The sequence below is a fragment of the Dreissena polymorpha genome, chromosome 7, assembly GCF_020536995.1.
Source record: "Dreissena polymorpha isolate Duluth1 chromosome 7, UMN_Dpol_1.0, whole genome shotgun sequence".
In the NCBI taxonomy this organism is placed as follows: Eukaryota; Metazoa; Mollusca; class Bivalvia; order Myida; family Dreissenidae; genus Dreissena; species Dreissena polymorpha.
In genome coordinates this window covers 64,390,501-64,462,589 of record NC_068361.1, presented here as the reverse complement: position 1 = coordinate 64,462,589, position 72,089 = coordinate 64,390,501, and the positions used below count along the sequence as shown (strand labels likewise).

The window sequence follows — 72,089 nt, the reverse complement described above, 5'->3', positions numbered from 1 at the left end:
AGGTTGTTTCGTGATTATTTAGAAACGACTACATAATTCTTTTGGTTCAGCCAGTGCAACTTAACAAAAATAAGTATAAAAAGTTTCTACACCTGACAACAATGTGCCAACTTAATACAAGGTAAGTTGTTTACATTATTTAAAATATTGCAAGCTTACAGTATACAACAATAAACAGCTGGTACAATGTAATGTCATCGTTTTAATTTTAATAAGCCCATGGTTAATAACCCTTTTTAATCTTATGGATCAATGCATCTCTAACACCTTCAATTGACTTGTTCATGAAAAATATACACCCTCAGTGCATGCTATCCCATACACCATCGCTCACTTACTAAGGCTCGATTGGTCATTCTCGGCTCGGGTACTACTTACCGGTACATGTACCCCGGGTTCTCTTAACTTTACTTACATGTACCCCTGGTACGTAAATAAACTTAAACATACCCGCAAATATTAGATTGTATCCGAGTTGTATATCCGCCCAAAATCCGATGTCATTAAACATGCTAACGATTAACGTAAAAAAATATTGTTAACCTTAAACAAACTTCTTTTTAAAAAAATGTGCATCAACATGCTTTTTAGTATGAGTGTTGAGAGGACGCCGTAGGAATAAGCAAGTAATCAAGAATACGTCTCTGTTTCTGCTTTGATTTCCTTCATGTATAATGACGATAAGGATTGACGACTAACATTGACGACAATGATCACAAGCATTTACGACTAACACTGACAACAAGCATTGGCGACTAGATGTAACATTGACAATTCTCTACAATAAATGAAATTAACAATAAAAAATGAATAATAAGATTATAGTACAACAGATATGCTTTTCAAAGTATAATATAATAGCATACACTCATTAGAATAAGAGGTTTCATAAATAACAATTTGAAACATTTTCAATAAATATCGAAATATCTTGTACAATATTTATTACACAGCATTAATTAATTGTTTAAACATAATATAAATACCGAATATGGTGTTCCCCATTGAACCGCCTCGCAAACCAAATAATGTTTCTTTAAAAAGATCTATGGCGGTAAAAAGTGAACATGCGACATCGTGGAAAATATTATACTTGACGACGTCATACAATGACGCGACTTTAAACAATTTAAGATTTAAAATTTAATCACATTAATGATTTTAACAATGAGTTTTGATAATATAAATTCCATTTAACAGAAAATTGACATAAATGTGAACATAATTAATTTTTACAAAATAGCCGACAACAACCGATTTAGTGTTAAAATTCCCGGGTATGTTTTAGTATATTTATCGTACCCAGGGTTTGGGCCTTACTAACTGTATTATTATTATATCTCACCGACTACCTTTACCTTGTTGTGTTTATCAACCTGAAATTTATGTAAATCCGACTTTCTTTACTTTTATTTTTCATTCATTTGATTACGCAATTGTTGACGTATCTCGTGGAAAATTATTTGAATCTTTGGATTTTAATGACGACAAGCTGGAAGTGTAAATTTATTTTAAAAACGAATCTAAGATGTATTTACATGTAAGTATTGTGTGTTTTCCAGAAAAATTTGAGTAGCCAGTTATATGGCCGGCAACTATGCAGTTAAACGAAAGCATTTGTGACATTTACTTGATATATTTGGGAAAAGTAGCCGGCATCAAGTGTTAATGAAACCGGCAAAATCGCTGGCTGCCGGTATTTAAGAGAACACTGATAATAGTAAAGTAAATCTCTACGACAGGATTACAGCTTTGTAAAATTGTTTTTTGGGTGATAATGGTTAGCAATTCATACAAATGTTATTGAAAAATATTGTGCTTTAAAATTAATTTTGAGAATGGGATGGAAAAACAGAAAATGAAGAGCATACAGGGATGGAAATAAGTGGTTTCCCGTGAGCCCGGGGCAAGTAGATTTTGGCCTGGGCAACTCATTTTCAAAAGTTGGTAAACTTCTTTTTTTTAAAGTTTAAATCAATTCAGTGCAATAAAAATTGAAAAACAATTGGGATCAATACTAGTTAAATAACATTCATCATTTAGGAATAGGAGATGATTCAATTCAGGCTCATAATAATACATCATGCATTGAACATGTGTGTTGTCAGTAAATGTATATAATTATCTATTATTTTATTAAAAAAATGTATAATAATATTCACATGTTCATATTTCTGGGCTCGTTATTCTTTATCTGGGCAACCAAAATACTAAAGATGGTTGTCCACAATAGTAAAAAGTTAGTTTCAATCCCTGGCATATCATTGTAACTTTATTGTTTAACTGCATTGCATTAAAATTGTGATTGAGGTAAGCTTGTTGTTTATAGTATATTTACTTTTTAGCTCGACTATTATATATGAAATATATATAGTGGAGCTATCCTACTCACCCCGGCGTAGGTGCGCCCATTGGAATGTTTGCGTACCACCTCAAATATATTTCCTATGTCCATTGACATATTGCTATTATATTTTGCATACATCTTTACCAACATAACCCCAATCTATAAACAAGAGCAGACAACTTTATCAAGCATTTTAACAGAATTAGGCCCTTTTTCACTTAGAATATGCATATTATAGATAAATCTATGTTAAAGTTTGCATACCACCTTAAATATTTTCTATGTCCCTTGACATATTGCTTTTATACATGTATTTTGCTTCTTAACCAACATGACCCCAATGTATAAACAAAAGCAGATAACTGTATCAAGCATTTTGTAACAATTATGGCCTTTTTTTTCACTAAGAATAAGCATATAATTGATAAATCTATTTAAAAGTTTGCGTACCACCTTTAAATTGCCACAACTTCTTTATTATGCTCCCCCCAAATTTTTTAAGGGGGGAGCATATAGTCGCCGCTTCGTCTGTCCGTTCGTGCACAATTTTTGTCCGGGCTATTTCTCAGCAACTAATGACTGGAATTCAATTAAACTTAATGGGAAGCTTCACTACCAAGAGGAGACATGCATATTATCAGCCGGTTCTGGTCGGATGATTTTTCACAGAGTTACAATGTATGGCTCTTTAAAACTTTCCATTAACTGTACATATAACGCGATCTACCTGTTGGCGTATTCGTTATAACTGGGAAAAATCTAGTTTTTGATTAAATCACGAAAAAGTGGTGTTTTTTATTGTGCAATCGCTATAAACACGTGGGTTGGCCGTAAGTACATGAAGCTTTAATAGCAACCCCAAGACAATTCACCCCCAGGAGACAATTCACGGGCTAGACAATTCAAATTAGATTTTTCATACCCCAATTTTTCAATTTTCGTAATCATTTTTTTTGTACCCAAATGTTTTTCGTACCCAAATTTGTTCGTACCTAAAAAAAATTCGAACCCATTATTTTCGTACCCAAATGTTTTTCGTACCCAAATTTTTCGTACCCATTTTTTTTTGTACCCAATTTTTTTCGTACCCCTTTTTTTTCGTACCCAATTTTTTTCGTACCCAATTTTTTTCGTACCAAATTTTTTTCGTACCCATTTTTTTCGTACCTAAATTTGTGTTCGTACCAAATTTTTTTCGTACCAAATTTTTTTTTTGGTACCCATTTTTTTCGTACCCAAATGTTTTTTAATCCCAATTGTTTTCGTACCAAATATTTTTTTTTCGTACCCATTTTTTTCGTACCCAAATGTTTTTGGTACCCAAATTTGTTCGAACCCATTTTGTTTTCGTACCAATCTTTTTCGTACCCAAATTTGTTCGTACCCAATTTTTTTTTCATACCCATTTTTTTCGTACCCCAAAAAAAAATTCGTACCCATTTTTTTAGTACCCAAATTTGTTTCGTACCCAGATTTTTTCGTACCCAAATTTTTATTTGTACCCATTTTTTTTGTACCCAAATAGTTTTTCGGACCCTAATTTTTTTAGTTTCCTTCATTTTTTCGTACTCTAATTTGTTTTCGTAACCAAATTAGTTTTTTTTCCTGCGAATATTATGTTCGTACCCATTATTTCTTTGTACACAAATTTGTTCGTACCCAAATTTTTTTCGTACCCATTTGTTCGTACTCAAATTTTTTTCGTACACAAATTTGTTCGTACCTAATTTTTTATTCGTACCCATTTTTTTCGTACCCAAATAGTTTTTCATACCTTTATTTTGTTCGTACCCTTTTTTTTCGTACTCCAATTTGTTTTCGTACCCAAATTTTATTTTTTTTTAGTACCCACTGCCCACATATTTTTTCGTACCAATTTTTTTTTTAGAAATAATCGATTTTCGATTTGATTTGAACTCTCCACTCATTCCATCCCGCGAAACCCTTAAGGTGTCGCAACTCTAGTATTTACCTAGTATAAATATGTTTGTAACTTAAATTATAATACATAGTATATGAACTAGATAGTATTGACTCGGTTAATTCATTTTTCCAATTTGTAAAATTCCATCTCTGATTCTTTCTTTATGGAATGAGTGATGTATTGGACGTCATCATTGATGACGTTCATTCGAACGAATGATAAAGGGGGCTAAGTTTCGTTAAGCTGAGGAGAATCACTGCGATTTGTGGCGCTTGAAAACTGATCGGTAACTTTTGCTGAAATTTGACATGTATATGGAAAAGAATGCGATCTACCTGTTGGCGTAGGCTTTATACCCGGGAAAAATAAAGTTTTCGAGTATTTTGCGTTTAAATATTTTTATGGGAAAGAGCACGCGCGCATGACGTCATGAAAAGCGCTTAGGCTAGCTTCCATCTTGCTACGAAACAAAGAAACTGACGTTACGCGTTATTAATTTAATATAAAGTTAGGCGTTTAATCGATAAACAAAGACGTAATAATTGTGTTTGAATATCAATCGGAAGTACACATGCATGTCTTTTGTGCACAGTGTGGTTTTTTAATAAACATGACATAAATCTATGTGTTATTCGACGTATTGTGAATTTGTGTGCAACGAGTTGAAGAAAGGTTTACACGGCTAGGCTTTCCGACATAAATGTAAGTACACACTGGTATTAGAATGGTATTCTATTTATCCGATAATATCTATTACATTATTAGGGTTTAATAATTTATTATTAAATCAATAAATAAACGTGAGCAGCAAATCAATTAATTTCGTTTGTAAGTGGAAACCGAAAGTAAACAAACCAACTGTCAAAATGGCTGACAAAGGAATGAACGCTCAATAAGTATTTACAAAAAAAACATCATCACAAAAGATGTAAAGTGAACGCTACTTATCTGTTTTGTAGATAAGTATACGATCCATTGGAAAACACTAACATTTGACATAAAAAACGCCAGTGGATATGGAAATCTTCAGCATTCGAAATAGCAGACGGCGTCGACCAATGGCTGTCAATACAGGTTCGAAACGAACGCGAGAAAGTATTAACAAAATAACATAGATGTTGTAAAGTGAACGCTAATTCGCTGTTTTGTAGATAAGTATACGATCTATTGAAAAACCATAACATTTGACACAAAAACACCCGTGGATATGGAAATCTTCAGCGTAACGAAATAGCAGACATCACACGGTGTCTCATCTGGGTCTACGCTGTTTGCCAAGGCCGATAATATAATGAATGGAAATGCACAAACTCAGTAACTGGCAAGCATATATGCATTAGTAGGTTGTTTCGTGATTATTCAGAAACGACTACATAATTCTTTTGGTTCAGCCAGTGCAACTTAACAGAAATAAGTATAAAAAGTTTCTACACCTGACAACAATGTGCCAACTTAATACAAGGTAAGTTGTTTACATTATTTAAAATATTGCAAGCTTACAGTACTCAAAAATAAACAGCTGGTACAATGTAATATCATCGTTTTAATTTTAATAAGCCCTTGGTTAATTACCCTTTTTAATGTTATGGATCAATGCATCTCTAACACCTTCAATTGACTTGTTCATGAAAAATATACACCCTCAGTGCATGTTATCCCATACACCATCAATCACTTACTAAGGCTCGATTGGTCATTCTCGGCTCGGGTACTACTTACCGGTACATGTACCCCGGGTACTCTTAACTTTACTTACATGTTCCCAGGGTACGGTAAATAAACTTAAACATACCCGCAAATATTAGATTATATCCGAGTTGTATATCCGCCCAAAATCCGATGTCGTTAAACATGCTACAGATAACGTAAAACAATATTGTTTACCTTAAACAACCTTCTCTTTTAAAAAATCTACATCAACATGCTTTTTAGTTTGAGTGTTGAGAGGACGCCGTAGGAATAAGCAAGTAATCAAGAATACGTCTCTGTTTCTGCTTTTATTTCCTTCATGTATAACGACAATAAGGATTGACGACTAACATTGACGACAATCATCACAAGCATTTACGACTAACATTGACGACAAGCATTGGCGACTAGATGTAACATTGACGATTCTCTACAATAAATGAAATTAACAATAAAAAATGAATAATAAGATTATAGTACAACAGATATGCTTTTCAAAGTATAATATAATGGCATACACTAATTAGAATAAGAGGTTTCATAAATAACAATTTGAAACATTTTCAATCAATATCGAAATATCTTAAACAATATTTATTACACAGCATGAATTAATTGTTAAAACATAATATAAATTCCAAATATGGTGTTCCCCATTTAACGGACCTTGCAAACCAAATAATGTTTCTTTTAAATAATCTATGACGGTAAAAAGTGAACGTGCGATGTCACGGAAAATATTATACTTAACGACGTCATACAATGACGCGACTTTAAACAATTTAAGATTTAAAATTAAATCACATTATTGATTTTAACAATGCGTTTTGATAATATAAATGCCATTGAACAGAAAATTGACATAAATGTAAACATAATTAATTTTTACAAAATACCCGACAACAACCGATTTAGTGTTAAAATTCCCGGGTACGTTTTAGTATATTTACCGTACCCAGGGTACGAGCCTTACTTACTGTATTATTATTATATCTCACCGACTACAAGGTACCTTTACCTTGTTGTGTTTATCAACCTGGAATTTATGTAAAATCCGGCTTTCTTTACTTTTATTTTTCATTCATTTGATTACGCAATTGTTGACGTACCTCGTGGGAAATTATTTGAATCTTTGGATTTTAATGTTGACAAGCTGGAAGTGTCAATTTATTTTAAAAACGAATCTAAGATTTTAAGTATTGTGTGTTTGTCATGCATAATTCAGTGTTTTCCAAAAAAAAAATGGAGTAGCCAGTTATATGGCCGGCAACTATGCAGTAAAACAAAAGTATTTATGACATTTACTTGATATATATTGGGAAAAGTAGCCGTCATGTAAATGTAAGAGTAAATGTAACCGGCAGAATCGCTGGCTGCCGGTATTTAAAGAGAACACTGATAATAGTAAACTAAATCTCTACGACACGATTACAGCGTTGTAAAATTGTGTTTTGGGTGATAATGGTTAGTAATTCATACAAATGTTATTAAAAAATATTGTGCTTTAAAATTAATTTTGAGAATGGGATGGAAGAACAGAAAATGAAGAGCATACAGGGATGGAAATAAGTGGTTTCCCATGAGCCCGGGGCAAGTAGATTTTGGCCTGGGCAACTCGATTTCAAAAGTTGGTAAACTTGTTTTTTTTAAATCTTAAAACAATTCAGTGCAATAAAAATTGAAAAACAATTGATCACCATGGATCAATACTAGTTAAATAACATTCATTATTTAGGAATAGGACATGATTCAATTCAGGCTCATAATAATACATCATGCATTGAACATGTGTATTGTCAGCAAATGTATATAATTATTTATTATTTTATTAAAAAATGTATAATAATATTCACATGTTCATATTTCTGGGCTCGTTATTTTTTATCTGGGCAACCAAAATACTAAAGATGGTTGCCCACAATAGTAAAAAGTTAGTTTCAATCCCTGGCATATCATTGTAACTTTATTGTTTAACTGCATTGCATTAAAATTGTGATTGAGGTAAGCTTGTTGTTTATAGTATATTTACTTTTTAGCTCGACTATTATATATGAAATATATATAGTGGACCTATCCTACTCACCCGGCGTAGGTGCGCGCATTGGAATGTTTGCGTACCACCTCGAATATATTTCCTATGTCCATTGACATATTGCTTTCATACATGTATTTTGCTTCTTAACCAACATGACCCCAATGTATAAACAAAAGCAGAAAACTGTATCAAGCATTTTGTAACAATTATGGCCTTTTTTTCACTAAGAATAAGCATATAATTGATAAATCTATTTTAAAGTTTGCGTACCACCTTTAAATTCATTTTTTATTGCCACAACTTCTTTATTATGTTCTCCCCAAATTTTTTAAGGGGGGAGCATATAGTCGCCGCTTCGTCTGTCCGTCCGTGCACAATTTTTGTCCGGGCTATTTCTCAGCAACTAATAACTGGAATTCAATTAAACTTAATGGGAAGCTTCACTACCAAGAGGAGACATGCATATTATCAGCCGGTTCTGGTCAAATGATTTTTCACAGAGTTACAATGTATGGCCCTATGAAATTTTCCATTAACAGTACATATAACGCGATCTACCTGTTGGCTGTTCGTTATAACTGGGAAAAATCTAGTTTTTGATTAAATCACAAAAAAGTGGTGTTTTTTATTGCGCAATCGCTATAAACACGTGGCTTGGCCGAAAGTACATGTAGCTTTAATAGCAACGCCAAGACAATTCACCCCCAGGAGACAATTCACGGGCTAGACTATTCAAATTAGATTTTTCATACCCCAATTTTTCGATTTTCGTAATCATTTTTGTCGTACCCAAATGTTTTTCATACCCAAATTTGTTCGTACCTAAAAAAAAATTCGTACCCATTATTTTCGTACCCAAATGTTTTTCGTACCCAAATTTTTCGTACCCAATTTTTTTGGTACCCTTTTTTTTTCGTACCCATTTTTTTCGTACCTAAATTTTTTTCGTACCAAATTTTTTTCGTAACAATTTTTTTTTTCGTACCCATTTTTTCCGTACCCAAATGTTTTTTGTTCCCAATTGTTTTCGTACCCAATTTTTTTTTCGTACCCATTTTTTTCGTACCCAAATGTTTTTCATACCCAAATTTGTTCGTACCCAATTTTTTTTTCGTACCAATCTTTTTTGTACCCAAATTTGTTCGTACCCAATTTTTTTTTCATACCCATTTTTTTCGTACCCAAATAAAAAAATTCGTACCCATTTTTTTAGTACCCATATTTATTTCGTACCCAGATTTTTTTGTACCCAAATTTTTATTTGTACCCATTTTTTTCGTACCCAAATAGTTTTCGTATCCTAATTTTTTTCGTTTCCTTTATTTTTTCGTACTCTAATTTGTTTTCGTAACCAAATTAGTTTTTTTTCCTGCCCATATTATGTTCGTACCCATTATTTCTTCGTACACAAATTTGTTCGTACCCAAATTTTTTCGTACCCATTTGTTCGTACTAAATTTTTTTTCGTACACAAATTTGTTCGTACCTAATTTTTATTCATACCCATTTTTTTCGTACCCAAATAGTTTTTCGTACCTTTATTTTGTTCGTACCCTTTTTTTTTTCGTACTCAAATTTGTTTTCGTACCCAAATTTTTTATTTTTTTAGTACCCACTGCCCACATATTTTTTCGTACCAATTTTTTATTTTGAAATAATCGATTTTCAATTTGATATGAACTCTCCACTCATTCCATCCCGCGAAACCCTTAAGGTGTCGCAACTCTAGTAAACGTGAAAAGAAACATATCTATGTCCCCAACACCTTTATATGGAATGAGTGATGTATTGGACGTCATCATTGATGACGTTCATTCGAACGAATGATAAAGGGGGCTAAGTTTCGTTAAGTTGAGGCATATAGCCGCGATTTGAGCGCCTTGAAAACTGGCCGAACACGTTTGCTGAAATTTGACATGTATATGGACAAGAATGCGATCTACCTGTTGGCATAGGCGTTATACCTGGCAAAAATCAAGTTTTCGAGTATTTTGTGTTTAAATACTTTTATGGGAAAGGGCACGCGCACAGATAAACATTGTGACGTCACTTCACAAACAGCGTTAGACATCCGCCATCTTGTAACGCGACAAAGAAACTCAGTGTTATTAATTCAATAAACACAGAAAATATGATTGTGTTTAATTATCATTAATACAAATGTCTATATTTTGTGCAGCGGATGTTTATTCAGACGGATACGACAGAATTACGTAAGTATCATTGTGTACTTTACAGTAGATTTTACTACGGAAGAAATTTATTATATCTTACTCAGTCACTGACAAAATGAGCTTGACACATAAACAACAACCGGATCGGATTTACATCCACATAATATTGTGCGAATCCGATGCAATTCAAATTACTAATGTTTGATAACGTTTGATGAATTCGTTATATCAATATGCATTAACTTTCAAGGGGAATAATTATAATTGAAATGTGCGATTCAATGACAGTGTTATATTGGGATAATTAGTCGTTTAGCCGTAACAGATAAGTATTTAGTTTGTTGTGTTTCATTTTCAACATAGTTTTACCGTTTTTTCCTAAAAGTAAAACAGTTCAGTCGTCATTATATCTTGAATTTTAAATATTGAAATACATGTCGGATATTTCATATTTTCGGACGTTGCTACGTAAGCTAGTTGTCAACATAATTATTAAGATACATATTTACCTTTTACCATACAGTTGTGCAGCTGTTGTCTACTTAATGACGCGCTGTTTAATGTCTATAATGTTGTTCTGCCCGTGATGATAATAAGTCTTTAAATCAACAAACCCCAGCAATGTCAATGGTCTGTCAACATTAGAAAAATATTAGCTAAAGAAACTTAAGCGTACAATTTATATGGTATTGACATACCTGTACTCTGAAGCCAACTCTGTATCGAAAGTCAACCAGAGTCGTAACATATTTATGTCACGCTATAAATCAAAGAATACTCATTTTCTTGGATACATTTCTACATATATTGGTGAATGAATATAAATTACTGCATCGAGGAATATTTTAAGGTTTAAATGTTTCAAATGCATTTAACAATAGATGAAAATAACTCTCATCAGTCTGAAATTCACAATTTTGAAGCCATTGTCGCTTTGTCCAAGACTAGTTTTCATTTGGATACTGTTGGATCATCCTTGACATCTTTTGCTGATATTGTAAACATTACCTTTGTTTTCTGAAATCTATTATTTGTGATTAACAACATACGTCTGGTGGATTATAAAACTGATTTCAGTGTGAATCAGGTAGTTTTAAATATTTACTTTGAGTTTGTATTTACACTACAATTTGTTAACAACACAAGCCAGAATATTCTAAAATACCGGGAAATGTCATTCTGAATTTGAAAACACTTGAGCACATGGTATACAAATATACAAATACAAATTTTATTTTAAGTCAGTTTGTACATAACAAGTATAACATTAACATCTACATTTTCACAACAATAACACGTATCAGGGCTTTTCATCCTTATATAACAGAGGCCGATATTCGGCTCCTTCCCAATTCTAAAAAGCCTTATTTTTTCCCAACTCTGGCTGAAAGACTTCCCAAAAAAAACGATTGAAATTCCCCTGAAAATCAAAAAAATAAACACAGCGGATAGTGTTTTGTAGCCAAGTTACTATTCGGTATAGTTTTACTGGTCTTGTAGATGATTGTAATTTCATTGAAAGCTTCCACGAGCGATAAACAAAGATGAAGGTTTATTTTGCGTAATTGTTGTCTGGTATCGAATTTTTCGCTACCAGTTCAGTTCAGGTATTTCCCCACTACCTCTAAGCCGAATTTAAATTCTCTTTGTGTACCAGTCTAGAACAGAATATTGCGTAGTACGGGTTTTATTGTCGGTTTTTGCACGAGGGCCGCAAGGGAGGTCACCAGTGTCATCGCTGAATTTTCAGTTTGAAAATGTCACATAATGGTAAATATTACGAAAAAAGAGATAACTTTTAGTTTACTGTTCAAAAACTGCTGTTACCTGTTGAAAAGTTTATCTGTTTGAAAATATAGCTGGCCAATCTTTGAAAAGAACATTTCCAGGTCATTAATTCATAACAAAAATAAAGTTCAAACCATTATTGTGACTGTTTAAAATTGATTAAATGATTTACCTGTGATGAAATGCTTTAAAAGTTTTTTTCCCAAAATGGCCATTTATCGCGCTTAAATTTCCCAATTTGCAAGGCTAGGGCTTCTTCCCAATTTCCAGATGAAAAGCCCTGCGTATACTGAAAGCGCTTGGACAAAGCGGAAAGAATCCGGGTATTTCGGACGAGGGTATTTCCGGGACAGATTTACTCAATATGCAAAGGAAAAATATGATATGCCTAATCGACAATTTCAATTGGGTTTCGGAACGCATGGTTTTATTTTTCTATGCGTAATCGGCAATTTTACATTGGGTATTTACACAAATGCGCACCTAATCTGTAGCTCTGTTACAGTAATCTGTGAAACAACGTCATTAATAAAACAAAAAATATGTTTGACCACAACGGTGGCTAATAATGTTTAGGAAAAATTACAAACAATATAGATTTATCTATAACATAACATGTTAGAATTTTATCATGCATTTATAATCACTCATAATGAGATTTCAATATACAGTTACATGCATAGACAGTTTTTTTAAGCCAGTGCCTTTTGAATTCAGAAAATAAGCAAGATAAACCATAAAATTGGGAAAAATAGATAGTAAACCATAAAATGGAGAAAAATGAGGCATTATTAATATGATTATAAATAACAGAATCACAATAATATTGTTTTTAAGTGCATGATTTAGTGCATTTTTAAATTTATATTATAAAATGCTGCTTGAATTTCTTTTTACCTTTCATATGTAAAAAAAGAAATATCATCTGCTAGTGCAAAATATGACTGGTCATTTCGTAGCAAAAGAGAAGAAAATAAGTGCATTAAATAAATGAATTAATATTTTTGTATCTGGAATAGTTGTATTTTAAATTGATCCTCCACCCTATTATGGCCGAATAAGGGCTAAATTGCTTTCCAACTTGAAATGAAAAGGCATATTGGTTGATCGTGTAGCGTTTATGTGCAAAATTTGGGGGCCAATTGATAAAGCTTGTTGATGCCAAAACAGGTAATAATAATAATTTATTATCAGGTACATGTACACAAGCAAATAAGTATATTTAACCCTTTCAGTGCGGGAACCGAATTTTAAAGGCCTTTGAAAACAGTTTGGATCCAGATGAGACGCCACACAACGTGGCGTCTCATCAGGATCCAAACTGTTTGCTATTCTGATAGTATTCTTTGATAAAAAATCGAAGAAAATGCTAATTTTAGAAATTCAGCAGACGACATTTTAGCAGACGACAAATTTCCCAGCATGCAAAGGGTTAAGATGCTTAAGGTGTGGAAGACTCATAATCAGGTTTGGTGTCCCTCAAACCCTAAGCGTCTTGTTATTTCTTATGCAGTTTGTATAGATAGTGCCACATCCTGACACGTAAAGCTTGTGCTTTGTTGGCAGCGTTAGTTGGCTGTTAACAGGTTCATTGTGGTTATCTCCACCATCAGTCTGTCCGTCTGTCCTAGCCACTATCTCTTACACCATAAGCACTAGAACCATGAAACTTAAACACAAGGTAGCTATGAGCATTATGTGCGACCCTGCACTATTTGGAATTTTGATCTGACCCCTGACCTCGCAAACCAAATAATGTTTCTTTAAAAAAATCTATGGCGGTAAAAAGTTAATGTGCAACGTCGCGGAAAATATTATACTTGACGACGTCATACAATGATGCGACTTTTAACAATTTAAGATTTAAAATTAAATCACATTAATGATTTAACAATGAGTTTTGATAATATAAATGCCATTGAACAGAAAATTGACATAAATGTGACCATATATTAATATTTGTACAAAATAGCCGACAACAACCGATTAAGTGTTAAAATTCCCGGGTACATTTAGTATATTTACCGTACCCAGGGTACGAGCCTTACTAACTGTATTATTATTATATCTCACCGACTACAAGGTACCTTTACCTTGTTGTGTTTATCAACCTGGAATTTATGTAAAATCCGGCTTTCTTTACTTTTATTTTTCATTCATTTGATTAAGCAATTGTTGACGTATCTCGTGGAACATTATTTGAATCTTGGGATTTTAATGGCGACAAGCTGTAAGTGTCAATTTATTTTAAAAACAAATCTAAGATTTAAAGTTTTGTGTGTTTGTCATGCATAATTCAGTGTTTTCCAAAAAAAATTGAGTAGCCAGTTATATGGCCAGCAACAATGCAGTAAAACTAAAGCATTTGTGACATTTTACTTGATATACTTGGGGAAAGTAGTTGGCGTCTAGAGTAAATGTAACCGGCGAAATGGCCCGCTGCCGGTCTTACAGAGAACACTGATAATGGTAAACTAAATAAAAAAAACTCGCGACTGGATTACGGGTTTGTAAAATTGTTTTTTGGGTCATAATATGGTTAGCATTCAATACAAATGTTATTATAAAGTATTGTGGTTTAAAATTCATTTTGAGAATAGGATGGAAGAACAGAAAATGAAAGGGTATACAGGGATGAAAATTAGTGGTTTCCCGTGAGCCCAGGACAAGTAGTTTTGGCCTGGGCAACTCAATTTCCAAAGTTGATAGTCCGGCCGGGCAACTTGTTTTTTTTTTAAAGCTTAAAACAATTCAGTGCAATAAAAATTGAATAACAATTGACCACCATGGATCAATACTAGTTAAATAACATTTATATTTAGGAATAGGAAATAATTAAATTCAGGCTCATAATAAAACATCAAACATTGAGTAGTGCAATGTCAGCAAATTTATTTAATAATCTATTATTTTATTAAAAGAAAGTATAATATACACATGTACATATTTCTGGGCTCGTTATTCTTTATCTGGGCAACCAAAATACTAAAGATGGTTGCCAGTGCAGGCAACCAATAGTAATAAGTTAGTTTTAATCAATGAAATATCATTGTAACTTTATTGTTATAAGCATTGCATTAAAGTTGTGATTGAGGTAAGCTTGTTGTTAATAATATAGTATATTTACTTTTTAGCTCGACTATTATATATGAAATATATAAAGTGGAGCTATCCTACTCACCCCGGCATTGGCGTTAGCGTGCAAATGTTATAGTTTGCGTACCACCCCAAATATTTCCTATGTCCCTTGACATATTGCTTCAATATTTTGCATATTTCTTAACCAACATGACCCCAACCTAAATACAAGAGCAGACAACTGTATCACTTGCATTTTATAAGAATTATGACACTTTTTCCATGTAGAATATGCATATTATTGATAACTCTACAATGTTCGAAATTCGCACTAGCCCGGAGCTAGTTGATCTTGTTTCGGGCTACTGAATTTCAATGGGTACTAGCCCGATTGGGCTATTGATTTTTCGAACTTTTGAAATTAAAAATGCTCAAAAATATTATTTTCATCCATCGTTTGAACCATACCTTAGAGGGTTTATTTAGCTTCGTATCGCGTTTCCTCACCCTTCCGATTATGTTGACATGACGAGAGTTTGAATGACATTTTTTTTTTGATACCGTGCAAATAAAATGCGGATCTACCCAGGTTGTTCAATTTGCTGTACTTTTAGAAAACCATACAAGTCTACAAATGTTTTAAATGTCCGCCATCTTGGATTTGTAATGATCTATTGACGAATTAACGCATTGCAATATCATATTTTAATAGAATATGTCAACCAAATTATATATTGATAGCGTAGTTGCTTGGTTACTTTTTACTGGTTTTCAGTTTTGGCAGTCAAACGTTATGCATATTTTATTTCACGTGCAAGGACTTACATTGATTGTTTTTGGACAGTTGTTTCCGGATACGGTATTATCTGTCGATTTTAATTTATTTTCGACATTCTTGATAAAAAAATATCTAGAATGATGAATACACATGCGATGTTACGGATGGTCTGGTTGATAATTTTTCACATTGTACTCACCAGAATTGGACCTAGAAAGACTATAAAAAAAAACAGTAAGCTAGGGGGAGGAGACACTGCCCTCTATTCGCTTTATCATACGGCCTAAGACTTTCGGCTAAATGTTTCGGATTTCAAATTTGGGACAATTGACATCTAAAATTATTTACAGACTGGATATAAACCTTTGCATCTTGACTGCATGTAAGGTATTGATTGACGAATATCGTCATACATAAATATTATAATCGTATTGTGTCATTGAAAATGAAATATTATAATAACATTTCCAGTTAATTGGGATCAACTGTTAGTTGCAATCCTCATCAATTACACCCTACCTGCAATAAAATCTACCCAGAACCGCAAAAATATAAACTTATTTTAAAAACTTGTGATAAACAGTTCGGGCTAGTAAACTTTGGTTCGGGCTAGTGAAAAATTCCATCTGGTAGCCCGAACGGGCTAGTGGTTTCAAAAGTGAAATTCGCACACTGACTCTTTGTTAAAGTGTGCGTACCACCCCAAATATTTCCTATATCCCTTGATATATTGCTTTCATATCTTGAATAATGTTAACGTGCATATTTTGTATTAACGTCTTGTTATTGTAGTGTACTTATTTTTCGGATTTCGGACAGCCCATTCATTGAGTATTATTGTTGTGGTTTTGTGAGTACTCTTCATGTAAAATACTGCTGTTTAGATGTTCATTTTTAGTCGTATATATATCAGGATTCAATACCTATACCTTAGTGAAAATGGCATCGGAAGAACATTTGTTCATTGTACTAGATAAAAGTAAACATTATATCTATCCATCTTATTGTTTATTGCAGTTTCAGTAATATTCTGTCTAAAAATGATTTCAACATGATATAATTATAAATCATGGCTAGGAAATGTGTATATATGAAGCAAAAATTAAAAATAGATGGTTCATTTTTTCCCATTTACATGTATGTATATTTATCTATGTATACATCTTTTGTTGTAAACAGTTATGCGACATGTCGGGAAACGCCCAGGACAAATATATCGACGTAATGATTTTTTCACTTATGTGGGTGTATGTTGGCTCCACTTCACACGATACAGTCATTGTAGTTTAATTAAAAAATGCATCTTACAATGTGAGATGAGTTCTGGGTTCAAGCCCCAGCAGTGGCCTATCAAGTGTGAAATACGGAGCCATTATGATTAAATATACACAGTTATCTTTTTAAACAATACAATTAAATATAAGGAATAATGTTAAAGGGGAATTGCTGCTTAGCTATTTTTGACATTGAATAACAGGGTTTATATACACCCCAAGGATAAATGCTTCTAAATTTGTAAAAAAAACAAAAAACAAGTCGAAGTGTGCAGAATATTAAACATTTGCAACTTTCTGATGTCTAAAAGTCATCAAATGCCACTTGAAGTTTACTTTTTTTTTGTACAAAATAACCCATTTTGTGCTGTCCATTATCGGTTAATGTTTTACGCTGTCAGGTCCAGAAGCGCTCATTCTGTAGCATGTTTGGACCATAATGTATAATGCGACCAAGTTTCAGCAGATTCAGCCCAGTGGTTCTGATTTTATACGCTGTGCCTAGCTTTTATTGAGTATAAGTACTATTACTCACTGATTTATGCATATGAGCTTGGCTGTTTTCGAACAAAACCTGAGGTTTTGTCATAGCAAGCTCATTGTGTCATGAAGTGTCTTTTCGCCATCCGGCGTCCGCCATGCTAAAACCTTAACATGAACCCATTGTACCCACATATTTTTTCGTACCCATTTTTTTCGTACCCAAATATTTTTCGTAATCAAATGTTTTTCGTACCCAAATTTTTTTTGTACCCATTTTTTTCCTACCAAATTTTTTTTTCGTACCCATTTTTTTCGTACCCAAATTTTTTCGTACCCAATTTTTTTTTTCGTACCCATTTATTTCGTACCCAAATTTTTTTCGTACCCAATTTTTTTTCGTACCCACATGTTTTCGTACCCAAATTTTTTTTCATACCCTTTTTTTTGTACCCAAACTTTTTCGTACCCACTCTTTTTCGTACCCACTTTTTTTTTTTAACCCAAAATTTTCCGTACCCAATTTTTTTCGTACCCAAATTTTTTTCGTTCCCATTTTTTTACTACCCAAATTTTTCGTACCCAAATTTTTTCATACCCAATTATTTTTTGGTTCCCATTTTTTTCGTACCCAATTTTTTTTCGTATCCAAACGTTTTCGTACCCACATTTGTATATTCTTACCCATTTATTTTTTTCGTACCCAAATGTTTTTCGTACTCAATTTTTTGGTCGAAATAATCGGTTTTCAATTTGATTTGATCTCCCCACTCATTCCATCCCGCGAAACCCTTAAGGTGTCGCAACTCTGGTATATCCAAACATTATAGATTGTATGGAATGAGTGATGTATTGGACGTCATCATTGATGACGTTCAATCGAACGAATGATAAAGGGGGCTAAGTTTCGTTAAGCTGGCGCATATAGCCGCGATTTGAGTCAATTGAAAACTGGCCCAACACGTTTGCTGAAATTTGACATGTATATGAACCAGAATGCGATCTACCTGTTGGCGTTGTCGTCATATCTGGGAAAAAACAACTTTTCGAGTATTTTGCGTTTAAATATTTTTATGGGAAAGAGCACGCGCGCATGACGTCATGAAAAGCGCTTAGGCTAGCTTCCATCTTGCTACGAAACAAAGAAACTGACGTTACGCGTTATTAATTTAATATAAAGTTAGGCGTTTAATCGATAAACAAAGACGTAATAATTGTGTTTGAATATCAATCGGAAGTACACATGCATGTCTTTTGTGCACAGTGTGGTTTTTTAATAAACATGACATAAATCTATGTGTTATTCAACGTATTGAGTGCGACGAGTTGAAGAGAGGTTTACACGGCTAGGCTTTCCGAGATAAATGTAAGTACACACTGGTATTAGAATGGTATTCTATTTATCCGATAATATCTTGAATATAAATGATATTGAGACAATTATATTATTAGGGTTTAATAATTTATTATTTAATCAATAAATAAACGCGAGCAGCAAATCAATTAATTTCGTTTATAGTGGAAACCGAAAGTAAACAAAGCAACCGTCAAAATGGCTGACGACATAGCAACGTAGGAATTAACACTCAGAAAATATTTACAAAATAAGATCATCAGAAATGATATAAAGTGAACGCTAATTCGCTGTTTTGACGATAAGTATACGATCTATTGAAAAACCATAACATTTGACATAAAAACACCCGCGGATAATCCGATATGGAAATCTTCAGCGTAACGAAATAGCAGACACCACACAGCGTCTCATCTGATTCTACGCTGTTTGCCAAGGCCGATACTATAATGAATGGAAATGCACAAACTCAGTAACTGGCAAGCATATATGCATTAGTAGGTTGTTTCGTGATTATTTAGAAACGACTACATAATTCTTTTGGTTCAGCCAGTGCAACTTAAGAGAAATAAGTATAAAAAGTTTCTACACCTGACAACAATGTGCCAACTTAATACAAGGTAAGTTGTTTACATTATTTAAAATATTGCAACAATAAACAGCTGGTACAATGTAATGTCATCATTTTAATTTTAATAAGCCCGTGGTTAATTACCCTTTTTAATCTTATGGATCAATGCATCTCTAACACCTTCAATTGACTTGTTCATGAAAAATATACACCCTCAGTGCATGTTATCCCATACACCATCACTCACTTACTAAGGCTCGATTGGTCATTCTCGGCTCGGGTACTACTTACCAGTACATGTACCCCGGGTACTCTTAACTTTACTTACATGTACCCCGGGTACGGTAAATAAACTTAAACATACCCGCAAATATTAGATTGTATCCGAGTTGTATATCCGCCCAAAACCTGATATTGTTAAACATGCTACCGATTAACGTAAAACAATATTGTTTACCTTAAAGAAACTTCTCTTTTAAAAAATCTGCATCAACATGCTTTTTAGTATGAGTGTTGAGAGGACGCCGTAGGAATAATCAAGTAATCAAGAATACGTCTCTGTTTCTGCTTTTATTTCCTTCATGTATAATGACGATAAGGATTGACGACTAAAATTGACAACAATGATAACAAGCATTGAAAACTAACACTAACGACAAGCATTGGCAACTAGATGTAACATTGACGATTCTCTACAATAAATGAAATTAACAATAAAGAATGAATAATAAGATTATAGTACAACAGATATGCTTTTCAAAGTATAATATAATAGCATACACTCATTAGAATAAGAGGTTTCATAAATAACAATTTGAAACATGTTCAATCAATATCGAAATATCTTATTCAATATTTATTACACAGCATGAATTAATTGTTAAAACATAATATAAATACCATTTAACCATTCCCCATTTAACGGACCTTGCAAACCAAATAATGTTTCTTTAAAAAAATCTATGACGGTAAAAAGTGAGCGTGCGATGTCGCGGAAAATATTATACTTGACGACGTCATACAATGACGCGACTTTAAACAATTTAAGATTTAAAATTAAATCACATCATTGATTTTAACAATGAGTTTTGATAATATAAATGCCATTGAACAGAAAATTGACATAAATGTAAACATAATTAATTTTTACAAAATACCCGACAACAACAGATTTAGTGTTAAAATTCCCGGGTACGTTTTAGTATATTTACCGTACCCAGGGTACGAGCCTTACTAACTGTATTATTATTATATCTCACCGACTACAAGGTACCTTTACCTTGTTGTGTTTATCAAACTGGAATTTATGTAAAATCCGGCTTTGTTTACTTTTATTTTTCATTCATTTGATTACGCAATTGTTGACGTACCTCGTGGAAAATTATTTGAATCTTTGGATTTTAATGGCGACAAGCTATAAGTGTCAATTTATTTTAAAAACGAATCTAAGATTTTAAGTATTGTGTGTTTTTCATGCATAATTCAGTGTTTTCCAGAAAATTGAGTACCAGTTATATGGCCGGCAACTATGCAGTAAAACAAAAGCATTTATGACATTTACTTGATATATTTGGGAAAAAAAGCCGTCATGTAAATGTAAGAGTAAATGTAACGGGCAGAATCGCTGGCTGCCGGTATTTAAAGAGAACACTGATAATAGTAAACTAAATCTCTACGACACGATTACAGCGTTGTAAAATTGTGTTTTGGGTGATAATGGTTAGTAATTCATACAAATGTTATTAAAAAATATTGTGCTTTAAAATTAATTTTGAGAATGGGATGGAAGAACAGAAAATGAAGAGCATACAGGGATGGAAATAAGTGGTTTCCCATGAGCCTGGGGCAAGTAGATTTTGGCCTGGGCAACTCAATTTCAAAAGTTGGTAAACTTGTTTTTTTTTAAATCTTAAAACAATTCAGTGCAATAAAAATTGAAAAACAATTGATCACCATGGATCAATACTAGTTAAATAACATTCATTTTATAGGAATAGGACATGATTCAATTTAGGCTCATAATAATACATCATGCATTGAACATGTGTATTGTCAGCAAATGTATATAATTATCTATTATTTTATTTAAAAAATGTATAATAATATTCACATGTTCATATTTCTGGGCTCGTTATTCTTTATCTGGGCAACCAAAATACTAAAGATGGTTGCCCACAATAGTAAAAAGTTAGTTTTAATCCCTGGCATATCATTGTAACTTTATTGTTTAACTGCATTGCATTAAAATTGTGATTGAGGTAAGCTTGTTGTTTATAGTATATTTACTTTTTAGCTCGACTATTATATATGAAATATATATAGTGTAGCTATCCTACTCACCCCGGCGTAGGTGCGCGCATTGGAATGTTTGCGTACCACCTCGAATATATTTCCTATGTCCATTGACATATTGCTTTCATACATGTATTTTGCTTCTTAACCAACATGACCCCAATGTATAAACAAAAGCAGATAACTGTATCAAGCATTTTGTAACAATTATGGCCTTTTTTTCACTAAGAATAAGCATATAATTGATAAATCTATTTTAAAGTTTGCGTACCACCTTTAAATTGCCACAACTTTTTTATTATGCTCTCCCCAAATTTTTTAAGGGGGTAGCATATAGTCGCCACTTCGTCTGTCCGTCCGTGCATAATTTTTGTCGGGCTATTTCTCAGCAACTAATGACTGGAATTCAATTTAACTTAATGGGAAGCTTCACTACCAAGAGGAGACATGCATATTATCAGCCGGTTCTGGTCAGATGATTTTTCACAGAGTTACAATGTATGGCCCTATGAAATTTTCCATTAACTGTACATATAACGCGATCTACCTGTTGGCGTATTCGTTATTACTGGGAAAAATCTAATTTTTGATTAAAATCACGAAAAAGTGGTGTTTTTTAGTGCGCAATCGCTATAAACACGTGGCTTGGCCGGAAGTACATGTAGCCTTAATAGCAACCCCAAGACAATTCACCCCCAGGAGACAATTCACGGGCTAGACAATTCAAATTAGATTTTTCATACCCCAATTTTTCGATTTTCGTAATCATTTTTGTCGTACCCAAATGTTTTTCGTACCCAAATTTGTTCGTACCTAAAAAAAAATTCGTACCCATTAGTTTCGTACCCAAATGTTTTTCGTATCCAAATTTTTCGTACCCAATTTTTTTCGTACCCCTTTTTTTTCGTGCCCAATTTTTTTCGTACCCATTTTTTTCGTACCTAAATTTTTGTTCGTACCAATTTTTTTTCGTAACAATTTTTTTTTTCCTACCCATTATTTCGTACCCAAATGTTTTTTGTTCCCAATTGTTTTCGTACCCAATTTTTTTTTCGTACCCATTTTTTTCGTACCCGTATGTTTTTCGTACCAAAATTTGTTAGTACCCATTTTTTTTTCCGTACCAATCTTTTTCGTACCCAAATTTGTTCGTACCCAATTTTTTTTTCATACCCATTTTTTTCGTACCCAAATAAAAAAAATCGTACCCATTTTTTTAGTACCCAAATTTGTTTCGTACCAAAATTTTTATTTGTACAAATTTTTTTCGTACCCAAATAATTTTCGTACCCTAATTTTTTTGTTTCCTTTATTTTTTCGTACTCTAATTTGTTTTCGTAACCAAATTAGTTTTTTTTTCCTGCCCATATTATGTTCGTACCCATTATTTCTTCGTACACAAATTTGTTCATACCCAAATTTTTTCGTACCCATATGTCGTACTCAAATTTTTTTCGGTCACAAATTTGTTCGTACCTAATTTTTTATTCGTACCCATTTTTTTCGTACCCAAATAGTTTTTCGTACCTTTATTTTGTTCGTACCCTTTTTTTTTTCGTACTCAAATTTGTTTTCGTACCCAAATTATTTTTTTTTTCGTACCCACTGCCCACATATTTTTTCGTACCAATTTTTTATTTTGAAATAATCGATTTTCAATTTGATTTGAACTCTCCACTCATTCCATCCCGCGAAACCCTTAAGGTGTCGCAACTCTATAATAAAATCTTAACATTATATGCCCATGACATTGTATCATTATTGTTTCCTACATTTTCTAACATGGTATTATATACTATTTGTGCATATTTAATAAGTTCCATTTGTAATATTTTACAGCAGTATTTAATAGAATTTATACAAAAAATTATTTTTCATGGGTATTCTGCCCAGTTCCCCGTATACGAAATTATTTGTGTTTAAGACCTAACAAGGAGTTGTTCTTTGCAAAATTTTAAATGTTTTCTTTCGATTTCTATGATATATTTGTTTAACCCCCAGACCTCTGATCCGTAACTTAAGACTGTTGCAATTAATTTGTCGAACAAATCTAACTTGTGACTTATTGACATTGTGGAAAATCTTGCAAAATAACTTGCAATAAACGTACCATTAAAAGAGCTCCCCGTTGTAAAGAAAATCCCACGATAAGTAAAATGTTTAACAATTTCTATTTGTTCTCCATATATGTAAAAATAACATTTTTTTCTCAGAGTACCTTTCCGAACAATCATAATCTTAGTCTCATCAGTATTTACGCACAACTTCCATTTTTCACAAAAAGCTTCTTTCAAGTGTAATCCGTTTTGAAGTCCAGTTTCAGTCTCTTATAGGAGAATCTTATAGATCTAGCCCTCGGAAGTCACGTGATATAAAATATTCTTCAATGTCGTTAAGGTACATTGAAAATAAAAATGGTGAGAACGATTCACCTTGACTTACACCAAGAAAGCATTCAAAATCTTCACTAAGCTGATTATTATTTTTTACTTTCGGTCTGACGATAATATACATCGCTTTAATTATATCTAGCATTTTCCATCTAACCCCAAATTTTATCAATTTAAACCAAATAACATCACTAACCAAATAATCAAATGCCTTTGTAAAATCTACAAAAGCTGCATATAATTTCTTACCATTGTTTATAAGATGCATAATAGCACTATGTAGCACACAAATGTTGTCTACTGTTTCCCTCTAAAACCTGCCTGTGCTTCGATTTATACATGATATTTCTCTGCATTATGATTAAGGAGTTTTGTAAACAGTTTTCCGAATGTGCTCAATAACGTAATGCCACTATGATTTTCTGGTAAAGATGCGTCCCCCTTTTTATGAATCGGCACTATATCATATGCCCCTCCGCCCATTTATCTGGAAAATGACTAGCGTTAAACAATTTATTAAACAACTTGTGCAGAACATTAATAAATGATACATTTTGCACTCCGCATTTGATGAATTATTTTAGAAGTTTTTTGGTCCAGCGGACTTGCCTTTGTTTCAAGTTACACATGCCCTTTTAATTTCCTCTACACTTATGGGACTATTAAGTTCATCGAGCATCGCCTGTAGTTCTCCGTTTAAATATCTCTCAAAGTATAAAATGTCTTCGTCTGGTTGAAAAAACACAGATTGGGGATCATTAACAGATTTAAAATATTTAAAACAAATGCTGAGTACTTATGAGACACTTATCATGCACAACAGTTCCTATCAATAGTTTCCAGTACTTTTTAGCATTTTCAAATTTTGACTTTTCTAATTTTTGAGTTTTATTCATCAAAGGCATTTTTTCTTTCTACCTGTGTTCTTACAGGTATTTATTGCCTGTATCATTTCATTGTTTCTATATTCGGGTGATTCATATTAAGACATTTATAATATTTTGTTTAGGCATCGGAACAAGCCTTATCCAATATAAAGAAGTGAAACTCCAGCTGCTGGAGCAGTATTGAATTTTCATTAAAAACAATTAGTTGGTCCTTTATTTAAGGCAAGTGACCGATTGCCCAAACAGTACAAAACAGCACAATACAGCACAATACAAACCAACATAAACACAAAATATGAATAAAGCTGGGGTCACCGCCTTGGAACGGTCAATGCAAAGCATTGGGTAGTAAAATTTGTTTTCGGTATTTTTATATTGTTAAGTTTTATTTATGTTTATTGTTTTCTAAAAAGAAAACTACAAACACTTTCTACAATATTTAAAAATGATTGGAGATTTACTTTCAGATAATTAAATAGTTTATGTAAGTTCATCAAATTTCCTATAAATATTTTCATCCATAAAGCATAAAAATATGCCTCTTCCTTATTGGAATCCCATTTATATTTGTAAGGTACACATTTTTCATTATTATCAACACAATAACATTTTCATCATCAACAACAGCATATATGCTAAAAGTTATTACACAGTGATCAGAAATAATGTTAGGGCCTAGTTCGTCAAAAGTATTAATCAACAACACTACATCCTTGATTGAAGTTGAGTACGTATAAATGTGAATTGTTCAATAGTGCTATCAACACCACATCTCCATTTTAATATTCTCAATCCAGTTAATTTACAAAAATGATTAAATCTAATAAATTCTTGCCATGCTCATTAACACATTTATCCTGGCTTATTCTTGGTAATTTGATATCAAAAGCATATCCATCAGGTTAGATATTTGATACAAAAGAATTTTCAACATAATCGGCTTTCCCCCTACTCTAGCATTTAGATCTCCCGTAACAATAAAATGTAAGTCATTTCCCTACATTGATTCAAATTTAATCATATCATCAGTAATTGTTTCTTAGATTTTATTTTCGCTAGTAAAAATCTGCTACTCCCCTAAGGGACATTTTATGTTCGACAAAGTAAAATATCTCTTTCTAGATTGAGCCATTTCCCTTTTATTCTAATCCATATAATACAATCATCAGAATTTTCTACAAAGTCAACATACCTTGTTAAAGAATCATGTATGTAAACAATAACACCACCGCTGCTCCGTTTTGATCCTACTCGCGTGTCTCTATTTTATATAAATACGTGAAAATTTGGAACATTGTAGTTTTTAAAATCATTAGCCATCTTTCCGTAAATAGCAAATTGTGTCAGACAGAAACAGTCACTGCATTTCTTCGTCGTCTAATTTGTTAAATGTTTTACCCACAAGTCCTTGAACGTAATCACTGAACACATCCTGACTTCGTTTAACGCCTCACCGCATTCCTAAGTACGTTTGTGATTGGCCGATATTTCTGCACTCCGTGTTTCCTTGGTGTCGACTTGCTGGGATCCCAGCGAGTAGTCACGTTTTACCTCATCTGACTTTCACCTGTCTACCTGCAGTTGTTGCTATTTATAGTAACACATACATACTTAAAATGGCTCTTTACGCTTTTGTCGTTTGCGTTCTTAATAAACACAGACTTAAATAAAATAGAAATCTACTGCCATTGTTTGGATGCAATTTTATTAAAAGGACCTAACACTACAAATACCAATGCTCTAACAATACTTAAATGCAAGACTGATTTGTTAAGTGAGGACAGATACGGGCGTCTCAGGTATGGTTGGAGATACACGCCACATTACCATCAGTGTAGCAGACAATATAAATTTCTACTCGCCCTGTTACTAAGTGGTGATATTGCTCTTAACCCTGGTCCCGGTAACTTCAAATGTGCAATTTGTCCTCGTACAGTAAATTCATGGAGCTCCGATGCATTGAATTTAACCTTTGAGTTCACAAGAAATGTTCATCTTTAGCAGCTACATCTTTAAAACCAGAGAATCTTGTAAATATTTTGTTTACGTGCAATATGTGCTTAATGCAACAACGCTCCTCTCAACAACCGAAATGTAACGCCAATCATTGCGGCGTCTGTTTGAACACCGTTAACGTAAATCAAAGGGAGCTGAAATGCTCTCTGTGCAACCTATGGATACATAAAAGGCGTTTAATTTTTTCCGTGAAAACATTGAAAATATTCTTATCTGCAATGCCTGCTTATCTCCTGACCAATATAATAATCAACAGGAACCAGATATACAAAATAATTCTATCCCTAATAACTGTGACAATTATTATAATATAAATGACCGTTTCCAACTTCAACCAGACCCCGTGGAAGACTGGCTGGAGGCTGATCAACATCGTTATGATAACAGTACTCCAACAAATTGTGATAACAGTGTTTTACTTAATAATACAACATACAACATCATCAACTGACACATCAAATAGTGATTCATTTGCCAAACTTAGAAACTTGAGAAAAGGAAAGAAAAAAACCTATTATAAGTAATATAAACATAAACAACTTACGTTATACATTTTCTGAATTGAAACATGTGCTTGACGACAATTTAATCGATTTTCTATCAGTAGCAGAAACAAAACTTGATGCAAGCTTCAATAGTAAACTTTTTCAAGCACAAGGTTATAAAACGGAAAGGCGGGATCGACATTCGAAAGGAGATGGTTTGATGACCTTCGTTAGAGCTGATATGCCTTTCAAAAGATGACCCGATATTGAATCGAAGGATTTAGAATGTATGTGTTTCGATCTCACACTTAAAAAGAGAAATTGGACTATTTTATATGTTTATAAACAGCCATGTTTTTCTGACCAGTATTTGAAACATATTTTACAAATTGTCTAGACAAAATGTATACACACTTTGATAATGACTAATTCCTCGGATCTTTAAATTCTGATATGTAACGGCGAGACAAATGTGTTTCACTCCTGAGTGTCTGTGATACCTTTAGCCTCAATAACCTAGTTAAAGACCCAACTTGCTTCATGACCAATTGCATCCCTTCCCTTATTGATGTAATTTTCAATTGCGGATTGAGTGATTGTCATAATTTCATTGCCAATTCCCTTAGAGAACAGTGCGACCCAATTCCTAATGCCAAGTTCAAAGTCCAAAGTTACAAGAATTTTAATGAAAAAGATTTAAACAATGATTTATCCAAAACTCCCTTTCATATTGCCAACATTTTGATGACATTGACGACATTTATTGGGCGCACGAAACCCTTCTGAAGCAAGTGATTTATGAGCATTCCCCTATTAAAGAAAAAATCCCAAGAAATCTCCCACCACCCTATATGAATTCTACATATCGAAAAAATTTCTTAAAAACCCGACTGGCCTTAAATAGATATAATAAAAACCCAACCAAGGATAATTGGAAACAGTACACTACACTCCGATATACCAAAACCAAAGTATAACGGGATAGTATCAGGGTTTACTATTAAGAACGGTGCGACGGGGGCCCGAAGTCGAAATACTTCTGGCCGACAATCAAACCGTTCCTATCACAAAAGTCCGTACCTAAATCCAACAGTTAGATCATCCTAAAGGAGTCAGAGTCTGAAAAGCTTATCTCTGACCAGTCCGTTGTTGTTGACAAAATGAATACTTTTTATGTCAACATAGCCAAAAATATTGGAATAAATACTGCAACCCAGGTAAGCCAAGATCATCCAAGTGTTAAAGCAATACATGAGAATACACCTAAACTCCAATGTGATTTTATCCCTGTAACGTCTGAGAACATTACTAACAGTAATAAAAAATTGGATAGTAAGATGTTTACAGGAGTGGACAATATACCGCCAAAGATCATTAAAGCTGGGTTTCCTAATCTTGCCCCTCCCATAGCTGCTCTAGCTAGCACTATCATAAAGAAAGGTCAGTCCACAAGCTTACTTAAACAAGCACAGGCTACTCCGATTTTTAAAAAAAAGATGACACCAGGCAGTGTCCGAAAAAAGTCTTATTTTTCAGGAAGCCCACTGGGCTACCAGTACAAATATTTGGTACCCATACAATTTACCTACAAAACGATAAGAGGCAAGTTTTCATCTTTATTGTATTTATTTATTTATATACACATAATACAACTAGTAGTCTGATGTGACATGCAGTAGACATAACAAATCACTTATCAACAGTATCATACAGTGACACAATGATTTCATTCTGTCCAATATCAAATAGTCTTAATATACTGCACTCAGTACACAGTTATAGTTATAATACACAGTCAATATTATTTCTAGTCAGTAGCTGACGATATCTGGTGGCCTGCGAGGTGGCGTGTCCCAGGTCCATCCACTGGTGGATAGCCCCTTCCGCCTTGTAATCATGAAGTGGTGGTCCATCTGCATGCACCCTTAAGAGTGCTTCCAGCATGTCCTGGTTCATGTGTGAACGCCTGGAGCTCTTGGTGAGTTTCAGTGATGAAATATAGATTATATAATTAAGAGTTTATGAACTTTATTAACATGTTTTTAAAGCTTGTTATATTGTTGTTTATTGCTTATTTTTCCCAAAGGCGAAGCATTATACATGTATTTTGTGAATCTTATGTATGCACATATGTACTAGCAAATCATTATGTTTTTAACCATTTTAAAAGACTTAAAGTGACAATTCACACACTATTCTTAGGTTGATCTATTTAATATAATTTATATACACATTGATCTTTCCAGAGAATTGGCTCTGCTGTGGAAGGTGATATTGAAACCATGATGTTCACGAGGGTCAGAATATCAGCAGGCTGGGTCTGGGGCAACTCACATTAGAGGTCATGGCAGTTTATTCCATTTGTTTTCTTCCTTTTTATGATGGTCCATTCTCGGAGCATTGAAGAGTGCTCAGTGTCAGACAGGATGTCGATATAGTGCTCAGTCAACTCTTTAATGTCATCACGTCCATGCCTCACAAGTTCCGTGTCATTGGTTGGCCATTTGTTTAGATTGAAGACATCAAAACACTTCAGGGGTTTCTCATTAAAGTCCATAAATCTCACTTCAAGATATGTAACAGTTTGCTTGAGAAGAGTGGATTTGTCGTTGTCTTCTTTATAAGTGGTGAGACGTTGTACAGACAGTTTCATTACATGGTCTCCATGTGTGAGGTCCCCAGTCTCTTGATCATAGTGGTCATAGAAGGTAAATGTTTGACGTCCCGGTTCTTCCATAATCAGCGTCAGTTCAACTGTTGTGGATTTGATGATATCTGGTACCTCCATGATCAGTAGTTTGTTCAGTTGGAATTGCTTTGACAATAGGGCTTTTTGTTGCCAACTCACTCCTTTCCTTCATGGACATTGTGTCCTTTGTTTTATTGTGGGTGGCGTTTATGTGCGCCGCTGAGAAATCATGCTTGTTCAATGGATCCACCCCCCATGTTGCTGCATCCAACAAAAAGAGATGAGCTCTTGTCTGCCAATTCAGGATAGGCCCTGCATGTAGCACAGAACATGAGTCCTGGCTTTTGTTCATCGCCATTAGCTTCATGTGTCACCCCAGGGTATGTCACTTTCCAAGATTCCTGGATATTTCCACAATCTTTTAGGGGCCTTTTATTGAGACAACTTACAGGCCAGTTTATCGAAAAGCTAAAAGGTCTCTCAGAAAATGCCTGCAAGCTAGTCCAAAGTTACTTATCCAATAGATCCCAAATGGTCAAAATACTAGTTAATAATTTTCACAGAAGCTTGCTAGAAATAACTAAGGGTGTGCCCCAAGGGTCAATCCTATGTAAGCTGATATTCAACATCTTCATGAATGTCAAAAAGCATCTAGGCAATTAAACGTCCTACAAAGGTTAAGTAAACTCCTAAACTTCAACACAAAAATGATTATATTCAAGTTTTTCATCCGGTCCAACTTCAACTAATGTCCAATCGTGTGGCACTTTTATAGCAAGGCGAATACTGAAAAACTTGAACAGCTTTAGTATAGAGCCTTGCGAATAGTCTAGAATGACTATGACTCTCCATATTCAGTCCTGCTAGATAAGGCAAAGTTGTCCACCCTTCATCTCAGCAGATTACGGACTACTGCAACAGAGACATACAAAATGATCAATTGTATCTCGCCTGAATATGTCAGAGATCTTGTCAAAACCAAGTCATCCTCAAATTATCTTAGGAATGAAAACACACTTGTAGTACCATCAGTGAGACAGTTGCACATGATAAGAACTCGTTTAGGTTTGAGGCTGTCCGTGTGTGGAATAGTCTGCCAAATCATATAAGGACCGCCGATGAATATAAAGAATTTACAAGGCTGATCCGCACCTGGATGTGGATGTGCCATGTGTGACTGACCTCAATAGTGAATAAATACAGTAAGCAGTACATATATGCATGTGCTAGCCTCCATTCATGCGCTTTTATATGCTTTTAAACATGTATTTATGTGCTATTCTTGTTTTAATATCTTATATCTGATTTCCGGTTAATGGTGGACGGAAAAAAAAATTGGTCGAGCGGTGTTTATATTTAAAATAATAAGTGTTAAAAGTATAAGTAGTGGAATTTGTGGTTCACGAGACAGTTAGAATGGCTAGTTTATCGGTTGATGAGGTTATAAGCTCTATGGATGAATCAGACTCAATATCTATGACGGAATACTCAATACCCGTGCAAAACAGGTTCAAACAAAGACAAAATGGCGGCATCGGATCGTCTGACGGCTTTCAAACAGTGCAACGAAAACCGAAAAGGAAAAAAGTGAGTAGCAGTAACACAGAACAGTTCGTAAATATGAATATAGATGATAAACTGTTGTGCATTTTCGAAAAAATTAACAGCGTTGAAGATAAAATATCACAGTGTAGAAGTGACATAGTGAGAGCAAACACGAATTTCGTATTGACGACAGAGTGTGTGCACTAGAACAGATATGCGAATGGCAATCAGAAATGACCAGGTCAATGTGTTACCATTCCATTGATAGGGATGCAAGAGACATGAGAAATAACATAATAATATATGGCCCTTGAGAACGAGTTAGAAATCGAAACAGAAGGCATGATGATAGACCGAGCACACAGGCTGGGGAGAATTAATAGTAATCTAAATGATCAAAAACGCCCAATGATAGTCCGCTTTCGCGATTACGTTGACACAGAAACAATTCTTGCTAGGGCCTACAAGCTAAAGAGAAGCCCGTTTGGAATAGAAAGGCAATATCCAAAGGAAATAGCGAGAGCGCGAAAGGAATTGTATCAATCACAAGAAGCTGTACAAGGGAGACAGTTACATCAGAAAGTCCAAATAAAATATCCAGCTAGATTGTACATCAACGGACGGGTGGTACGCGATATGTTTCCAGAATGGTACAGCATGCTCGCTACAGATAGACTAAAACAGTGTCCGACCAGTCATACACATGATAAGAGTAGAGTGTACTCTAACGAAACCGTGGTAGAACGGCGCGAAAATGATGAGGACAGTGATGAAGATGGAACGGACGAGGTGTTTACATTTACCCAGAGCAAAAGTCAACAAAATCCTTCCATCGTAAACGCCCATCTCGATGTAAACAATCAAGACTGCATTGAACACACACAAAGCGAAAGTAGGCCAAATTACGCGGACCGTAGTGAAAGCACGAGTAAAGAAAATGGCTACTTACCGAAAGGCGGTGATAAATCCAACAGGGGAAAATCAATCACGAGCGAAATTGACACAGACTGTTCGCAATCAAACGCAAAAAGCGAATTATTCCGATGCAGTAAAACGAATTAAAAGTGGTAAATCCTCACAAGCGCAATCGACCAGAAACACACAGAGTGTTGGAAAAACCCCAAATAGCGGTACTATTAATAAAACACGGACACAGAACGCAGCCAAGCGCGGTGAATTGGACCAGAAATAGGACAGCTGTGGAGAGAACACGGGGATTCGACTTAGTATGTTAAATGAACAGGGACTAGTTGGAAAACGGTACAATAAATTGCAGTCGGTGGAAATGAAAGAACAGTTTGCAAAAAACGATATTTTATTATTTACTGAAACCTGGTCAAACAAACTGTACGATTATTCTGTGGACGGGGTTCATTCTTATATATTAAACAGAAGTGTTAAATTAAAAGGCTCAAAAAGAGATAGTGGGGGATAATAATATTTATCTCTGATCAATTGAAAAACGATGTTGAATTCTTAAAAAATACCGAAGATTGTTTTATATGGGTTAAATTAAAAGGCAATTTGTTTAAAAGCAAGAGCGATGTTTTACTCTGTTTAGCATATAATGTGCCACAAGCAAGTAGTAGAGAAATGTTTGTTAATGAAAGCATATTTGATCTTATCTTAAACGATATGATTCAATTTCAATGTAATTTTAATAATAACTGTGGGTTTATTGTTTGTGGTGACTTTAATTCAAGAATTGGTAATAAACCTGATTATGTCGAAAATGATGGTTTACATCGTTTCAATTTATTACCAGATGATTATGTTGTAGATATTATTTTACCGAGGATAAGTCAAGATAAAAATGTAAATGAGAATGGTAAATGTTTACTTGATTTTTGTAAAATGTCTGGTTTAAAAGTGTTAAATGGTAGAGTAGGGGTCGATTGTCAATTAGGAAAGTTTACTTGTGTTACGAGTCGAGGATCGAGTGTTATTGATCTGGTTATTTGTACGCCATTGTTATTTTCATGTATTGATCAGTTTGAAGTACTTGATCCGAATGTATTATCTGACCACTGTGTAGTACAATTTCACATGACTTCTGTTAAAAATAATTGTTGTGTTAATGACAGGGTTATAAATGAGTGCGATAAAGTACCGCACGTATTCAAATGGGATAATGAAAAAAAGGATATTTATATACAATCTTTCAATAATTCAGGAACTACTCAATGTTTGATTAATATATGTAATGATATCGATCTTATAAATAGTTCGGCGTCATTAGATAATTGTTTAGAAAAATGTTGTACTGTAATTGATGATGTCTGTTCACCTTTATTCAAAAAGACCATAAACACTCAAGTTAGAGGTAAACATCGCGATAATAACAGTAATCAATGGTTTAATGACGAGTGTCAAAGGGCAAAATCTGAATTTTATAATAACTTGAACATATATAGAAAGGACAGGTCGGATGAAAATAGAATTTTGATGGTTCAATCCCGGAGCAACTATAAATGTTTAGTAAGAAAACATAAATATAATTATGATTTAGAGCAGACAAAGATTTTAGAACATAACCGATTATTAGATGCAAAACAATATTGGAATTTATTAAAGGGATCGGTAAAGCCATGCAAGTCAGATAAATTAAAGACTGATGATTTTTTTCGATGCTTTAAATCCATTAATGATCCAGACACCCATTTTTATCAGCCAGATGAAGACATTCTGTTTTTTAATGAAAGATACCTAAATGAGGAATTTCAGGTAATGTTCGATGATTTAAACATTGAAATATCTCAAGACGAAATTAAAAAGGCATGTAAATCTTTAAAAAATGGTAAATCTGCTGGTCCTGATTACGTTTTAAATGAGTTTCTTAAATACGGTGTTACAAATGAATCCTTTCTTAGGGTTTTACATTTACTTTTTAATAAAATGTTTGATATAGGTTATTTCCCAGAGGCTTGGAGCGAAGGATTTAGTGTTCCGCTGCATAAGAAGGGGGATTTAGATGACCCGAATAATTATAGAGGAATAACACTGTTAAGTTCGATAGGAAAATTATTTAGTAAAATAATTAATAGTCGATTGAACATGTGGGGTGAAACATACAATGTGTACATAAAAGCTCAAGCCGGATACCGAAAAGGTATGGGAACTGTTGACAATATTTTTGTACTGCAGGGTATTATTAACCATATTTTGAATCAAAATAAAAAACTCTACACAGCTTTTGTCGATTTTACGAAAGCATTTGACTTTATAGTAAGAGATATCATATGGTATAAATTGATAAAATTAGGGGTACGTGGTAAAATGTTGAATATAGTTATATCGATGTACAATGTTGTTAAATCGAAAATAAAATTTAATAATGAAATCAGTCACGATTCGTTTACATGCTATTTGGGAGTGAGACAAGGTGAATCTGTATCGCCATTTTTGTTCTCAATGTATTTAAATGATATCGAGGAACATTTTATGCTAAATAAGTTTGAAGGAGTTAATCTTGGTATGTTAAAACTGTTTTTATTGTTATATACTGATGATATTGTATTATTTGCAGAATCGGAAGCCGGACTGCAAAATGGATTAGATTTATTAGAGCAGTATTGTACTAAATGGAAGCTATGCGTTAATGTGAATAAAACAAAAATATTAATTTTTAAAAAAGGAGGACATAATAGACGAAATTTAAATTTTTATTACAAAGGACACATTGTAGAAATAGTGAATAGTTTTACATACCTAGGCATAGTATTTACCACTGGGGGTTCTTTTTCATTAACGTATGATGCACTCTCAGGACAGGCTCTTAAAGCAATATACAAGCTGAAATCTAATTTAGTTAAATACCCAGATATATCAGTTAATCATAGACTTGATCTTTTTTATAAACTTATTGAACCTATTCTAAGCTATGGTTGTGAAGTATGGGGGTTAAATAATAGTGTTCAGATTGAAAGAATACATATACGATACTGTAAACAAGTGTTAGGTGTGAGGTTGCAAACACAAAATAATTTCGTTTATGGAGAACTGGGACGTGTACCGTTAATAAATAAACGTATCATTTGTGTTTTAAAGTACTGGTTTAAAATATTACAATCCGATGATGTCAAGTACATAAAAATTGTTTACGATATGTTATTACATGATCATGATATATACCCAGAAAAAAAGTCTTGGGTTAAATCTCTCAAGGATGTATTAGACAGATTAGGTTTTAGTGATGTGTGTTTTTTTCAAGGGGTAGGAGATATTAAGATATTTTTATCAGTAGCTAAACAACGTATTTCTGATATGTTTTTGCAAACCTGGTCAAGTGAAATGGAAAACACGACCAGAGGTAGAACTTATAGACTTTTTAGTAGCTTTCAGTTACAACCATATTTAATTTTTGTAAATGTCTCAAAATTTAGGATGGCGTTAACTCGTTTTAGAGTATCTGCCCATAGACTTGAAGTGGAAGCAGGGAGATGGCACAAGCCTGAAAAGATACCTTTTCAAAATAGAAAATGCAAACACTGTAACGTCCTTGAGGATGATTTTCATTTTTTACTTGAATGCCCAACATTTATTAATTTACGTAAGAAATACATAAGTAAATACTATTGGAAAAATACAAACATGATAAAGTTTATCGAACTCTTACAGACTGACAATGAAAAAAGTGTACGAAATCTATCCATTTTTGTTTTTAAAGCATTTAAATTGAGAGCTGATTTATATTATCAGTAGTTTCTCTCCAAGTACCTTCATTTATTTATCTAATTTATATAAAAAAAAAATACAATATACGATAAAGTGTGCATGAATTTGTTGTATTAAGCATTTGATCTACGTTATGTTAACAATTCTGTACGCCATTGACCATTTGTGAATATATTGTATTGTAAAAAGTGTTTACTCATGGGCTTAAAGCCTAATGTATGTTGAATAAACTCTCTAAACTCTCTATCTTAAATTGATTATAGGTCTGCAATGCTTTGTTTTTAAGTGTATAAATGTGTATAATATATGTTTTAATATTGAGCCATGCACGAAAACTTAAATGTAGTTTTAGGTATCTTACCCTTTGTCTTATATGTATGTGTTTGTCACATGCAAAATAGTATGCTCTTATTGTACATGTGTACTTAATTAGTGTTATATGTGCTTCAACTATGTCTTTGTACTTTAGATGCTTATATAATATGCTTAATCTTTCTTTTAGCTCAAATTATACTTGTTATATAGTATACATTTGTTTGTCGGGAAATAGCTCATGAGCAAACGTTTATTGTTGTTCTTATCCGACGTAAAATGAAGATTCTTGTATCTTGTATCTTGACGGGTTTCCTTTCCTATTTTACGATTCGCGTTTTGTCTTCGTCGCATTACCACGTGGTTCCGGTTTAGATTTGTTTGTTGCAGTTAACATTAAATCCGATGTCTCATGAAATTCTATGCATGTGGTTTATGTCATTACTTGAATTGTACCCTGTTGTGGTGCGCAATACGTTGCGCAGACTGGTAGATCACTTAAAACACGTTTTAGGGAACTTTTGTTTTTAATAAAAAATAACAATACATTTTACAATTTCATTTACCAGCACTTTAATAAAACGGGTCATAGCGTTACAAATATTTCAATTCAACCTGTGGAGCAACTTATTTTTAATAATAGTACTTCAAATCAGTGCAAATTAAAAGCAAGGTGCATGTCGGAATTTGAACGGATTAAACGTTTGCAATCAGCTTACCCACTTTGATTAAATGATAATATTCTAAATGTTGGAACTATTTCTAAAAAAAATCGATTGATTCTTAATTTTCTCTGTTTAGTAAACGTCTAAGAAATAAACGTTCACCCGGCATTAGGAAAAATGGTAACTTAAGGCGTAAATTTAAACGTCTGCTTTCTTTAAATGACTGCTTTACATCATTACAAAATGGGGGTAAACATAAATTACTAAGTGCACTTTGCTATTTTTCTGTTTCTTCGTTGGCGCATATTGAGAAGGAATGTAAACTTATTTTACTTCAATCTGACCCTCTATATGAATGTGCTTGTTATATTGAATCTTTCACTGACTACTATCTTAAACCATTTATTGCAAATGCACTTAACAAATTTAGAAATCGTATCAAAATTGAGTTTTGTAACAAAGGTCTTGATTTAATTGACCTTCCAAAAATATTCAATGATAAAAATGTACGTCGGTTGGTTCCCCCTTATTTCCGCAATACTGAATCACCACTTATTTGCTACAAATATAGTAAACCTGTCAGAAGTATCGTTTTAAATTATAATTCTATTTCCACAGATATTAATGTAATAAGAAAGTGTCCAACATCATGTGACTGTTCTAGTTCCAAATATATATATATATATATATATATATATATATATATATATATATATATATATATGGTTCAGTTGGACATGTTTTTACTAGGGACCTTAATTTCATTCAAAATAAAAACCTTAGAAATTTACTACGCAGAGGCCCTAAGTATAGATTGCCCATTCCTGTTGACTTTGATGACTGCATTTAAAAAATCGTAACATTCTTACAGGAGTATTGCACTAAATAGTGCAGGAAGGAAAATGCTGAAATTACTGCACTCATTGATTGGAAAAAAAATTAGTATGGCCATGAATAAAATATATTTTTATGATACAAATCCTTTGGCCTTACCACATTCACCTAATTTAAATAAACAAAATCTCTGTAAATTGCTTGAAGACTTAAAATCTATATTCGTCATAGTTCCTGCTGATAAGGCTGCTAATAATGTTATATTAATATGACGAGTGTTTTATGTTCAAACTATTTCACAAGAACTTTCACAAACTACATCATATTGTGATTACAATAAGCAACCTTTTATTGCCGACCATATTGCCGAATGCAAAAAAATAAATGTAATAGGCAATATTACTGACAAGAAATTGCCATCACTTCACTGGATACCTAAATTACATAAAACGCCATATAAAAGTCGTTTTATCGCTAATTCAGTGTCTTGTACCACTAAGCAATTATCAGTGTACCTTAGATCTGGATTTAGTGCTATTAGATATCAAATAGCTAAATATTGTAATAAAAATTGTGAAAATAGTAATATTAACCTATTTTGGTCAATTAAAAACTCCTTAAAGTGATTTATAAAATTGAATAGAAAAAATATATGGTGTCACAAGTAAGCACTTATGATTTTTCTACACTATATACAACGCTTCCTCACGCTTTAATAAAATCCAAACTTGTTTCTTTGATTGAAAAAAACATTTGCAAGAACGAAGTGTTCATATCTAGCTTTAAAAACTTAAACAGCTTTTTTTACTAATCAAATATAAGATAATTACATCATTTGGACTGGTCTTGACTTTTGTGCAGCACTTACTTTTCTTCTGGATAACTTGTTTGTTGAATTTAATGGTAAAACATTTAAACAAATTATTGGCGTTCCTTTGGGTACTAATTGTGCGTCACTTATTGCTGATCTTTTTTTATATTGTCATGAAAGCGAATTTATGTTAGAATTATCTAAAACTAAACAAGTAGATTTGATTCAATGTTTTAACCTTACTAGTAGGTACATACTTAATTTAGATAATCCATTTATTGAACAATATATTCACAAAATCTACCCTAACGAACTAGTCTTAAATAGAGCGTCTCAATTCCAATACAGACGCTGCGTATTTAGACTTACATCTAACTATTAACAAAAATATGATTTAAACTAGTTTATACGACAAACGGGACGACTTTAACTTGAAATTGTGAATTTTCCGTACCTAGATGGCAACATCCCTAAAGGTCCCTCCTATGGTATTTACATTTCGCAGTTAAAGGACTTTTTTTAAAGTCGCAATAACACATCATCTATCTGCCATCAAAATATATCATGGCTGCAACCCTGACATTTGATACACTGTAATAATTATTAGGGAGATTTACCTTACGCGTGACCATTTCTAAGTTTTGCTAAGCTGTATAATGCTCAAATATGACAACTGACCTCTAAGTGTGACCTTTACCTTCAAGGGACAGAAGTTTAAACATGACACAATGTTTCTACATGTAAAACATATTTGGCAAGTTATTTAATATTGCATGATTACTATTGGAGTAGCAGTTTGGATTGACCCTTGTCCTCTAAGTCTGACTTTGAGCCATGGTCGTGGATGTTACAAGCAAAATGCAATCTTCAGATGGTGAACATATGTTACCAGTTATTGATCCATGAATGACAAAGTAACAGTTTGGACAAATTTTACATTCGACCTGTAAGCATACCCTAAACATTAAAGTAAGCTAGACATGTGTTACATGTGAAACGCCCTCTCCTCATGGTGGTCATTTGTAGTTACATGTACATATTTTAAATTTGCATGCTGAATGATGAATTTAATGTCTGTACAAAACCGGGCACACACACTTACAATAGCAGACACACAAACGCACACATATACACTCAACCAGTTTTACAGCTATATCAAAGTTTCTGTAAGCTTTCTCGACTTTGGAAAGATTGGTTTGTCACAAACATTTCCAATGTATATAGCCCCCAATGCTTTGACAGAGGCTTTGCAACCCTGTTCATGTGCACATAATTTATGAATATGTAGATGACTGCCCATGAAAATTGAGTTTTGTACATCTACACTTGTGGTTATTACATATATTCTAAATCAAGCACTTGAGACATTTAGAAATAGTTCACGTCACAGAACATATTAATCAGACAAACCTACTGACTGACCAACATAATGACACCGTCCCTAGAAGGGAATAACAAGCGACAATTTCTTAAATTCTTTGTTTAATTAAGTTTTTAGAGCACAGTTCGCTGTGTATTTTGTAAAGGAGTTTCATGGAGTCTGTACTCTGTATAATGCACAAACGAATAATATTTTAAATAAAAACAACCACGAATGTTGAGTGTAATAATTTTTAAAATATTGAAAATGTCATTAACTTTTCTTGACCTGTAAGATATCTGTCCCAACTTGTATTATCCTCGGGTTAACCCCTTTTATTACAAAACTGTTTTTACAAGGTCGTGGACAAGATGAACAAACATTTTAGAGGAAAATATTTGCTAGTAACGCAGTCAATTGATACATTGTAATTACAAAAATTTCTGAAAACTCACAAGGCTTTCACATGGAGTTATTTCATTTTAATTTTCAATCATAATGCCATCTTATGTCAACAAAAACTGCATACATTAATAATGTAACAATTATTCATGTGTCTTTATGCATCTAGAAAATAATCTAGTGGTAATGACAGATGTAATCGAAACAGCATGGGATAAAACAAATGATTGTTCATACAAAACTGAATCTTGCATAACAGAATCACAGACAATCGCATGCTTGAAGGGTTGTGATTGAGGTGAAGTCCGGGTGGAGGAAAATTATATTGACTGATTTTGACTACGCAAATCGCGTGAATAACGCAATTATAATCCTTGATACAGACATTTACATCAACATATTCGTTAACTTCATTACAAAAAACCTTTTTAACTTCATATTTAACATATTATGTTACGATGACGACATGACTTCAACTCGACTAGTTCTATTTTCATTTGTGTAAAACTGGCATAATTATTTCAATGATCTCATTTCCAGATTCAGAACCCATTTGTGTCTTCAAACTGGTATTTCAAATCCCATATGTTTTCATGCCTCTCCTCCAAAAAAACGCTTCTCCAAAATTGCTTAAATTGCTCTTGCCTTATTACAAGTGGATGCTTAATCACTGGCACTGACAGGAAGACTGATCAAAGATTCAATAACGCGTTGATTTTGGAAGGAAACCTCAAATTAATTGTACCATTTGACATAAGAAGGCGATCACGCGATTTTCATTGGCGAAGAACGGTTACCTTGACAACTGTAATTAGTCAAGAGCCTTGTTCGGATGTCGGATATTGTCCTAAGCAGATGTCCAATTGCAATTATTTATATAAAATAGGATCGAGAGACGTCAACACGCACTTAAGATTAGGGAACTCATAGAAACACATTGCCTCTTTTTCTTAGCTTCAAAATGACAAACAACTTATGAGTTGAATCGACAGTTGTTAACGTATTGTTAACAGATACGCATTTATTTTAATTTTATAAATTTCAACGGGAAGGTTTATACAAGTATGGAAGGGTTTAACTGGAAATTTACGGATGTATTGATTGTAATAATAATATTACCGAATTTAGTGTGTTCAATATGTGAAAGAAGCGAACGCTTCCCGTATTTTTTGTTTCTTGACAATAATAGAACAATGTATTTTTCTTGGAATGTGGATTACAGAGACAGCCGAATATATTTTCGCGTTTGCACGGACATGTCGCAATCACAGTGGTTTGCCATCGGCTTTTCCGACTACGGCGATTTTACCAACGCCGACATGGTTGTGTTTTGGATTGATGCTAGCGGTGTGCACCATTTTCAGGTACGTTACATTCCCCAATTACATTACGCAAAAAGGTGTTTCATACCAGCGAAATCGCCCCAAAAAGTCGGGTAGGTTTGTCGGATACACATTTTGTCATTAACCTTTTTGCAATATAACAGTTGGTTACTGTTTCAATAATTATGTTCCATTACTGAAATACTGCAAATATATATATGCATTATATTTTAGGTTTTCAAAATTGAGACATAAAATAATTTGAGTGAAAAAAGAACAACAAAAGACCCATCCAGATCTACTTCTTATCATTGTGAAAGTTGTTACCACACCGTGTCAGTCACTATTGTTCACCGAAATACCATATAAATACACATATTGCTATGTGCAGATAAAATGTTTTCTATTAAATGAATGTTATGTTTACGTGCTACAGTGGAAAACACGGAAATTAAGCAAAAAAAGTGCACGCTTAATATTAATTCAATAATTTCTCGGCAATCGAAAGTTTGAAATTGTTACCAAAACTTAGAGAACTAGTTTCAGTGTTCTGTAAATAAAATATATTCGATAAATTAGGAAGTACTGTATGAGATTCAAAGTCCGTATAAACACCAAACTATTGCTTTTTATTGAAGTCTCGATTAGAACAATTATATAATGTAAGAAGGCAAAGCATATTTAAACATTTTAAAGAGGTGTGGTGGATTGCGGCACTGTCAAACGCATTTTAGCTCACCTGTGCATAACGTGTTCATGGTGTGCTTTCATGGACGTCTTTCGTCTGTCGTGCGTCGTAAATAGTCCGTCGTGAATCGTCCGTACAGTTTACATTTTCGAAATAAATGATAAACATTTATACCTCTAAACCTCTGGGCAGATTTGAACAACGCTTCGCAAGAGTGATTCTGGTTGAATCTTTTTCAAAGTTGTTCGATTCGTTCCTGTCCGCTGCGTAGGTTGTTCACCAAACCTAAAGTATATCTTTAACCTCACCTAAAATATATTTTTAACCTCAAAACTATAGCAATCATTTGCAATGAATCAACACGGACATGGGTTATCTATTTGGCATGTCCTTTCGTAAAGTGGTTCTCTACTTAGTGTGTTCAAACTGTGCCTTAGGGTCAGGAGATCACATGATTTTTAGACACTAATATAGTAAAAAACATTTACACAAATCTTCTTTAAAACAGCAAGGTTCAGGTGTGTAAAATCGTCAAGAGTTCATCTACTTAATTTTATGCAATCCTTGGAATGTGTTCAAATTTAACCAAGTCCGAAGTATCACATTATCTATCTAAACTTGTATTGAAAATACATTTTAAAATCGTCTCCTCTAAAACCATGAAAGTCAAAGGTTTGATGATTGGAGTGTAACCTCGTTAAGTGATCCTCTGCTTAGTTTGTTTAAATGGTGCGAGGCCCCATAATGTATATTAAATTATTTATATTATTTTTAAAGAACATATCTTTAAAAACTTTCTTTCTGAAACCACAAGTCACCCTTTATTTTATTGTGTACGGTTACATTCAAAAGTGGTCATGTATAACTTTTGTTGTAATCAAAGCCATGACTGACTATACCCAACGAGTCGCATTATTGTATACTGTAAATTGTTTACAAAAACTCACACGCACGGTTAAGAGATTTATATTTGGTGTGCAACATTGTTCAGTGGACCTTTCTATGTTTGTTCGAACCATGTCCCTTGGGTAAAAACAAACAACGCCCCATGTCTCATAATTGTCTGTTTCATCTTCGCTGAATTATCAAGGCCAAAAGGTGTTGGCATATAACATCATACACTTATCTTGTACGTTTGATCAAAAATGCAATTTGGGTCAGAATCGACCTTGCCTGGGAGTGTGTGGATATTATTTAATTGCATATTAAATTATATAGCATAATAACTTTAAAACAAACTTCTCTTGAACCACAAAGCACCCATCATTGATGTTTAGTATGCAACATCAGATTGTAAGTGGCCATCAGCAAAGATTATTCAAGTCATGACAAAGGGGTTCGAAACTTGCAACGCCACATTACACAGATGAGCAATCTAAAGCAATATAATGCCATCTCTGCCTATTTATTTACACTATTTAGAACTTAGTATCGCTCTTTTTGTAAATGCCCATTGTCAAAATGGACCGACATCATGACACCAGGTACACTTTGCACCTAACATATTGTATGTTAAACTGTAAGCAGTCTTGTTGACAACTTGTTTGACTATTATTAACAAACACTATGGTGGATGTAGGCACTGTGTACTTATATTTGTGTTCATTTAACCACGAACATATTTTACGTCAAACTATGTATTAAAATTTATAATAAATGTATGTTACTTTTAAACAAAAATGCCCTACAGGATGTCCACACAGACAAAGTAGGCCGCCTGCACGTGGATGCCCAACAGGACTACATCCTGACACGTGCTCACGCGAGCAGAAGCGTGGCGAAAATATTGTTCCATCGGAAGTTTGACACCTGTGACCCGAACGACTTCCAGTTTGATGTAAATAAATGTCGTTGTGTATGCTATGACTGTAAGTTATCGACATATCATTGCTATCATATATCATATTGGTAAATCATCAATGAGTTATTTGTCAGAAAGTGAACAAAAAAGAATCAAACTAGTTTGATTTTAATTAAATATGTTGGACTGCAACGTTTTAGCAATTTGTGTTTTAAACTTCTCTTTAAATACTGGGTGGCTCTCGCTAAAACGTTTAGAGTAAATGACTTAATGACTTAATTTGTAGATGATCGTTGATAAAGAGTTTGGGCTGCGACAATTTTTAGCAGAAAAAGGGGCCTGTGTTTCCAAACTATAATATTTGGTAGACTCAGGCTTGTGTTTTCAAATCTCTTGAAGAACTGCGTGGATTTCGCTCAAACTATCACAGCAGAATTATCTTAATATTGATGATTTGGGTGGTGATTATTTTTGGCAGAAATATTTCTCTTTGTCTGTTTTTAATAGATATTATATTATATTATATTATTTGGGACAAATTGTTTTTACTTATTTTTAACCGCTTGGTTATCTCGCCCAAACTTTAAATGCTAAATGACCTTAATAGAGAACGGAATTTAGGCTGCAACACGCTAGTCACATGTTTTATATAGTGTTATGTAACAAAACGTAATGGTCTTGTACATTTTTTTATCATGCCCCAATGGATAAATTTCGAGAGCTGTGATATTTGGTTTGTCACATAACGTTATGGGCCTGTACAAAGTAAGCATAGATCAGGCTCAATGTGACAAAACTGAAATCGTCACAGGGGTAATATAATGTTTATAGATTTACGTAGCATTATCACTCCTTGCTTGACTTGAGTCCACGAGTCTCATATATTTCATTTTGATATTCGACGTCTGATAGTAGTCCACTACAAAGCTTAATAAAATCGTGCCATTGGGGTCAAAACTGGCCACGCCCAATTTAACATAGTTTCATATACTTATTAAGTAAAATAATTATGACAATCTTTTCTTTAAGTCAATACGTGTTATAAAAGGCATGTAACACTTTTAGGTGGTTCCTACTTAGCTTGTTTAAATCATGTTGTTCGGGGTCAAAATCAGCTGTTTCTGTGGCTTTGCGGTAAAAATTTCAAGTTGACCTGTATAACGAAATAACATCCCTAAAACGAAAATACACACCGCTTTAACATTTTTTAATGTTGTATCAGACTGTGGTCCTCCACCAAGATTGTTCAAAGCATGCCAAAACTGGAAATGCATTTGGGCGATTAAGATTCATCTTGACCCTCTTGTTAATGAGATGGTCGCATTACAATATACGAGAATGACGATTTCAACGCATACGAGAGCAATCGATCAGATGGATTCTTTTCATTATTTTTAAAGTATTGATTGGGCATTTGATTTGGTAACGACACAAAATCTAAACAAAGCAACATAATTTGATCTGGTCGACAGCCCCACTGGATAGAGCTGTAAATCTGGTAATGATTGGTGTAGTTTTTCAACATGTAGATATATACAATTTACATTTACTTAATACTGATGCACTAAACTTATATCATAATAAGCTTACAATTTCGCCCGATTACATGTTTGCATAAATATCTTATACCAGGTGTTAATAATATATGCAGCTGTTTTAAAATATTTATTAGTTGTTCGCGTAGCGAACAGCTAATGTTGTTACGAAACATTTCCAGTCAGTTCGGCTTATCTACGTAAAGCCTACTACCCGCCACACCTTCCGTATCCGTGCGAGAAAGAGTTGTATAATTTATGCAAGAGGCTTGAGTTCCCCAACTTTATTTATTCACAAGTGGAAACATTATGTGAATATCGTGTTAAATGGAATACTTTTGAACGGAGCTTATATAGAAAAGAATCAATAAACTATGTTTGTATTATACGTGTCGCGGAAGAAATTATTTATGAATGATTAAAATATTCCACTATCTGCTGCGTCTTCATGACGTAGTACAGGTCATTCATAATCTGAGGCTATTAATAGATTCGGGAAAACAACGCAATAGTATAAGGTTACGCTTGTTTATACTCTCAATTTATAAAACGTTTAACATGAGTTCAACAATAACTTCAGCGATACGATAGATAACAACAAAATATCTTAAACCGAATATAAAAAACAATTAAATATTACAAAAATGATCTGTTTCGTAATCTCGTTCATGCTTCTACAGCGGGGTTAAATTTGATATTTCTGGGAAAAGTTCTTTGTTCTCAACAGATAGCGACAATCTTTTGTATTTACGGGTGCTAACAACGCAAAAGTAGAAGGTTAAGCTTTGAAATAAAGTTTGCAATTTGAGTTTCTAAATAAATAAACTGAAAACAAAAGTTTAACTAGTGTGGGTTGTTTTTCACTTGTAAGTCGCATATTCACCGCATGAAATGTGTGGTATCATTGTCTACCCACTAATAAGTGTAAGTAGATAAAAGATATACTACGGGAGTGCACATCATATGTGTCCTCACATACCTTATTATGAGTATATTTCTTCACTACCGAAATATATCGTATGTTAATATTTGATTTAAAAACTTTTAAACGCATTTTTCTTTCGACACATTTAAATCACATTTTCATAGCCGCGTCATGCGAAAATGGGTCTTTTGCGTTTGGGTCTGAGGAGATGCTGTTCGCTTTAACATCACTCAATGTGTTTTGGTCTCATTATGTATCTCCTGACCAGACTGAGAGATGCGCAGACTGAGCGGGCTATATATATGATGGGCGCATATGGAATAAGATCCATTTTCGCGAATTGTAAATGGCACATTTTAAAACAATGCTTTTCGATACAAAATTTAATTCAAAATAGCAAACGTGTAAATAAGGGAAGCCTATCAAGGCGTTCAGGAACGATTTCCAGACGTGCTGACTTTGTGGTTGGATAATTAAACGATTTTCCTCTTATTGTGACACATTTTTATTTCGGTAATATTTGTTTTCTCATCTTGAAAGAAAAACTGTGTTTTTTTCGATAGTCAATTAAATATTCCTCGGACGATTTAGGGAACGAGTACTGGCCCTGAAATTCTACGAGATGGGTTTTAACACGTAATTGTAACTGGGCCACAATTTGCGTCGTTGAACATACGGAGAGTAGTCCGGAATTCCTTATACTGAACACTGCTACATCCTTTGCGCTGAGCACAGACACGCAGATGTAGCCAAAGTCCAGAGGTATTATCTCGAATCAACCTATGAAATATTCGAAATTATTCACGTGTGTCTGCTGGCGTTATGTGAAAGTCATTTAAGGTGAAAAGCTGGATAAAACAGCTATGCCGAAAAAGCGTTGACACCGTATGAACTGCTAGGGTAACAAGTAATGCATAAACAACAAAGTACGAGTCAACAGGGCTGTCTTTATGATTACCTAATTAGTGAGTAAAAAGTATTGCTCGCAGACTTATTTTTTTCCCTCTATTATCTTATTTTATATTTTGAATTTGTATATGGTGTCAAAATCAAAAGTTTAGTACAGGGAATTTTCATCATGAAATTATATCTTTCTATGCTTTCAGAACGTCCAAAAAGGGTTTATGTTGTTGTTATTTTCTCTAAGTTATCTCTATAATAAATAGGATGATAAAAATTGCATACAAATCTCAAATATGACACACTGTCGATAAATTTGAATGGTGTGTGTTCATTTCAAACTTGCGATTAATTTTGAAAAATGAGTTGCGTCTTAAATTATGCAATAGCGAACAACTTCGGTGCCTTCAGCGCTTTGATTTTTTACCCAGCCATATTATTGTACTTTTGTATAGACCGACACTATCGATTAATATATTTGTATCGATTGGATACATTGTTCTACAAAAAACAATTCGGAAACTTTATTTCATAGACGGGTACAACCCACATCACCTATCTCATGGGAGAGGGACGTATAAATGACGTTATAAGAATCGACGTCACAAAAGACGTCCACGGACTGCAGCGCGTGCAGCTCTTAAAACCAGAAATTCGGCGTGCAGTTATGCCAGAAAACACCTGGTCATTTGAAATAACAGCACCACAGGTACGTTGTTTTTTTTCTTTATAACTACAGTAAATTGTTGCTTCGGTGATTGCTGTGTTCGTTTCCCGTTCTTGGAACCCTCCATTTTCTTTACTTTCTTTTACGCGCGACACTGACATTTTAGTGGGAATATTTACTTATTTCTACGAAAAAAAAACATATTTAGAGAATATGTGGTCATTGTATGTGTGTGATTGAAAGTTTTTCACGGTTTGGTAATGTTTTAATCTTAAATTAACGCATTTCTGGAAAAAGTGTTCCTTCACAATTATTGTGTTTATGTAGGTTCGTATAAAACTAAACTGTGAACGATCTTTTGTGTTTCCTTTTGAAAACTTACTCAGTGAAAGGATTAAAATGAATAGCAGCTGTGACGTAGATATCTACACATGATAAACGTAGACAGAGTCCAAATCTGATTTCTTTACATTTCATTTTTGCTTGTTAACACACCACAACGTTTCCCAATGCCCGAACAATAATCTGAACTACCAGTAACATACGGCGCTCGGCCGCAGGTCGCCCCGCCACAGCAAGCAATAAAGCGCCTTCTATGTTCGGCTGCTCAAGTAAGACTGTTTATTTACTAACAAAAACAGAAATTGATTTAACGTATGCAATTTTGATTGGCCGTTTGTTAAGTCACGTAATATGACGTATGCAACGGACACATAACGAATGCATACGGAATTAACCGAAGATTGACACATAAGGTAAGCAAATATTCGTGCCCGGTATTTATTGACGTTTGATAACCCGAGGCTATTAAAATGTTGATCCAGGTGGCTGCCTATTTTAGATTGTATGAAATTTGGTACAAATTTCGATTATTATATTAATTAAATAATGCCCAAAATGTGCGTTTTGTGTGCATTATGTTACGCAACCTTCCCCCCTTAATTTGATTTTTTTTTATTTTATGATTTAAAATAATCTTTAAAATTGTTGAATTACGAAGTACATGAAAACATCATTCATATAAACACACATGTGATGGAAAATATGCGGATAACAATAAGATTATATTTTTTGACAAGCTGAAATAAATCATATTAGTTATTGTTATACATTGTAAATGTCAATCGAGCTGTTGTGGAGCACATCATATGTTGATCGTTGGCCATCAGTACATCAGGTGTCGTCCATGTGGTACCGAAGTTGTCGCTCGCGGCGAATACGATGTGTATTTGAAGTCACTGCCGCCGTCATGAAGATAAGCCGATTGTAGAATTGTCCGTGGCGATTGGCATGCGTTTGTTGATTCAGATCTGCTTTCCGATGTTTATATTGCGTCATCGAGTGTCGTTTCTGTTTCAATCATCGTTGTATTTGGTTTTAGCGTCAACATTTCTCTCTGGACATTAAGATTATATATTGGTCATAATGCTCACATGGTATTAACTATAGCAGTGTTTTCCCTTTGGTGGCTTAGTGTGCCAAAGTATGGTTTACTTCGGATGCGCTATCAACGCATGTCATATAGATGAACCACATGCCCCCATTCTATAGTGTTTAACATTATAAGTATTTTGTCCATTGTTGTGTCACTTGTTGTCTTTCGAAATCTTCTGGCGTTGGGTCTTCTTTAAGCAATAGAACCATGTGTTCACTCTGAGAGTAAAACACAGTGATGTCCCATGCTATCCACATTGTATGGTCTTCAATTCGTTGTGAAAGGCGTTGTTTCGCGATGTCGCTCTTCATTGGCGAAGTCTTGAAATCTCGATCATTCCTTTGCGTTGTTGTGATACAAGCATCAGTTGTTCAAAATCATGGCAAACATTTATAAATATCCCCTTTCGTTATTATTTAATATCGTCATGACAACTTGCTAGAACTTGTTAGTAAATACACCCTATATTACATCAGAGCACCCAATGCTGACGTGCACAATCTTGTGCAAAACACATGCCCAACTGTAGCAAAGTAACATGATATGCGATAGACAAATACGGGTAGTAGTCCGCTATTTTCATGAAATCATACAACAACCGTGACATGTCTTATCGAACATTTTTAAGCATTGAGTAATTAATGTGGTGTGTTATTCTGGTCTATATTGACGTTGTTTATAATTGCCATCTGTATTGGTCATCTGATATCAATCTGAAGCATGTAGCCGTTAATTAATTAATTAGATATAATTAAACGGGACCGTGCCCTATCTATCTGATCGTTTGGTCTTTCGTGTCCAATTATTTCTTGATTGTGATTCTCGGTGTATAGACATTTTACGCACGTGCAACCAGTAAATTTTGACAGGTATTCGCTACTTTATTGCCCTAGGGTATTGGACAGTGACAGACGTGCCGGTTCTTATCGTGATTTCAAAAACCTGATAAATTCAGTCAACTGCATTTACTTTGTGGTGAGACAGACAGTTTTATCTTTATATACAATCATTATCATTACTTTTATGCCTACCTATTAATATATCTCAATTTCGTGTCTTATTCTCTAAGTTATGAGAATGCCAAGGTTTTGATTTACAACCCCGGATGTTGTATGACCTCACGCCGAATTGACAACCATGCTCATATTAATTTAATGCAAAAGCATTCGCCCATCTTGCATACAAGCAAATTGCAGGATCTTTTCAGTTAAGCTTAACACGCTTACTGACAGTATTCTCTATGTAACCTTAAGTAACGGATAGCCGATTACTAGCAGACTCGTGCATCCATTAAACTTTTAAGTACCGGCCGTTTTTTTTTAGCAACTGGTAGCCGAGTAATCATAGATTCGTGCATCCATTTAACTATAAGGTACATGTAAAACAGAAATTTAATGCGCACATATAGTTAGATTTTAACTGCGCTATACGCGACAGAAAGACATTAAATTATATCCCTAAATTACATAAGACCTTCGATATAAGTATATACAAATTTACCACCATTTCATACCAATACGCAAAATACATTACATATATATTTATATTACTTTTTTTGTATTGTCTGTCTCACACATTAACCCTAATTATATTCGCAATTAACATTACTTTTCTTATGTATGTGCTAATATTCCTAATTTCTTTATTCTATTTATTCATAAAAGCATATAAAATTAATCAAGTATACTGATTTTTGTGTACGTTTCTAAATTCTCACTTATGTGCAGGTCCCTAGTGAATATCGTACATAAAATGACTCGATGCCCCAAATGTTATTCCAGGATTGTGACATGCAAAACGTATTGTCGATGTTGTGATAGAACATGCTTACTCTTCGGTAATGTACGGTGCTGCTAGGTCGTGGTACCGGACACGCAGACGACCTACTGGTGGCATGTTGCGCAGCTTCCTGTGATGAATCGGAAACACCACATCGTTAAGGTAAATTATTATAAAGAATATCCCCAAAAATCTATTGTGTATACAATAATGTAATTATCTAAAAACAAAGTTCGCCAAAGTTCAAGCGCACATCCTTTTTCAAAGAATATCGCGACATATACGCAAATATCGTCTCGAACTTCTACAACTGTAAACTACATATCTATAAAACTTCTTATTTATGGGCTAAAACTCATAAAAAAGGACATGACGGAACAACATGTGCAGTGTGACAGACCAGCTTACCAACTGACAGGGTTATTCCAGGATACCCCAACAACTTCGTTTGGGAGGTAATAAATATTGTTTTATGTTTATTTTAATTTTCATGCCCCGCCCTTTTATATCCAGTACGAAGGAGTTATACAGAAGGGCAGTGAAAACCTGGTCCACCACATGGAAGTGTTCCACTGCGAGGTGCCTAGCAATCAGATCGTCCCGTTCTACAGCGGGCCTGGCCAATCAGAAGGCAAGCCGAAGGAGCTGGAGGCGTGTCGCAAGGTGATTGGTGCGTGGGCAATGGGCGCGACGGTGAGTAAAGTGGACTCGATGGGCACCGTATGTAGACTTGGCGCCCGTCCATAGTGTTATGTCTTTTGATGAGGGTTCAATTATCAATCACGGTTCATGTGAGTTTTGTTAATTTACACTAAACCGGGCATACGTGGGTACTCCGTTGGCCTAAAGAATCAACCGTGGTAAATGTTCGTTCGTATTTGATGTTTAACATGTGCATACATCTCTTTTGTTTTTGGAGGCTAGAATTCCATGACAATCAGTATATTATACATTGTTGTATGACAACTCTGGGCTTGCAGTATGTTGACGTGCACTTTCCAATCCCTATTCTTAATAACGATCTAAAATATGTCACATAATGTATACGTATTTGACATTTTGGTTTATCCCAGGCCATGGAACTTCCCGAGGAGGCGGGGTTTCCGTTGGGAGGACCGGGTTTCTCTCCCTACGTCATGCTCGAGGTCCATTACAACAATCCGACAGCTATAAAAGGTATATAGGAACAGTAGCGTTCATATGGGTCTAATTTTTAACACACTGGTGCCTTTGACCCTCTAGTGTGTCGAAATCTCATCTGCGAAAATATTGGAAGTTCTTCTAGCGTAACAAGCCACCGTACATGGTTTCAACTGACGATTGCGTGTAACTGTAAATGTAACTGTTTTGTATGATGGCGTTTTTCACGTTATATCTAATTGTAATGATGGATGCATACACATTTATTATGTCTGTTTGCTAAAGATTAATACTGCTGTACATATCTGGAGGTCTTAGCTTAATAAAATAAACCACGGTTCTTCTCAGTGATCTCATTTACTTAAGACGTTCGCAACGTCACAGTTTCTGCTTCATTCTTTAGTTTGCCAGAAATCGCAATTGTTCGTACTTTGGCTATGATGCCTTAAAATCAACTTATCTTTTAAAGGAAAAATAGACTCTTCCGGAATTCGGTTCTTTGTGACGCCAACGTTACGTGAACATGACGCGGGGATCATGGAGCTGGGGTTAGAATACACTAATAAAATGGCGATTCCTCCCCACGAAACTCTTTTCAAACTGACTGGGTACTGCATAGAGGAATGCACAAAAGTAGTAAGCATTAAAAGTACATTTATCGAAATTAATGGAAACTATATAAATGGTTAACATACAACTAAAACCTTTCCACGTCATTTGTTTATTATTTGTTAAATGACTATTTACCTGTTACAACGATATTCATTCTTGCATGTGTTAATGTTTTTGTTATCAAACGTGCAATCTCAATTAAAATTTACTTTTTCTTTGGAAGAAATACAGTATATATTCATTCTTAAATAAACCTGTTTACTTTCAAGTGTCAACAAAATGAATCAATTTCGCTGATAAACAAAAAACATTTACCGTAGAATATAAGTGATTTGTCCTTGAAGTTTAGTATCAGAAATCAAATAATAAACACATTGCCTATAATAAGCACTAGTTTTAAGCCCCGAAATACGCTTGAAGAACGCCATTGTACATTAAATTAATCATAAATTAATTAAATAAACCAGGGCTTACCGGAATCTGGCATTTTCATCTACGCTTCCCAGCTGCACACTCATTTGACGGGACGCCGCGTCTACACGAAGCACGTGCGCTTAGGACAAGAACTTCCGGAGCTCAACCGTGACAACCACTACAGCCCGCACTTCCAAGAGATCCGAAGGCTTCCGAAGCCCGTCAGAGTACTTCCGGTATGACGTGTATATAGCCTGTATATTAAATACAACTTTATTTATGGTTATCGGCATAAACATAAAATTATTGTGCTTTTAAACTCCCGATATTAATTTTCATTTTTACTCACAATGTATACAATATTACCGTTTACACAAACTTATACGTTATTCAACATTTCAGGGGGACGCGCTGATCACGACGTGTGAAGATACAACTCTCAACAGAGACAACGCTACCATCGTAAGGCTACTCTAATCGAAATTGACCGATCAATATGTTGCAATGTAGTGAACACATGAACGTGTTAAATTTGTTTGATTTTTATGTCCCCCACCACTTTAAAGAGTGACATATTGTTTTTGTCCTGTCTGTTGGTTTGTTGCTCTGTTTGTGTGTTTGTTTGTTTGCGTCAAACTTGAACATTTGCCATAACTTTTGCAATAGTGAAGATAGCAGCTTCATATTTGGCAAGCATGTGTATATCGGAGTGGTGAAACGTCAAGGTCAAGGTCATCCTTCAAGGTCAAAGGTCACATATATGGGGATATAGTGTTTCACAAACACATCTTGTTTAGTCTAATTGCACTATCTAAGAGCCAATCAATAGTGTCCCTGCTCCGCAAACAACGTCTGACACCAGCGACCAATAAAGTTGGTAAGTGCGATAATTATTATTTTTTTATCGACGGTCATTGCATAGTATTAAATTTAGATTCGATGCCTTCATTATAAGAAATTTTTAAGTTCTAGTAAATTGATAATCGTGGAAATAACACGCGAATCTTTGCAAATTGATATCGTTTCAGGTTTTGGAGTTTCGCAAAATACACGTATCAATATTTAGCGCTTATCCATTACGTATTTATGTGGAAATGTCTTCAGGGCCTTTCACCCGATTCGTAAGTTGTTTTTGTAGTACGGCCCTATATGACATTCCCAATGCAAATAACCTCCATTTGTAGGGTGGGTTCGCTATCACGGATGAGATGTGCGTGAACTACGTGCACTATTATCCTGTGGCGGCCCTGGAGGTCTGCAAGAGCTCCGTGGAAACACGGGCGCTCAACGACTTCTTCGCCTTCGTCAACAAGTGAGTACTGAAAACGGATAATGCTATACAGCTGAACATGGTCGTCTTCTCTGCTACGGGTCATTATTGCTGCAACTTTTTAAAATTATCTTCCTTAATTGGGTAGGTTCTAATTATTCTAATTGGTGTCTACGCTGCTGGATCTGTAACAAGTAAGTTCAAGTATAATTATGTATGATATAATAGAAATCAACATTTGAAGATGCAATATTCCTGTTTTCTGTGAAATAACGCACGAAATCACAATTGCCTAGGTAGGCAATTAAACGTTTGTGCGTGGATAAATATATATATGCAGATTGTCTACCTTGTCCGAATGTTGATATAATTTTGTATCAAAACAAAACGCTTGTTGGACTGCATGGTACTGATTTGTATCGTTTATATAATAATAAGTATTATTATACCTCGATTTTATTCACAATGCTAAATTTCCATAGGCCATCGTGACATAGAAATACTGTGAGACCCAGCGGTAAAAAATTACTGTCCACAAAATATTGTCGCCCGCTCCAAAAAATACTGTCGCCCGCTACCTTAGCAATCACGCCTCGGTTGACAGTATTTCCTCAAGTTGACAAAATGTCGGTCGACCTGTCACATAGTTACAAACATAGTTACATAGTAGATTCTGGTAGAAGGGATTTACTCCTGGGACACCAGCTCTTCGTTTTCGTCAATATAATGGATGTTCAGCCCCATAACGACTGTTGACTTGTAATTGTACTTGATCTCTTGATCATCCAGAATCAGTCAAGTCTACTTTCAAAAGCTCTTACTGATTGCGCATTAACTATACTAGGTGGTAAACTATGCCAAATGTCAACTGTTCTAAAACTAGAGGAGTGCTTTATATATTTAATCGTGCCCTTTTCTTAAATAACATTTGTTCATGTCCTCTTGTTCTGTCTGATGTAATATCACTTCTTTTGCTGAAAAGTTCTTCTGTGTTATAATCGTATTTCAGAATATTGGATGCTTCAATCATATTTCCAAGTATGCGTCTGTAGGTTTTTGTTGGCAATCTTAGAGTTCTCAGTCTTTCCTCATACGGCATGTCTTTAAATCATGGCACAAGCTTCATAGCATGTTTCTGCACATTTTCAAGCATATCGATATGTTTTCGTTTATATGGTGCCCATACTTGATTCGCATATTCAATGTGAGGCCTGACTAAACTTTTATATAGCATTACAAAGGTGTCACTGTCTATGTGTTCAAAAGACCTTCGTATAACGCCCAGCACTGAGTTTGCTTTATTGACGTTTCTAAAATATGCTCTTCAAAGTTCAGCTTGTTGTCTATGATAACTCCAATGTCCTTTTCAGATTTTGATTTTTCTCCATTGGTTCAAATTCTTCAGCTAAAGTATAGTCATATTTCACACTTTCTTTCTTGTTACCTATTGCCATCATTTTACACTTTTGTGGATTTCCCAGTTTATACCAGGGTAATTAAAGTCGCCCACAGTAAGAAAATGGCTGTTTTTACCTGATATAATTTTAAATAAACCATTTAGACTGCGATTGTTTTCATCACTTAAGCTTGGACTCCTGTATAGAGAAGTAAATAATAATGTATCCCTCTTTGAAAGTTCAACTTCAACACATAAGTACTCGCAAAAGTTTGTTTCAAAAGAAATTGGAGAGAATTTCACACTACAATGTATATATAAAAGAGAGCCTCTTCCTGGATCAACTTTGTTTAAGTTTACACTCAAAAGTTCGTAGTCAACTATATTCTGCTAAGTTTCTCTCAAATCTAAAGTTTTTTGGTCTTACCTCCTGATAGCAGGTTAAATCTCACAATCTTCCAATTTCATTTTCAGTTCAGTTAACTTTTCATTTGATAAAATATCAACATTTGTACACGAAACAATAAACTTTTCCAACATATTTACAGTTCTGGTATGTACATTTGTTTAGTATTTTTCTGGTACTTGCTTTCATTATCTATCCTGGGTGAAGATGACCCTTTTCCACGCCTTCGCCTGTTTTCTTTCCTTTCCGGACCTTTGTCATCTTCCTGTCCCATACTGGACCTCTGACCAGATATTGAAAATGTTCATCGCCATCTGTCTTTGTTTTTGCCTCTTTCCTTAGTTGAGCATCTTTCAATATTTCCTCTTTGTTCATATCATGCTCCATTCCAATCTTTTTCAAATAATCGTCCTCTGAAAATAGGAGTTTATATGCATTTTTCATCATATTGGCTTTTGCACTTTCCGATAAAGTAGCAACAAAACTCTAAGTACTTTCACTTCTTCACCTTGAACTTTCTTAATGACATCTTTCTTACCGTGCCGATTAACTGATATGATATCAGTATCACACAAAACAGCTCCAATTTCTTTGGCTATATTTTTCTGTTCGATTTTGTCACTTACAATTCTCTTATTTTTTAAATTACCCTCACATTCCTTCACATTATAAAATACAATGTCAGACATGTAATATTTATATATTACATACCATTGATTAATATATGGAGTGACATATACTTTACAAATTAACATCAAATGAAATGTTCTAATTAGTACAGTATGCCTGTATAAAAGAATCAAAAGAATACTAGTTTATACTATTATGTCATTGTTTGCATCAGCGCATGTTTTCCAGATGGGACCTTGACCCCACAAACCCGAAAGCCGGGGACCGGGCAAACTACCAGTCTATCCGCTGGACGCCGCTCACGTCTCTACTCTTGAAGACGCTTTACCGCACATCCCCTATCTCCATGCAGTGTAACAAGTCTGACGGGTCCAGATTTCCTGTAAATTGCCGTTTTGTAAATGTGATTTGATAACACACAAACTAATTCCAAAAGTTTATATTTTCTTTGCAACAACTGTTTAACCCTTTTTGATTTACTTGAAAACGAAAGTCGCCATTCATTTCCGCTGCTAGAATCACGTGCTCTTGAACCCGGCTTAGCAGTGAATTACACTGACAGAGCCAGGCACAGAATCATCCAATCAACAACAACTACGATGTAAATAAATGTAAAATACTTACTCATTCTGATTGTATTGGAAGTAGTTAAAAGGGGTAAGTGGTTGCATATGCATGCATTGTGTGACACGACTGATTGTTTAAAAGAATAGGACGCGAGATATCGATTAAGGGGAGAAAACTCAAAAATGTTGTTTGAGAGTTTGTTCTAGATTTAATCTTATGGACAAACAGGCTCGAAATATTGCTTGGTTATCGGCCGACTGTGAGTAAACGGCTGGACAGATCTCTTTGAAGTAATTTTTTTAAAGGTTGTCCAATTGCCCATAAGAGAACCAAGGGATGCTTTGGATTAAAGATATTTTTGCGGCCCGCGAAGACAGGTCTATGATAAATTCTAGATAATGACCTTGTTATGATTCCAATATCAGAGGGTGGGGATTTTTTCATGGCTCTTTGTCAGTTTTTCTCTCATCAAACATGATTTTATATATTTATTTGAATATATTGGGCTCCTGGGCCCATATACTAACCAGGGTACGTTACTTCCACCTGTGTTGTATCACAGAAGACTAAATTCAATTGTAAATACTTCAGGTCCCAGTTCTACTGATCATTCGAGCGGAATAAATATGGTTCAGTGTACACCTTTGGTTGTAATAAAGTTTCCAATGAAGTTTAATCAAGTCACGTCGGTACTTACATAGACAAGGCCGAATGGTGTGTGCATTTAAAATGCATTGTTAAGGAATCGTCAAAAAGCCAAATATTTCAGCGAAATATATCTAGTTACAAATAAATTTGGTAATAAGAAACACTTATATGTTTCTCTTGTTGAGCATTATAACACCTGCAACTTTTCAAAATGATACCACGTTATTTTGTTCACAAGAAGTCCTGACGTTAATATTTAATTTGTAATATTTGTGTAAGTTGACATTATTTACGTTGAACTCAACTTCTTTCTGATGTTAACTGGGTACATATCATATATGAAGTACCTAAAGAATATCTTCGCTCTTGTTTTTTTTGTTGCAGGGAAGAGCTTGGGAGCATTCGACGAAACCTATCATAACGCTGCCATTAGAGCCGCCGACTCGGGTCTGTGGCGCTAGGGACTCGATTTGAAAAATAACAAACAATATCAGCTCCTCTATGAAATGGACATGACCAGAAGCAATAAACACATTTCTATCATTAAACACTAGTTTTATTATTTGCGTTTTAACCACAACTTTGACACAGTCTTATATGTACGTTCGTCCTTAACAATCACAAAGCTTAGCTTTTCATGCAGTCAGTTGGTTGTGTGTTATTTAAACATGCACATGGTCATTTTCATACACGATGTGTCAGCTAATGTGTATGTGACGCTAAATGTCTTTCTGATCTTATATCTAGATAAATCTCGAGCTCAGTCTTAACTGAAACTATTGATCAGAATTCTTGTCATATTTGAGATTAGACAATTTAATAAATACTTAGACTAAGTTTAAACTTCAGAATGTTTGTAGTTGCTATCCAGACATAATTGCCTCCTTATTTATGCAATTTCACTGAATAAAGTAAGGTCGGCTATGTCATTTACAATCATATTATTTCAGTCTCAAAGTTGAACTTAACTATGATCAAACTTGAGAAGATTCTTAGTCTCAGTTGAGTAAAATCTAAAGTTTGAGACACAAACATTAGTGGGAGGTTAAGTCTGAATGTTCTAAATGTTCGTAGCTGAGGGGCCTGGCGACATTAGATCTATACATCCCTGAAACATAGCACTACAATCAGGTATATGAATTAGTGTCATGATTTTATTCCGATCACATATTGCATTACAATCATAAATAAAACCGACTTAAAATGAACAACATCGTCAAACTAGCATTACAATAATCTATAGACAATTAATAATTCATTGCAAAATCTGATATGGATAAGTCATAGATCGTCGTATAAATTCATCCCGCACCTTCTACTTTGGACAGTTAAACTGCTTGAAGTAACAGGTCACTAGTTATGGAATGACCCATTTACACACGTTTTAATTATCTTACATTTAAAGTAGGGTAATGTACAATTTGAGAACCTATACTTGTAAACTTGGCCATATTGGTATATTGGTTTATCTTTGTATTGCAGATGACTGCAGCTTTTTTTTAAAGTGTATACAAGAAACATCGCAAGTCTATAAAAACAGGATTTCAACGTTGGATTTATTAATTTAAATAATTGGTGCAATCCCAAACTAGGTCTGTAGTCAAGCTACGTACAAACAAAGCTTTAGCTCAACTCCTACATCCAAACCAAGCTCTCGAGCGAAAAACACTTTTTCTTTTTTAAGTAACACTGACCTTGACCTTTATCCAACTCATCCCAAATGCATTCCAAGTGAAATATACTTATCTAGAAAACTTCAGTTTAATAACTCCATCTAAATTCAGGTTGAGAGTATGCCATTTATTATTTTTAAGTAAGTAACTTTGACTTTGAACTAACACGCCAAAAATACAATCCCAAGTTAAGTCTATATGCAAGCTTTCTTTATCCAACATTTAATCAAGATTGGTTAATGCAAACTCAAGCTATTGGCCAGAAACAAAATATTTGCTGTTTTTCTAGTTTAAGTAACAGTGCCCTTTACCAGACTGGACCCAAATGTATTCTCAAGCTAGGTCGCTAAGTAAACTACCTACACAAAAATATCAATATAATATTTCCCGCAAAACTACAGTTATTTAACAGAAAATGTCTTCCTATTTTTAGGAATGGTGACCTTGACATTGACCTTGACCCAACACATCCTAAATACATTCCAAAAGCTGGATTTCTATGCAAGCTTTTTATATTTAAAGATTTATTAAATGATAACTAAAGTTATAAACCGAAAACACCTGTTTGATGCAGCCACCATTTCGTTGTGTATGCAATCAAAATTAACAACATGTGTAAAACTTAATTAACTACAAGTATACCTCAAACAATACATGTGATATAGTGCAAACAGTTTATACCATTCTTACAATGTTATACAAATGCATAGAACCACATACAAACAGAAATGCAACACCAACAAACGTCATAACAAAAATAAAACACAGAATAAAGAATCATCGAAAGTTGAAAGGTCATTGCTTCAGGCCAGGCAAACAAGTAGAAGAATGATATAATTGTCTTCCCGCATCCTGTTAACACCAATGAACCATTAGAACACCGCGACAACATGAAATGAAATTATATGTTATGAACATTTCAAAGCACTTTATTAGTTGACATATGAGCTCATTTTCCTTTCTAGCAACACAGGTAACATAACTTACCAAATATACTGAAACATAAAATCGTTACCATTACTACACACTGACAACAGAAAGTTAACCATACCATGTCTTAAAATGCACTGTAAAAATCAAAACAATTATGACATATTGATCAGAACATAAGACGATGTAACGGGTCAGCACGCATCAAGAATACAGTTTGTCAACCGGTTCCGGATAATCAGCAGTTCCGATTACTTTGTATTTAATTTTCCATAATGCCCCAATAAAAACAAAATGATAAGTGTCCAAGGTATACATTAGGTAAAGGAATTAATTAACAAAGTTTTAGCAAGAAAGCTTTTGTATTATGCTTACAGGGGGATAAATGCAGCAAAAAGTTAATCGGAACAGATTGAATGAGTTATGTTTTGAAATGTGCATACGGATATAAAAGGCTTTATTATTTTTAAATAAACATTTTGCTGATTGAAAACAAATACCATGGTAACGTTTGGAAATACTAATTCTTTTAGCTGAATGATTTTTTATAATTTTCCGAAGAATGAACTTTAATAGCTATTTTTGACAAAAAACTGCATATGCCGTGTGGCCTAACCTGTTATCATACAAATCAATTTTACCCTTTATTTTTACGTCTTCTCACATTGACACTAAATCCCGAAAGAAATTTAATTTAAACAAATAGTATTTGTTAGACATAAATTCTCTTTTAATTTCGTGGGTTGGCTCAACCACGTAATGAAATTTGTAAAGAAATCAACAAATATTTTTTAAAATCCACAATCAAATACAATAAATCCACAATATTCGACTAATTGATTAAGCCTGTGTATTTTGTTAAGATTTTATACAGGAATATAATACATATTTTGTTATGATTATATGCCGCAATATATTACATATTTTGTTACATATTTTGTTAAGATTTTATTCCGGAATATAGTACATATTTCAATAAGATTTTGTACTGGAATATATAACATGTTTTGTTAAGATTTTATACCGAAATATAGTACAAATTGTGTTAAGATTTTAGACCGAAATATAGAACATATATTGTTAAGCTTTTCTTCAGGTATAGCATACGTTATTAATATTTTATACAACATGTATGCATTACACGTTTTTTAGGATTTTTAAAGGCGTAAAATACAAGATCTGACCTGTTGTAACTGCTGCCACTCCTCCTGTTCTTTCTTGGCTTGCTCTTGTCGAGCCTAGCAATGTTAATAACAGAACAAGCCCAATGTGATTAGTGCTAATAATAATATAAATACAAGAACCAGTAAAGTACAAGTCTTCATAATGCATTTTATATTAATGCTAAAACAAGAAAATAATTCAAGCATATGTACAAATATCCACAGTGCAATTATTAATGCAAAAACAATAAAAATCAGACTTTCATGTGTAGAAGTATTCATATATGAATGAATAGACAATAACATAAGAACCAGTCAATTATGGGTAGAAGTATTCAATTAAATGCAAAGACAAGAACCCAGCAATTATCAGTTAAAGCATTTATAATACATTCATTAAGGAAAGTACACGAAGCAATCAAGTATGGGTAGAAGTATTCATGATGCTTTTATTTGTGCAAATACAAAAACCTATCAATTTTAAATTAAATTATTCATAATGCATGTTTAATAGTGAAAAATTTATCTAGAGGCCATAACTATTCAGAAGTAGGTTAAAAACCAAATTACTTCGTTTTTTTCAGCTGTGACAATTTAAGAGAAATATTTTTTGTTTTTACACAGTAGTTAATTACACAAAATGTGGGAATTATAAATTATTAAAGGACAAAACTGACAAAGGGCCATAATTCTGCCAAATCAGGCGACAGCCCAAATTCCTTCCTTCTAGTAAAATAACATACATATTAAGGTGATTCAGCCGTTAAAATTTCTGCAAAATCTGCCCACTTGTTACAGATACATTAAGTACACAAACATTTTTTACTTGAATACTTAAAGACAAGTGCAATGCTTAAGGCTCCAACTTTAATGGGGGAGGGTGGTGGAATATGTCACAAACGCTAACATTTGTCAAAACAGTCTCCTTACAAAAGCCCCCCCCCCCCCCCACCATAGTCATCAACTGGTGACAGACAAACCCCTTCATCTCATCCCCAGCACAGACCTGTGAAAACAGCTCCTGTTGCTGCCGTAACAGCTCCTCCTCTAGGATGCCGAGTTTTTCGAGCCTTGTGCTCTTACGGCGACGTTTGGCTGCCGCTGCCTTCGCCTCCCGCAGTGCCCCCGTAGCATCTTCCTTGTAGGCCCCAAACCCGAGGCTGTCAAGAGCTGGAATAACAGGAATGGATATCAAAATATATGCCAAGCAGTGAGTAGGGATTTCATTTTCCTACTATTTATTTCATAGCAATATGTTGGAGTGACGCCAGCATAAACTCAGCAAAAATCAGTCATAACTCTACATGTCCATAAACGGGGGTCCAAAGTTGTACGAGAATATGCCAGTGTGTGTTTGTTCGGGTAAACATTTCAATAAAACCGGAACCAAAAATCTGCATAGGTAAAGTGCCACCCCAATTTTATTCATCATTGGATTTTGTGACAACTAATTTGTTTAATATTCATACCTGATTTTAAAATCGCGATATTTCAGTTCTTATATCAGTGACTAACAATTTGATGAATATTAATTATCCATCATACAGTTATTGCCAATATTGACGACAATGCGTTTAAGAATTTATAACACAAATGTAAGCCATTTTGAAAAATATACAGGAAGTAAGTTAATTGAAACTATGCAGACTTTCTAAGGAAGGTAAACTCACTATGGCTTTTCAACAACAGGCCAAGTAATTACGATTGCCGATCGGGATATAGCATGAGTAAATCATATATTCAATTGATGCACAACGCCCACCGCTATAATTGTTAACTCTGCGGTCATTTTCGGTCAAACAATCAAGCGATAGAGTTATGCACATGTTGTTATATAATTGGATGATTGCTACTAAGCAACAAGCCACGATTGGTTTTGCATGTCGGTCTCTAGACCAAGGACGCCAATTTTATCTGAGAGACAGATGTTATTGTATGACCCTTGACTCTTTGTTTACAATTTTACAGTGTATTTATTTAACAACCTAATCAAGTCACAAGTATCTATTAGCCTGTGTATAATAAAACCCAAAATTTATTTTTGGACAAGTCATTTGTCACAAAATAATTATGTAGGTCAATAAAGATATCGAAGTAGCTTACACATTTAAATCCCGCAGATGATCTTAAATCCAAAACTTCGAAACATTGAAAATAACGAAAAAAAAAAAATAAGAATTGCTAAAATACAAATGAGAACCTAACCAACAGACACAGAAAACACAAAATATAAATAAGGTTGACCATTTAAATACACATGTTGATTTATTTTGAATTTTGTTTTCACTTTCTCCCGAAATCAAGAGATCAGTTTCTTAGAGCATATGAACTGTACACGATGGGTACAAAGCAGGACAGGTTTATCAACAAAGGTCTCAACATGATACAGCATATACAGGTAAGGGGGTCTTTAATTTTAACAAACCTTAAGAATACTGGGGGTTACTCTACCATTTGCTGTGCATTAGCAAATTTTACGAAAATAAATGCCATTTTGACATAATTTTTTCTCATAAACCCGATCAAATATCCAAACTAACAAGAATGCATATGGTAAATTGGCTAAAGGCACTTTTATAGCCATGTTGAGCCCTGACCTTCCAGCACATGTTCAGGTGAGATGGTCGTCTTCATCTGTTTGTTGCAGATGCCATTGGCTTCTGTGGATACAAGGTGAATGAATTCAGTACAGCAGTTGAAAATTAGCTCCCTTGCATCGTTGGCAACACGCACATTTGAAATCATCTGAAATAACAACACGCAAATTGGGTATCACTTGCAATAACAATATGCAATTCGGTTATCACCTGAAATAGCAACACACACATTGGGTATCACCTGCAATAACAATACTAATTATCAATAATGATAATGTGTTAAGCCCAAATGCAAAAACCTTCTTGGTTAGAGGGAGAAATTTTATAATTCAATGCTAAGTCAATGGTTTTCAATTGACACTCATTTTGATTTTTTGATTTTTTATTTTCAAAAATTTTATTTTTGACTCTTCATTTCTACAATAATAATGCAATTAAAATAATCGCACAATCTTACCATATCTTAGAGTTGTGGGCCTTTAGGCCAGTTTTAAGTCTTGACTTTGCGAGTCTATGAAACTCACTGGGTAGTAATTTATGCTTACCTCATTGAGCATCTTGTTGATAGAGTTCATCATCATCTCGATAATCACCCATTTCAGTGAAGCAGTGAGCACACTCTCACATTAGACACAGGTTTTGCTTGTCCGTCAAAAGGTATTCTGATGAAGCTCAAACATGAAAATCATGAGCTGGTGAGTGACATATTTTTTACAAATAAGCATCAAATAAAATGTAATAATTAATACAGTATATAAGAATAAAAAGAATACTATTTTATACTATCCTGTTGTTGTTTGCATCAGCGTCTATTTTCCAGATGGGACCTTGACCTCACAAACCCTAGGGCCGGAGACCGGGCAAACTACCAGTCAATCCGTTAGACCCCGCTCACGTCTCTACTCTTAAAGACGTTAACCGCACATCCCCTATTGCCATGCAATGTAACATGTCTGACGGGTTCAGATTTCCCGTCAATTGCCCTTATGCAAATTTGAGTTGATTACAATGAAAAAGCCGATCGCTGCTGAAAATTGTTTTAAAAGAATTGCGACTGGTAACGAGGATATAAGTAAACGGATGGATGCTCACCAACCTGTAATAAAAATTTAGAAATCCCCATAGTCACAAAAACGAAACGTCCTTTCAGCGTCCAGAAGGTTTCGTTGGATTCTTGTTCCTGAGATTAGAACAAAGCAGCAAAAATATTCTATCGACATGGTCAATTTTTGGATAGCTTCTCGTTGGACCAGTGAATACCTTATCCTAATAATGGACATGAGAGCTACAGTAAATCAGTCGAATTTAAAACACGTTGGTTTCCTCTGCATATACAAGGTGCAGAATCAATGGGATTTTCAGGGGTTAACACACGGGCTGGATGGAATGTGAACACACCGTTAAGAACTTTATTTTTGCAATTATCTCAAGTTATTGAAATTCATTTGCAAAAATCTTTAGTCAGTTTTTCTAGCAGTTTGTGTTGATATCTTACGGTAAAGAATAAGTCCTTCAAAACGTCTGAAATCGCTGACAAAATTTTACGTTGCGTGAAGCAAACCCGTATAAATGAATGCAGTACACATAAAATATTTGAACAAGAACACATTTCTATTAAATAAAGTAATTCTGATGTAGCATTGCCATAAGCAGCATAAGAATCTGTCTTTTATGCACTAGTTGAAATTGTTAAGAAAACTTGTTTTATATAGTTATTAAAAAAACACCACTTACCGGTTCCCACAAAGTCACGTGACCCTGCGCCCTGAATATGGACATGAACAAATATCTAACCGGTTATCCCTGTTATTCAGTATAGCTGTAACTTATCAAAAATACTCGACTCATTATTAAATTCATTTATAAGGAACACTTATTTGTATGTGTCTCCATTGCCGAGCATTATTATACCTGCAACTTTTTAAAATGATGTCCAGTAATGTCTTTAAAAGAAACACTGATGTTATTTTTTAACTATTCATAGTTTTGTAATGTAACGTTATTTACGTTGAATACCGATTCTTTCTAGCGTACACTGAATACATATCATATATGAATACCCATATAATGTTTTTGCCATTGGTCTTTCTTGTTTCAGGGCAAATATCGGGAGCATTCGAGGCAAACTGTCATCACTCCGTTAGAACCACCGGGTCGTGGCTATGGCGCCAGGGACTTGATTTAAACAATTCAGTAGCACATAAGACATGCAAATGAACATCAGCAAAAACATATTGCTTAACATAAACGCTTTACTTACAATGTTTTAACGATTGCGTTTTAACCCCAGACAACTTGGGCACAGTCTAATACAAACAGTCGACCTAAACGCTCACAAAGCTTAGCTTTTGTCATTTTAACACGTGCATAGCTACTGTTATAATGATGTGTCAGCTAATTTGTATGTGGTGTTAAATGTATTTGTATCTAACATTCCTGTAATTCATGCAAGTATTGCACCATGACAAGGCCAATATATGAGTGAATTACGAGATAAGTATTGATGCAAAGCATCAAAGGGCGTCGGGAATTTTTAGTGTAAAAGGCACTCGATGAAGTTACATGGAACGATTTTTTTCTACTGTAAATATGTATATATTGGCCGATTATTTTAAACAAAATAGGAAAAGATACTGGTATAACCATTTTCTATGATTTTGTGTTATAACCCTCAAATAACCATTATCTATGATTCTGTGTTGTAAACCCCAAATATTTCATTGTTCATTTTATTTACACTGGTTTCCTTTTTTACTGGCATCCGTGTGCATTTTCATTAATGAAACAGAACTGTGTAGGTTTTAAAACATCTGCTTCATCTTGTAAGCGTAATTTCATATTTTTCTCAACTTCAAGGGGAGATGATTCTGAACTTATTCTTACGTTGCTCATTTACGATAGGGATTGAGTACTCATTGATATAAAACACTGTAAAAGTTTTAATGTGTTTACGAACCCCACCCCCACCCTCTCACACATAATATATTTCATGGGCATAATAAAAACAAAAAATGGTTACAATAAAACAGTATATGTATTTAAACTAAAAAGTCTACATCAAAACAAAAAGTTAACATAGAACACAAATAAAATTATTTGATTCTACTGGGGCTCGAACCTTGGGCCTCTCACATGTGAAGCAAGCGTGTAACCACTACACTACGGAACCGCTTGAAAAATCACCTTCTAACTAAGATATTAATAAGTGACTGTAGTTTAACGGTTATCAATAAAGCAATAAACCGTGTAATCGCTGTCGTCTTGTAAAAAAGAAGAAAATACGCGTTAACCAAAACTCGAACAGGAAAAGTCTGCGCTATTGTTAGAAAAACCACAAAATAAATATATTTTGATTATGTTTTGTTTTTATACAAAACCAGAAAGTTTCACCGGTTCGCGTTTTTGCCCAGTCCCTGTGATCTTTTATTATTGCCCAGTTCCTGTGATCAGTAATTTACACAAAAAATCACCACTATGCAAGATATTTTGACAACAAGAATACATACATTGATCCGTAAAATAACTTTCCCTCCCATAAGCGAAAAAAAACGTATTACATACGAGTCGCCGCACTTCAGTGCGACGCCAATCAGTCTTAACATTTAATACTGACTGCTAATCAGAAAACTTTTTTCCATTTGAGGCGAGACATTGAAATAAAGACAAAGTCTAAGTTTAATCTTCAGTATGTTTTAAGTCTTGAATTTGCATATGCCTCCTTACATATACAAATCCACTTTAAAAGCAAGGTCGTTTATTCCATCTTCTAATTTAATTAAATCTCAAATTGAAGTTAACTACGATCGAAATTGAGAAGTTTCGTAGTCTCCGTTTAAGGCTTATACTCATTAGACTCAAATTGTATGTTTCGGTAACAAAAATGAGTTTGAGAAAGGTCTGATATTAAAACTTAACGTATAACATTAGGCAAATGAATAAGGGTCATAATTTTACCAGTCAGAAATTGCATTACATTAAAAAAAACGAGTTAAAATGAAAACATCGTCAAACGAACGTTGCGACAATTTATATACGTTTCATATTTCAATGCAAATCTGACATCGATCAGTCATGATCAATTCATAATTTCTCAAACGACAGCTACTTCTTGGGACAGGATTATATACAGATTTTATGTAACAGGCAACACGTTAAGGAAATACCGATTTACACTTGTTATCTAACTTATCTTACATTAACAATCGGTCAATATGCAAAGTGAGAAGCTCTATACTTCTTAACGTTGACCAATTTATTATTAACTATCACTACAGCTTGTTTTAAATGTGGATACATAAAACATCACAACGCCATGTAGCCATTGAACCAGGTCTTAAACGATGAAGATATTCATTTACATAATTTTGAAATCCTAGGCACTTTATTTAGTAGCAGTAATCTTGAAATTGATATATCTAACCACATACGTGGTCTGAAGCTAGGTAAGCGTTTAGTATATCAACAAACAAAATTACATTTCAATACCTTAATACAAACTCAGGTATTTTGAAAGAATGATATTTATCAACTTTGAGTAACAGTGACTTTAACCTTAAACAAACACGTCTAAATTACAAGTGCAAGCTAGGGCTCTAATCAAGCTTGCTATATCCAAATTCTCATTAAGATCAATGCAAACTAAACTTATTGACCGGAATAACCTGTTTGCTGTTTTATTTTATATTAAGTAACAGTGCCCATAGGCCGACGGGACCTAAATGTAATCCCAAACACGCTCTGTTTGTAAGCTACAAACACACACAATTCAGTGCAATACGTCCATCCAAAATAAAGTTATTGAGCTGAAACTGTCTTTCTTTTTTTGTAACAGTGACATTGACCTTAACTCAACACGCCAAACATCAATACAATCACAAGCTAGGTGCCCATGCAGGATTGTTATATCTCAGAATTTATTAAGTCTTATTGAATGAAAACTAAAGTTATTAACCGGAAACTACCTATTTGATGTCGCCCGTCCGCACGCGCGCCTGTCCTAAAATTATCGTACTGGGATTATTTTACTTCGTTAAAGGCCTGATTAAATTATTATCATACCAAATGTTTTGTATGATTGCTTTATGCAATAAAAATGCTGATTGCTTTATGCAATAAAAATAATAATTAGTATATTAGATCAACTACAGTAACCACCACGGAAATATTCAATACATCTTATATAGTGCAAACCTTTTATATCATTTTTACACGGTAATGCAAAGACATTGAACGAGAAAGAAAATACTCAGTGCGAAAAAAAGCTAACTACTTAGGTTGTTTTTATACAAATAATGGGGATAAGTGCTCGTGGCGTCATGATAAACAAGCCAAGCGGAATCAAACGTTTTTATTCCTGGGGTGTAGAGGGGTGATACACAAAAAAACAGATAACCGCCTAGCGTTTTTGTTGTATATCAGGCTCGGCACGAATAAAAACGGTTCGATAAGTCTAACCATAATTGGTATATATGATATTATATACCGACCCGTAACTGGCCATAAAACATTGTCGCATAATATTTTATGTTTATGGATTCTAGTATTATAATATTACAGGATATTGATGTGATATTTATAGCTAAATCTAGTCCTGTTTCAAATACTTTATTGTCAAGCCTGGTTTGTGTTCTCTTTCAAAACAATATAAGATTTTTGAATTTTGATCATCTTGAGAAGAGAGTAAGAAATAAGAAATTTAAGGAAAAAATAAACGGTGAATCGATTCTCAATTATTTGTCATTACCATATCGCCTCCAACAATATCCTATATGTTATCTATCTTAACATTTATAATTACAGAGATGTCAAATCAATGCTTTCGTCTAACCTTTTTGCATGAATCGGATAACTGCATGATATTTTTGACAAAATTATTCTGCGTTAATGTCCGCGGAATAAAAAAAAGCAAAATAGTCAAAATATGTGTATGTTGTTATTACATTTAATTGCTCTAATATATATGCAGGGATATCAGTAAGTGTTAAGACGGAATATGATTTCCAAAAATTAAAATTGGGAAATTATGGATTGTATTTTTACCTTAGCGTCAGAAACGCAGACGTATGGTGTTTTTCAGTAGAAGTAGTAGTAGTAGTTGTAGTAGTAGTAGAAGTAGTAGTAGTAGTAGTAGTAGTAGTAGTAGTAGAAGTAGTAGTAGTAGTATAGTAGTAGTAGTAGTAGTAGAAGTAGTAGTAGTAGTAGTAGTAGTAGTAGTAGTAGTAGTAGTAGTAGTAGTAGTAGTAGTAGTAGTAGTAGTAGTAGTAGTAATAGTAGTAGTAGAAGTAATAATAGTAGTGGCTGTAGTAGAAGTAGTAGAACAAGTATCCAAACACTGTGCCAAGAATATGCTTGTCCGATGAACAATTTTTGGGCTAGCAGACAATTGACGAAAGGTGGTTATGCACTTTGATAGTATGTAATTCATTGTTATCTTCATTTTCATAATAATCTTCATCAGCATCATCATCATCATCATCGTTGAAATCATATTTTGATTGAGGATAGACCAGTCATGAAAAACTGATATGTCTGGACATGTACTTAATACTTTGCAAATGTGTTTGATCGACATTTATGAATGTATTATCCGACTTGTTATAATAGGTCTTAACAATTAACTTTCTGGAAAAGTGTTGTTTCTTCATTGGGGCTTTGTGATTCCGAGTTCGTATAAGCTGAAGACGTTTTACAGTTTAAAACAAAATAGTTTTCTACGAATATTTTGCTTGATGCTTATT

At 34.0% G+C, this 72,089-nt stretch overlaps 1 protein-coding gene, 1 long non-coding RNA gene and 1 pseudogene across 2 annotated transcripts; 2 read left to right on the top strand and 1 right to left on the bottom strand.

The window, feature by feature from the left end:
• The first annotated feature begins 18,892 nt into the window (after positions 1-18,892).
• On the top strand, positions 18,893-19,409 carry LOC127839302 (uncharacterized). Its single transcript, XR_008030283.1, has 2 exons — positions 18,893-18,933; positions 19,301-19,409. It is a non-coding gene; the product is annotated as an uncharacterized LOC127839302 (long non-coding RNA).
• A 22,701-nt stretch (positions 19,410-42,110) lies between these two features.
• On the top strand, positions 42,111-59,537 carry LOC127839781 (dopamine beta-hydroxylase-like). The gene is made up of 12 exons (XM_052368166.1): positions 42,111-42,218; positions 44,555-44,701; positions 48,561-48,734; positions 51,985-52,068; positions 52,420-52,599; positions 52,980-53,082; positions 53,516-53,682; positions 54,126-54,308; positions 54,475-54,534; positions 55,257-55,384; positions 58,003-58,156; positions 59,374-59,537. Exons 1-12 carry the CDS (start codon positions 42,111-42,113, stop codon positions 59,461-59,463), a joined length of 1,578 nt encoding a protein of 525 aa, XP_052224126.1. The 3' UTR covers positions 59,464-59,537.
• Positions 59,538-62,676: 3,139 nt separating this feature from the next.
• LOC127839300 (protein Dr1-like) lies at positions 62,677-65,949 on the bottom strand (annotated as a pseudogene).
• Between the last annotated feature and the right edge of the window lie 6,140 nt (positions 65,950-72,089).

What these genes read in the sequence shown, in the direction of transcription:
- LOC127839781 (XM_052368166.1), top strand. Translation starts at nt 42,111, where the DNA reads ATGTCGCAATCACAGTGGTTTGCCATCGGCTTTTCCGACTACGGCGAT. An exon ending in TAGAGGAATGCACAAAAGTA is followed by an intron (nt 53,683 to 54,125) that starts GTAAGCATTAAA and finishes TAAATAAACCAG; the next exon opens with GGCTTACCGGAATCTGGCAT. An exon ending in TTCTTCGCCTTCGTCAACAA is followed by an intron (nt 55,385 to 58,002) that starts GTGAGTACTGAA and finishes CATGTTTTCCAG; the next exon opens with ATGGGACCTTGACCCCACAA.